Source organism: Zingiber officinale, chromosome 7B, assembly GCF_018446385.1.
Source record: "Zingiber officinale cultivar Zhangliang chromosome 7B, Zo_v1.1, whole genome shotgun sequence".
Classification (NCBI taxonomy): Eukaryota; Viridiplantae; Streptophyta; class Magnoliopsida; order Zingiberales; family Zingiberaceae; genus Zingiber; species Zingiber officinale.
In genome coordinates, this window is record NC_055999.1 from 21,902,211 (window position 1) to 21,974,062 (window position 71,852).

General features: G+C 42.6%; 4 protein-coding genes and 1 non-coding gene across 8 annotated transcripts; 3 read left to right on the plus strand and 2 right to left on the minus strand.

The window, feature by feature from the left end:
• Nucleotides 1-10,785: 10,785 nt before the first annotated feature.
• LOC122004238 (SPX domain-containing protein 1-like) lies at nt 10,786-12,671 on the minus strand. The gene is made up of 2 exons (XM_042559160.1): nt 12,486-12,671; nt 10,786-11,132 (listed from the first exon to the last, which is right to left on the minus strand). Exons 1-2 carry the CDS (start codon nt 12,556-12,558, stop codon nt 10,786-10,788), a joined length of 420 nt encoding a protein of 139 aa, XP_042415094.1. The 5' UTR covers nt 12,559-12,671.
• Nucleotides 12,672-22,050: 9,379 nt separating this feature from the next.
• Nucleotides 22,051-22,138, plus strand: TRNAM-CAU. Its single transcript is given in 2 exon segments — nt 22,051-22,088; nt 22,103-22,138. It is a non-coding gene; the product is annotated as a tRNA-Met (tRNA).
• Nucleotides 22,139-25,288: 3,150 nt separating this feature from the next.
• LOC122005513 (patatin-like protein 3) lies at nt 25,289-27,208 on the plus strand. Its single transcript, XM_042560551.1, has 3 exons — nt 25,289-26,247; nt 26,469-26,531; nt 26,609-27,208. Exons 1-3 carry the CDS (start codon nt 25,378-25,380, stop codon nt 26,921-26,923), a joined length of 1,248 nt encoding a protein of 415 aa, XP_042416485.1. The 5' UTR covers nt 25,289-25,377; the 3' UTR covers nt 26,924-27,208.
• Nucleotides 27,209-29,855: 2,647 nt separating this feature from the next.
• LOC122005514 (protein LOL2-like) lies at nt 29,856-33,788 on the plus strand. 4 transcript variants are annotated; one of them, XM_042560553.1, is made up of 7 exons: nt 29,856-30,012; nt 30,467-30,613; nt 31,439-31,552; nt 32,963-33,072; nt 33,157-33,234; nt 33,319-33,390; nt 33,462-33,788. In XM_042560553.1, exons 2-7 carry the CDS (start codon nt 30,505-30,507, stop codon nt 33,501-33,503), a joined length of 525 nt encoding a protein of 174 aa, XP_042416487.1. In that variant the 5' UTR covers nt 29,856-30,012; nt 30,467-30,504; the 3' UTR covers nt 33,504-33,788. The 4 variants fall into 4 exon arrangements, with proteins under 4 accessions (XP_042416487.1, XP_042416486.1, XP_042416489.1 ...); XM_042560552.1 differs by lacking the exon at nt 29,856-30,012 and adding an exon at nt 30,069-30,173; XM_042560555.1 differs by lacking the exon at nt 29,856-30,012 and adding an exon at nt 30,098-30,160.
• A 10,561-nt stretch (nt 33,789-44,349) lies between these two features.
• On the minus strand, nt 44,350-46,283 carry LOC122005515 (PAN domain-containing protein At5g03700-like). The gene has a single exon (XM_042560556.1). The coding sequence runs from the start codon at nt 46,130-46,132 to the stop codon at nt 44,663-44,665; it is 1,470 nt and encodes a 489-aa protein (XP_042416490.1). The 5' UTR covers nt 46,133-46,283; the 3' UTR covers nt 44,350-44,662.
• Nucleotides 46,284-71,852: the final 25,569 nt, after the last annotated feature.

The window sequence follows — 71,852 nt, forward strand, 5'->3', positions numbered from 1 at the left end:
TTGTAAAAACTAATTTTGTAGAAATAATTTTAGTAAAGTAAAACTAATACTTCCAAAAAAAAGCTTTAAGTTTTTTTTAAGTTAAAAACACCAAAAATAAAATAATTTGAGTAACTATTTAAAGTATTATTTAATTACAATTAAATGTTTTATCAGTTAGTCAATTAAATATTTTATTTCATTAATTAACTTCTAGGCTGTGGCGAGACACTAGGCCTTCTTGGTTATTAGAGCAACAACCACTTTCTAAACAAAGTCTCTTAAGGAAATTCAAACATTTAATTTTTTTGCTGAAAGCCCTAAGTCTAATTAAAGTTCAATTTAGACAAGACTTTGGAACTCAATATAGGTTCTAGCCAACTGGGTTAATTAAAAAAAATTTAGGAATATATTTCTAAGAAATTTTCCTAATTTATCCTTTGTGGTAATTAAAATATCAGTTCAAATTATTATATTTCCTAATATTTTGATTTTTAACATTTAAGAATGCACGATTTTTCAAGTCTTCTACTTGTATTTTCAATTCATCATTTTCCAATTTTAATATTTTAAAATATTCTAATAGGTAAGATTTAGCTAGAATTAATTTTAATTATTTGTTTTCTTTTTCTAATTTGCAATACCTTTAGATAATAACTTAACAAATTTAAATAATTTATCGGGAGGAAGAGATCCTACCTGACTTACCTTGTCTATCTCGTTATCCGTAGCTCCCCTTGAACTTGTATTTTCTTCCGATGTCGCTCCCCCTTCATCGATGCTCTCGATGCTCATTTCGGACGAGCTTGCTTCGTTTTCGTCGTCTTCATGAGTTGTCATTAATACAAGTCCGGCAACAGCTTCAACTTCTGATTCAGACGATGTTTCATCCCACATCGCCTTTAGCGTCTTGTACTTGTTGGATTGGACAGGCTTCTTGTTCTTCCCTTTGTCCTTATCCTTGATCTTTAACTTAGGGCAGTTGTCTTTAACGTGCCCTTCTTTATTGCAGTGGTAATATTTGATTGTTCTTTTCTTTCTACCTTGCAAATGGTTAGATTTTCTATATTTAAATAATTTTTTAAATTATCTTACCATCATTACCGTTTCGTCGTCGTCCAGAGAGGCTTCTGAATCTCGTTCGTCTATCCTTGCCTTAAAGGAAATGTTGTGCTTCGACTCCTTCTTCGGATCTGTACATCTCATTTCATGGACTTCAAATATTGAAAACATTTCTTCTATGGTAACAGAATCTAAATCTTTAGAAATATAGTAAGCATCTATTAATGATGCCCACTCAGTCGATCTAGGAAATGCATTAAGCGCGTACCTTAGTGAATCTCGGTTGCTTATCTTTTCTCCGAGATTCATGAGTCCGGTGATTAGTTCCTTCATTCTCGAGTGAAGATGTGCAACGATTTCTTCTGCTTCTAGTTTTATGTTGCTTAACTGATCCCTTAGCAGATACTGTCTAGCAAGCTTGGCTTCGAACGTTCCTTTGTGTAGCTCAAGGAACTTCTCCCAAAGCTCCTTTTTTGAGTCGTAAGCACCGATCCAGTTGACTTCTTATGAAGGTAAGACGCTCAGCAGATGGAACTCTGCTTTGTCGTTTGCCATGAAGTTGGCCTGCTCCTTTATCCACTGGTATTCTTCCTTACCTTCGGGTGCTACAAAATCGAATTTCATTATTAAAAGCAATTCAAAGTTAGTTTTAAAAAATACCTCCATTTTATTTTTCCAGCTCGTGAATTCCCCCTTGAACTTTGGTGGGTAGATGCTCAGTCCGGCCATCTCATGTGCTTCGTTCGACAGTTAGTCCTCCTGAAGCATCTTGGCTCTGATACGACTTATTATGACCCTTAGCGATCGGCTAGAGGGGGTGAAAATCCCCTGCACAAAAATAAATAAAAATACCTTCCTCGGCTTATAACTTAAATAAAATGAACACTTGCATAAAAGAATAATAAAGAAACTAAAAAGAAAGAGGCACAGCGAATTACTTGGTTACAATCAAGGAGGTTGTTAATCCAAGGCAAAAAAGCGCACTAAAAAATCTCCTTCAGGCGGAGAAGTCTCTTACAGCAATGAACACACAGAAAAGAAGTTAAACAAAAAACTAGGAACGCACAAGTGTTGTTTCTTTGTATTTCTCGTTGTTATTTAGCTTTGGGAGCAAGGCTGCTTATATAGCCTAGCTCGTGGCACCTGGAAGGGTTCTAGGCACCTGGAGAGGGATAAAATGTTATCCTCTTTGCAACAGATCACGATCAAACGTGATTCCGATAAAATTCGATTCTTGGCGCCCGGACCAGGAAAATCAACCAAGTTGATATTTTTAGTCCGGGCCTTCCGCTCCGGTTTCGTTCCCCTCGGTCCGGATCTTCCGCTCCGGTTCCTCTTGCTTGGGTGATGTCGGTCATCCATTATAGGGCTTACCTGAACTCAACTTCCGGCCTTCTCGAGCAAGTTTCCACTCCTAGCTTCTGGTCCCTCAGAAATGTTGTGCGTCTCCTTCTCATCTGCCCGCATACTCTTTCGCAGCACCTCGTCCCTCAGATGCACCGAGCTCGTCGGCTCTCTCTGTCACACCCCGGGGGAGTCCCTGTCCGAAGAAATTTCGGCAGCGCCTCCCCTGTACGACTGACAATCTGAATCATTTCTACATGCACAATATACATCAGCCACAGGCGGCTGGAATATACACACAACCACGCAATTATATGTAAAGCAGCAAACTCGGCTGTACCAAAACCAAAACACAACAAAAAATGACAGAAATCAAATACAAACCAAATACAAAACTGCTAGCCGGCTAGGCTTACACAACCAACAATAATACAAAATACCACATAACAACTTCAAAACTCCAGAAACAAAACCGGAGCACAAACTAAACACACTGACACATAAAACAAATAAAACATAAATGAAACTCATAGATCTTCTGAGGTGACGTGGGGACCAGCAGACAGGATACTCCAAGCGACATCATAAACAACCTGGTACCTGAAAAAGATAGTGTCCACGGGGGTGAGTTCAACAACTCAGCGAATACCAATAGACATGCCTAGTAAGATATATCTAACAGCAATAAACATGGAATACAACTTCCTAATCATATATAGGAAATATGCAAAACTGACAGGTAACTGAGGAAGCTGTACTCACCAGGAACTCCTATCCAGAACAAAAGGGGCGTCAAACCTGATACACAATATGCCTCCTGTATGCATGTCAAACAAATGCATCCACCAAAATGCAGCATATAAGTGAAGCAAACACAAGCAAATAAATGCAATAAATGCATATGGTGCCAATGACATGGTCACCCCTGATGCCAGTCAGTCATCTCACACACAATGGTGAGACTGAGTGGGTAGGACTATGACAACCATGCACTCTGACGTCACTGCTCCTGATGAATGACCAAGTGGACGGGATGCTGTCAGAGTACACACATACTCCTACCCCAAATCATAAATGGGGGAGCGTAATGCTCTCATCGCCCGGTACACCATGACAAGGAGGGATCCCTGACGTGCTACCATGCTACATCACACTACCCATGAGCGGACCAACGGAGTACCGAACAGAGCAAAACTGACGTGTTACCATGCTGCATCACGCTACCCATGAGCGGACCAACGGAGCACCGAACAGTGATGAAACTGGCGATATTCTCTACAATAATGGAGCAGACTATCACGCAGCATGCAATATGTGAATGGTGCATGACACTAAGCATGACCATATCCTGAACCAATCCATATATATATATATATATATACCCTAGTACAAGTAAGTCAAATCCACAGATCTAGGGTATACAGGTCCTCTATGGTATAACAACCTAGGTCCTGAACATATCCACCTCCATAAAATATGTACCAACAATGTACATGGATCAAAGCAAAAGGTCTAGGTACACAGATCAGGTATGATATAAAAATATAGATACACATGTCAGATAATAAAAATCCAGAGTCTAGTCCTAAACTCAGTAAAACATGGTATGTCACTTACTCTAGGAACTAAGGTACTCATGGCAATAATCACAAGGTATAAACACGGACACATAACAAGCGATAAAACAGAACATGCTATGGTTATCAAACCGTGACATACCAAAGACAAACATGATCATTGCTTGTAGCTATAAAATACTATGCATATCCAATTGACAATATCATAAAAGATAAGTCAAGAGGTACCCGCCTTCATTGCGAAAATCGTGCCAATACACTTCCCACATCGAGGCGCTTGTCTCAAATCAACTTCCTGCATAACCATATAATTTACAGTTTAGCTAGTTACATAAGCGACAACTAGCTAAACCCAAAGATTCAAACCCATAGATAAAACCCTAATTGAAATAATTAATCTCAATTATGTCCTTCTCAAGATTAGATTTATACATAAATCATCTCTAATCCAAAATCAAATCACAACAGTTTTCCAATTCAATTTGGAAAATGATCCATACATCACAACCAAGAAATCAGATCTCCCTTAATCATATAATATATACAACCCACCCAATATGTAATCAAATAACCAATCTACTACCAAATGGAACAAACACTCAAATAATCAACCACAAATCAGATCTTATCTCAATATAATCTATCATGTATCAATTAATCCTCAATTAACACATCCACGATCAATCACCACTAAACCAATTAAATGTAGAAATGAATTTAACTCCAAAACTTACCCAAATTTGAATGCTCCTTTGTAGGCTCACAACCGAAGAAAACCTGCCATTGGTAAACAATGGCTGGAGCTAGAAGAAACTGCTGCCAGAAAAAACCCAATTCCAGTGACACCTTTGTAGACACTCGGCTGAAGAAGCTGTTGCTGGAATCATGAGCAAAGCAGAAGGTAGGGTGACACCGACGATATAGGGCAACGGGGTGCTGTCCGAGACTAGGGCAGAGAGGAAGGGAAAAGGGTGATGGCCGACCCTAGGTGGCTGCGATGCCAACTCCTCTGCGGGGGCTAGCGACACCGTCGCTGATTCTGCTTCGACGAAGGAATGGCGGCGCTGCTCAGGGTGAGAGAGAGCAGCGGCGTCGGCAGGGCACAATGGCGGTCGACGGCACTTCCGTGCAGCGGCGGCGCAAGGGAAAGGGAAAGTCAGTGCTGCTCGACCGAAAGAGAGGAAGAGACGGGGAAGATCGGCACTACTCGACCGTCGGGAGAAGGAGAGGAGAAGGTAACCGCCGGCGCTAGGAGGTTAGGGCACGGGTGAGTTTGGCGGAGGAGAAGAGGAATGGCACCCGGGGAAAAAATGAGGGAAACGACGAGGGAGAGGAGAAAAAAAATAAAAGAAAAGAAAAAAAGAAAAAGGAAATGATTTAAAGAAAATAAACATTTCCTCGTTATAACGGGGTAGTTTAAACAGGCTTTCCCGGGGCCCAGTTTTCATCCCCGTAAACTCGTCCATACGGTCTCCGAAAAATTTCTAAAATTCCCGAAAAATTCCCTTATCATTATTCGTCATTTTTTGATATTTTACATTCTCCCCCACTAATAAAAATTTGGTCCCCAAATTTCATTATCTACCATCAGCAAATACTAACATCAGGTAAAGAGTATAAATGCTGAACTGTAAATTAAATCACATACCTCAAGTGAAAAGGTGGGGATATCGAGCTCGGATAGTATCCTCGAGCTCCCAAGTAGCCTCCTCATCCGTATGATGCTGCCATCCGACTTTAACCAGTCGGATAGTCTTGTTCCGTAACTGACGCTCTTTCCGGTCTAAAATTCATACCGAAACCTCCTCGTAGGTCACGTCAGGCTGTACGAAAACTGAGATATTTGTCAGCACATGTGTCAGGTCGGGTATGTATCTCCTCAGCATAGATTCGTGGAATACATCGTGAACACCTGCAAGTGACGGTGGTAGTATCAGACGGTAAGCTTCTGCTCTAATCCTCTCCAAGATCCTGAAAGGTCCAATGTATCGCGAAGCTAGCTTACCTCTGAGGCCAAATTCTCTTCACCCCTTTCGTGGGTGAAACTCATAGAAATACATGATCACCAATAGAGAACTCCAACCTGGGCCTCCTGAATCCTCATCCTGATCGAGGATTGAGCAACCATGGTAACCAGAATACCCTGCTCTGTCTGTCCCTGCTTCGCAAGGCCTAACTTGGAGAAACCCTTAATCAAATCTATGACCACAACTCGATGGCAAGCTAAAGTCCCTCTGGACTTCTAGCTGAGTGCGTCGACAACCATATTAGTTTTTCCCCGGGTGATAGTCAATCGTACAGTCATAATCCTTCAGGAACTCCATCCATCTCCTCTATCGGAGATTAAATTCCTTCTGGGTAAAATATATTTGAGACTCTTATGATAAGTGAGAATCTCAAATGTAATACCGTACAAATGATGCCACCAAGTGAACTTCACGCCTTTCCTGGTCAGGCGTGTAAGTGGCATAGCAATCCGAGAGAAACCCTCAATGTATCTCCGGAAATATCGAGTCAAACAAAGGAAGTTGCGAGCCTCCTCTATAGACTTCGTCTACTCCCAACGGTAACAACCTATATCTCCTGGGGAACCACGGTATACTCCTACTGGTGACCGTGTGTCTCAAACATCTCACAGAAGACAACCAAAATACACACTACTGATCTTCACATATAGAAGTTTCCATCGAAACATCTCTAGAACTATGCCAAGATGGTGTACGAGACTCACCTCGAATCCGTAATAGATCACAACATCGTCAACAAAGACAATGGAAATCGATCCAAACATCCTAGGAATACCAAATTCATCGAGTCCCTGAAAACATCTAAGGCTCCGCAAGCCCTAATGGTAAAACCAAGACACATAATGTCCGTATCATAGACATTCCTAACTATAAGATCCCCGATAACAAGTCAGGAATCTGATCACCAACGATATAAATCACCAAAAAATAGATCCTCCAGTGTGAGAGCAACGCTCCATCACACGAAATACCACATATATGGGAGCAACGCTCTACCACAAGAAATCCTCCATATGTGGGAGCAACGCTCCACCACAAATAATCCGAAATATGTATCTACAATATATATATGAGAGCAATACTCCACTACAAGCAATTCACAATATGTGGGAGCAACGCTCCACCACAAATGATCCATAACATGTGGGAGCAACGCTCCACCACAACAATACATAAGTGTCCAAGGCACCTAACTATCCAGCTAGAGACTGCACGAGATCTCTCTACCACAGATCATTGTGGGTAGCCTAGGGTATAATAACCCAGTAAGCAAATCAAATTCATAGTCAACTCTATCATCATCCTAGTGGGTCAGTCACCCACTAATAGGAGAATTAGTTGACAGGGTAATACCACAAATGTCCTAATGTAGACATTCAACATTCTACATTCAACATAGGTAGAATCATCATGATGCTACCAACCATACACCTGGCACACGTGCACATGTGCACACATAACATAAGTATGATCGACATAATCCTCCAATTAGTACACACCAAACATACTCCAACATAGGTATAAATCATCGTGATACCTCCAACAATGCATACCGAACCCGTGTGCACATATCAATATAGGTATAATTGACAATACACCTCAAACAATACTCACATGACATATATACACCTATGTCAAGAGTATAATCGACGTAATACTTCCAACAAATCATAATCGACACGAGTGTACACACCGAACAAATATAATGAACAAGATACCTCAAATATTACACCGAACACATCTGCACATATCACAACTCAGATTAAATTGATAAGATACATTCAATTAAAACACTCAAACACATGTACACATTTCACAACATAGATTTAATCGACAAAATACCTCCAATAAACCAATCAAACCACTCAGGTATAATCTACTAGAAACCCACAACAATCATAACTGGAACAGTATACACCCACTACATGCAATTAGACCATCCATCATAACACTCCTACAACATATAATAATCATATGTACACACCACATAGATATGATGAATCAGCATATTTAATCCAATCAACCTGATATTCCCCATGCTACCTTCTAAGTTATCCAACTAAGTACATACAGTTAAAAATTAAAGTCCACATGGAATAGGATACATCGATCCTCTATAAACTGACCGAAATCGACAATGGTATATGGCTAATTCAGTCTTTTCCCACGTTAGTACAAAACATGTACTCAAATGTGCTCTAGATACCAACCTAAGCACAAATAACCCAAAGATCAGCATCTCAATAAAATAGAGTAAGTCGATCCCCTACTGATCGGACCAACCAAAACAAATGAATCGGTCATTGACTAACTAATCAAGAATACTAATCCTCCATAAGCATTTAAGGTAAATCGATCCACGACTACCCAAATCAACATGTGTAAATCAATTTTCTATTGACTGATCTAACTAGAGTACATTAATCATCTACCGACGAAAACTAACTAAAGTATATCGGTATTCTATTGGCTGAGTCAACTAGAATATATAGTTACTAGTCACTACCTAGCTAATAATAGCATAGACTGGTATGTGTCTCAATCTGCTATCCAACTAGTAGTAACGAAGCTAAACCTACTGGTGATATGATATGGAAAATCACCAGAGACTGTAATCCTCGATCTCTATTAAAGTCGACCATGATCAGGGGTTTACCTAACACATAAAATATATGATATATTAACTAAACAGGTACTAGTAAAGAATGTTAATACATATCATAAACTGTAATAGTCAACGGTGCATATACTAACAAAAAGGTAGGATAACAGTATACCAACATACCTCCTATAGCTTGGAGATGTCCTGCTGCTGCCAAGTCCCAAAATTCGAAAAGTCACATCGAGAAAACTAAAACAGGAAATCCAAAACACAGGAAATACGACTCGTAAACTTTGCTCTGATACCAACAATAAATTGATATCAGATAAATCTCGAAAATCCAGAACACATAGAAAGCATCGTAAACTTGGCTCTGATACCACTAAATTGTCACGCCCTGGGGGAGTCCCTGTCCGAAAAAATTTCGGCAGCACCTCCCCTGTACGGCTGACAATCATACATCAGCCACAGGCGGCTGAAATATACACACAACCACGCAGTTATATGTAAAGCATCCCACTCGGCTATACCAAAATCAAAACACAACAGAAAATGACAGAAACCAAATACAAACCAAACACAAAACTGCTAGCTGGCTAGGCTTACACAACCAACAATAATACAAAATACCACATAACAACTTCAAAACTCCATAAACAAAACCGGAGCACAAACTAAACACACTGACACATAAAACAAACAAAACATAAATGAAACTCATAGATCTTCTGAGGTGACGTGGGGACCAGCAGACAGGATACTCCAAGCGACATCATAAACAACCTGGTACCTGAAAAAGATAGTGTCCACGGGGGTGAGTTCAACAACTCAACGAATACCAATAGACATGTCTAGTAAGATATATCTAACAGCAATAAACATGGAATACAGCTTCCTAATCATATATAGGAAATATGCAAAACTGACAGGTAACTTAGGAAGCTGTACTCACCAGGAACTCCTATCCAGAACAAAAGGGTCGTCAAACCTGATACACAATATGCCTCATGTATGCATGTCAAACAAATGCATCCACCAAAATACAGCATATAAGTGCAGCAAACACAAGCAAATAAATGCAATAAATGCATATGGTGCCAATGACATGGTCACCCCTGATGCCAGTCAGTCATCTCACACACAATGGTGAGACTGAGTGGGTAGGGCTGTGACAACCATGCACTCTGACGTCACTGCTCCTGATGAGTGACCGAGTGGACGGGATGCTGTCGGAGTACACACATACTCCTACCTCAAATCATAAATGGGGGAGCGTAATGCTCTCATCTCCCGGTACACCATGACAAGGAGGGATCCCTGACGTGCTACCACGCTGCATCACACTACCCATGAGCAAACCGACGTGCTACCACGCTGCGTCACGCTACCCATGAGCGGACCAACGGAGCACCGAACGGTGATGAAACTGGCGATATGCTCTACAATAATGGAGCAGACTATCACGCAGCATGCAATATGTGAATGGTGCATGACACTAAGTATGACCATATCCTGAACCAATCCATATATATATATATATATATATATATATATATATATATATATATATATATATATATATATAAATATGTACCCTAGTACAAGTAAGTCAAATCCACAGATTTAGGGTATACAGGTCCTCTATGGTATAACAACCTAGGTCCTGAACATATCCACCTCCATAAAATATGTACCAACAATGTACATGCACTACAAGAAAAAAGTCTAACAACAATAGTTTTTCATCGTTGTCGTAGCCTCTTTCGGACTGTTGTTAAAGGTCGTGTTGTAAAAGGGGTGCCCAAAGACAACAGTTTTTAACCGTTGTCTTTGAAGGCAAAGACAACAGTTTTACAACGGTGAAAAACCGTTGTATTTTCCTTCAAAGACAACAGTTTTTCACCGTTGTCTTTGAGCGTCTACCTTTAATAACAGGGTCTTCAATAACAGTTTTAAACTATCTACGACAACGGTGAAAAATCGTTGTCTTTTTTAGATAAAAAATAAAAAAAATTAATACACAATTTTCCAATATTATAAATCATTCAAAATACTAAATTTCAAAATAAAATTTAATATATAATTTTCTAACATTCAAAAATAATATCTATAACATTCTGAAGAAATTTCATAAGCAACCAACAAAATAATAACACTATTAAAACAAAGGTAGAACAATATAACACGAGATTTTCTAATCTGTTTTGATTGTTGAACTTTTGCTCCTAATATGTTTCAAGGACCGCAGCGCTGCTACGGTTCTCTTCATGTATAAGCTCTGCATATATTTAATCTCCTCCAACTCCAGAACCCTCCCACCTGATTGTGCCGGCTTTGGCACTCCATTTTGTCCGTCGCATTCTACTGAAATTGACAGGTTGTTGCTGGGGAAGAGGTGGTCGAGCATAGCCACACACTCCTTCACGAGTTTGTATAGGAGATCAGTTGTAAAGAATGGCTGCTGCAGCACCTTTTCGATGAAGGGCTGCCTGATAAGTGCTCCTGTTCTCTTGTCATACTTCTTCAGTATTTTCACTAGACCTGAATTCATCACAACAAGAATAATAAACCATCTAAATGAGTGCACAAATTTAAAAAAAAAAAAAAAAGAACCAGAAGAAAGGACAGAACAGTTAATCAATAACACTCAGATAATTGTAAACTATAATTAGGCTCTGATCATGACTATGCTAACATGAGTTTCCTTGTTAACAAATTAAGAAATAATGGTTTGGAGAAATTAACAAACAAGACATGTAATATCTAAAACAAATGGGAGAGTTTGATACCTAAATAAACTCAACCTTGTTCAGTCAATGTAAAATCAGTTAAACTGCATTGGTAGTAGGCAAATAACATAAAATTTTCTGTTGTGGAAGTTATAATGAGAGTGGATTGATTGTTTCACCAATGACAAGAGAAATATTACTGTGTGATTTGAAGAAGAAATTCAAACATCTATTCTGCTGAATGCTAATTTATCATAACCTAGCAAAACAAATTTACCAAGCTACTCCAACGCCCTTCTTAATCAATCTGATCAATTAGTAAACATGATTGTAGAATAAAACCCATAAATTGCCTCTGAAGCGAAAGTGCTAAGTTTATACTGGACTGAATGTAATTCATACACCATATGGATTGTTTGCAATGAAAATTACAAGCTCCAAAAAAAAATAAAGGTTTGGAACATAAAGGGATATCAATCCATCACAACTTAGATTGTTTGGAGGATCCACAGAAGTGTATTAATTTACATGTTAGAATACTGAAAATAAGCTACAGTGAAATCTTTAATGTGTACCATGGACTACATAAGAATAGATCAAGAAAAAGTTGAATTCTTACGGAAACCTACCCGTGTAGTTAATTACGTGATCTTCTCCTTAGCCTTTACTTTCCTTTGAACATTCTTCCTTGATAGTGATCTTCAAAATTTAATTAATTGTCAAGATGCATGCTATAAAACTGTTCAAACAATCACTTAGATAAAGCACAAACAATCACTTTGTTTGTGCTTCAAGATCCTACAAAGATTGAATTGCACATGGCAAAGATGTCGTCAGCCTGCAAACTTCTCGCTTAAATCAATTTCCAAACATGAAATACTAGTAGCGGTATTGAACTATTTTTCTAGTTGTCAGCCTTTCTTGCAAAGGATGCAGTTTAATTTTCATTGACAGATAACATGTTGCATAAATACTTGACTAGCTGTAATATGAGTATGAAGTACTGGGGGATTAACTGTTGGAGTTATCTTTCAAATGTTGAATTAATGGAGAAGGACCTAACCTATCATAGTTTTCAAATAAAACATCTCAATAACCTGGGAAATGATGGGATAAAATGATTATCACGGCAATTTATATTAAACAAAAAGATATTCCTACTTACATTGCAGGATAAGCCTATGAGTTTTTTGAATTAGATGATGATGCAGATTGACTGCCTTTTGTTTCCTTGACATTCTCTTTCATATCAGGACAATCTTCATTTTTTGGGTTCAAGGTACTTGAATCCATCTTCTGGACCTCCTCTTTTGTGTATATAAAAATCTGACAGACCATAGCACAAAATTCCCTACAGAAAATTATACAACACCAGTTGTCAACATATCCACTTTATACATAGAAAATGGAAGATATATATACATAAGAGAAGAACATTAGGAATGTAGAAGCATGCTTACTGCCAAGGGTCATCTGCTGATCATGCCTACTTATTATCTAGGATTACCTAACTCAAAAATGCTAAAGGTCAAGGGTTGTTTATGCTCATCTGTGTGGCCCAAAAAGGAAAACAACTTGCTGGAAAATATGAGCAGTAAGTAGATGTACACGGACACTACACTGAAATGCTACAGGCATGCTGGAAACATGAACAACATGCTAGAATTAAGGTTGTCCGGCTGTTCCCATTGATGCAGGCTTAAAACGTGAGCTAGGTGCCAGAATTGGAGGCTGTTCGGTCTAATACAATCGAGGCATATTAATCACAGAAAACTCAGACTTTCCACGCCAATAGGTATAGCTATTCGGCTTGACAAAACCAAGCAAGGAAAGGAAAACTCTAGCATACAATCCTACCCGGCACAGGAAAATCCGAAAGCAAGGAAAGCAAATCGAAGCTAGCAACTCCTACCACAGGTGAGTAGTACTTACAATGCTTTCTTGGACTTACAACCGAAGGGAAAAAAAACTCTAGGGCTTCGGTTAGTTCGGATCTTCAACCTCCCTTGCGCCCACAGACCCTCTTCGATGGGGAAAGCTCGAATCCGTGAGGTTCGCCGGAGAGAAACCTTCACCGGCCTTCGGAGGGAGGAAACTATGGTTTCGGCTTTTCGTTCGGGCAGAGTCGCGCACGCACGAAGAGGAAGAAGAGTAGCATTAGGGTTCGGGAAAGAAATTAACCCTTTATAACCTAGGTTTTATTTCTGCCCTTTACTATAACTTAAATACATCTCGCTACATACTTGGTTAATAAATCACGCGCAACCCAGTTGGTTGGCTGCGTTCGGTTAAGTTGGGTTTGGCCGGGGGTCTTGGGTTCGAGTCTCACCTTTAATATTTTTGGTCAAAACTTCTTTCTTTTTGTAACATACTAAACAACCTCTAAAAATTACGTAAAAATACTCTAAAAATTCTTAAAAATCTCTAGAATATTTTAAAAGTATTTCCAAATATTTTTATGGACTTTTAGAACTTGAAATGGGAAAAATTGGGTCGTTACATTCTTGATCTACTAAGGGACTGAATGAGGCTTCAGCCGGCGTTGAGTAACTCTTGGCTGGTGGTTATGTATGCGGGGAGAAGAAGTATCGCGGCGTCGATAGGCGGCGAGGATCAGCGTTGGGTTGGGAAGGAGGGGAAAGGGGAATCGGCAGTGGTGACCTAGCCTCACGCGAACAAAAAAACTCTTTGTTCGTGAGTTTTTTTTCGTGAAGTTAAAAAAAACTATTATTTTTTTGAGATTCAACAACATTCAATAGACAACAGTTTAATAAAACTGTTGTATATTATCATGTAAGCAACGCTAAAAGACAACAGTTTTTTAAAATCGTTGTCTTTGACATACATTAGACAACAGTTTTTTAAAAATCGTTGTCTTTGACATACATTAGACAACAGTTTTTTAAAAACCGTTGTCATTTAAAAAAAATTATGGTGAACAACAACGATTTTCAATAAAACCGTTGTTAAATGACAAAAAGACAACAGTTTCTCGAAAAACTATTGTATATTAGGTGTGGTTAAATCTAAAATTTCTTGTAGTGATGGATCAAAGCAAAAGGTCTAGGTACACAGATCAGGTATGATATAAAAATATAGATACACATGTCAGATAATAAAAATCCAGAGTCTAGTCCTAAACTCAGTAAAACATGGTATGTCACTTACTCTAGGAACTAAGGTACTCATGACAATAATCACAAGGTATAAACACGGACACATAACAAGCGATAAAACAGAACATGCTATGGTTATCAAACCGTGACATACCAAAGACAAACATGATCATTGCTTGTAGCTATAAAATACTATGCATATCCAATTGACAATATCATAAAAGATAAGTCAAGAGGTACCCGCCTTCATTGCGAAAATCGTGCCAATACACTTCCCACATCGAGGCACTTGTCTCAAATCAACTTCCTGCATAACCATATAATATACAGTTTAGCTAGTTACATAAGCGACAACTAGCTAAACCCAAAGATTCAAACCCATATATAAAACCCTAATCGAAATAATTAATCTCAATTATGTCCTTCTCAAGATTAGATTTATACATAAATCATCTCTAATCCAAAATCAAATCACAACAGTTTTCCAATTCAATTTGGAAAATGATCCATACATCACAACCAAGAAATCAGATCTCCCTTAATCATATAATATGTACAACCCACCCAATATGTAATCAAATAACCAATCTACTACCAAATGGAACAAACACTCAAATAATCAACCACAAATCAGATCTTATCTCAATATAATCTATCATGTATCAATTAATCCTCAATTAACACATCCACGATCAATCACCACTAAACCAATTAAATGTAGAAATGAATTTAACTCCAAAACTTACCCAAATTTGAATGCTCCTTTGTAGGCTCACAACCGAAGAAAACCTGCCATTGGTAAACAATGGCTGGAGCTAGATGAAACTGCTGCCAGAAAAACCCAATTCCAGTGACACCTTTGTAGACACCCGGCTGAAGAAGCTGCTGCTGGAACCATGAGCAAAGCAGAAGGTAGGGTGACACCGGCGATATAGGGCAACGGGGTGTTGTCCCAGACTAGGGCAGAGAGAAAGGGAAAAGGGTGATGGCCGACCCTAGGTGGCTGCGATGCCAACTCCTCTGCGGTGGCTAGCGACACCGTCGCTGATTCTGCTTCGACGAAGGAATGGCGGCGCTGCTCGGGGCGAGAGAGAGCAGTGGCGTCGGCAGGGCACAATGGCGGCCGGCGGCACTTCCGCGCGGCGGCGGCGCAAGGGAAAGGGAAAGTCGGCGCTGCTCGTCCGGAAGAGAGGAAGAGATGGGGAAGATCAGCACTTCTCTACCGTCGGGAGAAGGAGAGGAGAAGGTAACCGCCGGCGCTAGGAGGTTAGGGCACGGGTGAGTTTGGCGGAGGAGAAGAGGAATGGCACGCGGGGAAAAAATGAGGGAAACGGCGAGGGAGAGGAGAGAAAAAAATAAAAGAAAATAAAAAAAAAAAGAAAAAAGAAAAGAAAAAGGAAATGATTTATAGAAAATAAACATTTCCTCGTTAAAACGGGGTAGTCTAAACAGGCTTTCTTGGGGCACATTTTTCATCCCCGTAAACTCGTCCATACGGTCTCCGTAAAATTTTAGAAAAATTTCTAAAATTTTCGAAAAATTCCCTTATCATTATTCACCATTTTTCGGTATTTTACACTCTCCCATGTCGTCCTTCTCACTAGCTGCGTCTTTTGCTCGATATCTTGTGCTCCTAAGTTCCTACACACTTAGACATGAGATTAAACACAACAGGACCTAACCTAACTTGTTTGATCATATTAAAATAACCCTGGGATACCAAAAGTAGAAGAGTACATCAGTGGACAAGAAGGACACACGTGATGCTTGTGAGGGACGAGAAGCTAGTGAGGAAGACTACTTGAGGAGAAAGCTGGAGTTGGGTTCTTTTGAGCTAAACTCTGGACGGCCAAAGAATCAGCCAAGCGACCGGATGAGAAAATGGTTACCTTTAGAGTTGACTGTGTTTAGGTGCCTCGACTACTTCGGAGTTGACCATATCCAGTCACCTGGACCAAGCCCAAGCGCCCGAAATCTAGGTGTTCGGATCATTTTGGACACGTCAGTGAGCCATTGTGAAGAAGATCAACACTGGAGTCCACATCAGCCGACTCCAAATGTCTGGACAGGGTCTATACACCTAGGAAGTGAAGATCTGTTGGAAAGAAGTCGTTACGGAGTGGATCAAGTCAATGATGTTCAGGTGCCCAGACTATGTCCAGGAGCCCGGGAGGTGCGATGTCAGCTAACGGCTAACTTTGACTAGTGAGCTATAAAAAGTGTCCAGATGCCTAGACTACTTCAGAGTTGACCGTCTCTAAGCACTTGGACTAGGTCCAAGCGCCCGGATCATTTCGACCATGTTAGCGAGCCATTGTGAAGAAGATCAGCATTGGAATCCAAGTCAGCCGACTACAAGTGTTGGACTCGGTCCATGCACCCGGGAAGTGAAGATCTGTTGAAAAGAAGCCGTTATGGAGTGGATCGAGTCAATGATATCCAGGCACCCAGATTGGGTCCAAGAGCTTAGGAGGTGCCACGTCAGCCATGGCCGACTTCGACTAGTGAGTTATAAATAGAGCACTAGTGCTCGAAGTTGAGTACAACACACTCTATTTGATTTTTGTTTCTTGTTTTAAGTGTTCGTGCTTCACTTTCTATAAAAGGCTACTCCGCCGACAACAAAGGAGAATTTTAGTAAGTTTTCATTTTCTTTGAATTAACAACCACCCTTTTTGTAACCAAGTAAATATTCTACCTCTTACTTTCATCTTTATGTTATTTAATTTTAATTAACATGTGTTTTGGACTTGATAAGTTAAATAGCAAGAGAAGTGTTAATTTGATTTGCAAGGCTATTCACCCCTCTTCCCCACTCCTCCTCCAGTAGGCCTATCGGGATCTTCAATTGGTATCAAACCCAACCATTTTAGAAGGACTAACCATCGACTAAAATAACAAGACGATGGTTAGATTGAGCATTCACCCACTAAAGTTCTAGGGGGATTTCGCGATATGGAAAAAGAAAATATTGGTATTTTATAAAACTAATTTCGACAGTTTGCTAACTATTAAGTATGATTTTACAACACCTAGAGATCAACATGGAGAAGACAAGGTAGAACATCTCTAGAACAAAAAGGTGTAAGCAAACTTTGTGACCAACGACAAAGTAGAATTCTATCTACTGAGTATATTGTCACCCCAAGAAGTCAACCGGATCAGTCCCTATGACTCCACAAAAGAGCTCTGGGAGAAATTCTTGGAATTACATGAAGGTATATATGAAGCAAAGCTTGCTAATAGAGATCTGCTCAAAAATCGACTTAGTAACCTCTGGCTTGAAAAAAGATAAATAGTTACTCAGCTACACATCAAACTCAAGGAGTTAATCACCAGACTCACCAATCTCAGAGAAATTGTGACAAATCGAGGCTCATTAAGATATGCACTTAATGTATTCCCGAGGACCCCAGACTAGACATCAATAGTAGACTCCTACTATATCTCTAAGGATCTTGAGGTAAGTAACTTAGAAAGTTTATTTTCTACCTTAGAATTATACGAGACTCGATGTGCAAGCTTAGGAAAGGAAAAGGACCCGAACCAGAATCTAGCTCTGAAAGCCAAGAAAGATAAATTGGATTTTGACACATCCCTCAACAAAGATGAAAGAGCATATATGGTAATAAAATTTTTAAAGCTCTTTAAATCTAATAATTTTGATAAGTCACAGGCTAAGAAGCTTCTACTAAATAAACAAAAAGTATGATGCTACAACAGCAATAAGAAGGGATACATCAAAGACATTTGCCCTAGATTGAAGAACAAGGAGAAAGGAATACGAAGGTCCAAACATAAGAATCTCAAAGCTACATGGGACGAGTTGTCATTGGAAGAGTTCGGACTCAAAGAATACATTATACTAGCATTAATGGCTAGTCACCAAGAAGAAGATGACAAAGTCACTTCCGAGGAGAGTATTGATGAAGGAGAAGCGTCTATTGACAAGTCCGAGACGGTAAGTGAGGTACGTAACCTTCCTTCCAATCAATTATATGAATGTATTAAAATGCTAAGTAAATCACTTTGTAAAACTAGGACAAAGTATATAGATTCAAAGAAAAATTATGCATGCCTAATTGAAAATTTTGACCAACTTAAGAATAAAAATATAAAATTAAAAGAACAAATAGAATTATTTAAAAAAAAGGTCCTGCATGCTTAAACTCAAATTTCTCATGATTTTCAAATTTTAGAAATTATAGAGCACTTAAATGGTATGTTAGAAACCATAAGATCAAATTACGAAAGTGCCTAAAATTATATTCTTAGAAAATATTTAATTAATCTAGTAGGTGGAAATTTATTTTAGATTCCTAAATCATACTTAGACTATTAAATTAATTTTATATGCATGCTTAAATTTAATTTAGTTTAATTTTTATATTTTTAGCAAAATTAATTATTTTATAAACTTTCGGTTCATATTTTCTATTTAATTTTTTTTCTGTAATAATAAATTATGTTTTCTATTAGCTTAAAAGTTTTTGAGATTTTTTAACATTGCTATAATTTTTTATAAATTTTTAATAGAAAAAATATAATTTTAATATTTAAAATTTTTTGGAGATTAATTTTGAAAAAAAAACTAATTTTTTAGCTAAAGACCGTTATAGTTTGAATATTCAGAAAAATCAACCGATTTTTTAAGTTAAAATCTAATTTTAAGTATTTATATTCAAAAATAACTATTTTATTTAAAAATTACTTTTTCTAGATAAAAGAAAAAAAATTGTTTTTGAAAATTTTTCTCATGGTTCGAATAATTATGCTTAATATTAACAAAATTTTCAAGATGTTTTCAAAATTTAAAAATTATTTTTGCATAAACATAGAATTAATTGATAAAAATTACTATCTTTGAAAAAAAATTTCAGTAAAAAGATATATTCTTGTTTACTCTATTTAAAATCCCTAGAAAAATTTCTCAATATTTTTTAAATTTTTTTCATATTTTTCCTAATAATTTTTTTTACCGGACCAAAAGGGGAGAAATTAAGGATCAAGTTAAGGGGGAGGTATAGCATTTTTTATATTTATTACAAAAAAAAATTATTAAATTATAAATTTATTTGTTTTAGAATAAATTACTTTTATTTTTTGTTTACCCTAACATAACTTGGATTGATGCATTTAAAAAATGAGGACATTGTAAATACCCCAGATCAGTTTTGATGTAATTGACCAAGTCAAATTAGGCTCTGCGATTTTGATCCCTTGTGTCTAAGTATGCAGAGACTTAGAAACACAAGAACTCGAGCGAAAGATGTAGTGACCAAGAAGGATGACATAGGAAGCGAGTCGATAGACTCAGTGCATCCGGGAGACGAGAAGTTGGGGAAGAGTGAATTAGCGGACGACAAGGACGCATGTGGCGCTTCCGATGGACGAGAAGCCAAGGAGAAAGACTGCTCGAGGAGAAGACATAAGTTTGGTTTGAGTGGGCTCAAGTTTGAACGGCCAAAGAATCACCCAAGCGACCGGACTTGAAAACGGTCAACTTTAGAGTTGATCGTGTCCAGGCGCATGGACCAGGTCCAAGCACTCGGAATCCAAGAGCCCGGATCATTTCGGCCACGTCAGCAAGTCGTTACAAAGAAGATCAACACTGGAGTCCACCTCAGCTAACTCCAGGCGCCCGGAATAGGTCTAGGCGCCCGAATCATTTCTGCCACGTTAACGAGCCATTACAAAGAAGATCTACACTGGAGTCCACGTCAATCGACTCCAAGAGCCCGGGAAGTGAAGATCTGTTGGAAAGAAATCATTGCAAACTGGATCGAGTCGACGATGTCCAGGCGCCCGAAGGTGCCACATCAGCCAACGGCTAACTTCGATTGATGAGCTATAAATAGAGCCCTAGTGCTTGGAGTTGAGTACGACACGCTCTATACTTGATTTCGTTTCTCATTTTAAGTGTATGTGCTTCACTTTCTGTAAGAGGATACTCCGCCCACAATGAAAGGAGAATTTTAGTAAGTTTTCATTTGTCTTGGATTAACAATCATTTCGATTGTAATCAAGTAAATATTCTGCCTCTTATTTTCATCTTTATATTATTTAATTTTAATTAATGTGTGTTTTTTTCTTAATAAGTTAGATAGCAAGAGAACTGCTAATTTGATTTGTAGGACTATTCATCTCCCTCCCTTCTAGCTGATCTTCCGGGACCTTCACCACCGACCTAGCACTCCTCTCGACCCCATTGATCCAAAGCTCCTCTCATCTTCACTTATCTGACAAACTTACTTCATTCGACTCGATCCGTTTTAGTGGGCTAAGCTCTTTGACCCAACTAATTATCTATCTTATGGATCTATACCAACACTTGAATTGATGTAGCATGTGGGTTGGTACATGAAGTGCCAGAGCTTATTAAGCAATGTGATTATACTAATGTGAATATGAGTGATATGATACGGTGAAAATAGTAATATTTTTCCTATTATAAAATGGCATTCCATTAATGAGGAAAGAGTTATTATTCTCCTTCATCATTATTTAAAAGGGCCTGCTCACATAGGAAAAGACACACTTATGCATTTGCACACATTTACATCAACATGCATATCTATTGTTCATCATTTACATTTTATCTATCATCAGAAATCTAATTGAGTGTCGGTGTGATTGAGCCAAAACACTCTCGACTTTCATTCTAATCCTCTTTTTCTCTCTCTCTTTCTTCTTCTCAAGATCGGCGAACATTTTGACGGCCCACTCCTCTTGGCGATCGATGACTTCATTAATATTAGGAACAACTTATTGGTAACTCATCCTTCGATGATCTCGAACAAGAACAGTTATGATTCAATATGAATAATCTAGCTCCATGTATGTTACTTTCAAACTTTCATTATCGAACTAAACTCATTTAAAAGGAGCTACTTTTTTACTTTTTCTCATTCCCTTTTTCAAGAATAGTTACCATGGATTTGGAATGTTGCCTTTCGCTGATCTAGACCCAATCCCGGTTTAAAGTTGGTGATTCAATCGTTCGAAACCGTTAATTTGATGATTCCTGTGGGTCAACTTTTAGCATTAACTTTAACCGTCCAAGATGACTATATGATTCACGGTTCAAAATCGTCGGTACAAGAATCATCGCAGTTCAAGATTATTATATTAAAAAATATAAAAATTGTAAATTCATTAAAAAAAATAAATGATGAACTTACTTATGTCTCAGATATTATCATCAATAAATTAGATATTATATTCCTCATTGGATTAACTATTTCTTTGCTATTCTTAGATTAAGATGATAAATTTCTTGCTTCTATTGTAATTGAAGAGTTAAAGTTGAAAACCATTGAAATTTTGAAATTGAGAAATGAGAAGGAAGAAGATGACGTGGAAATAATAAAATAATAAAATAATTTCAACGGTTACAAAAAAAAAAAAAAAAATCATCTTTCCCCAACAATATATACTTAGCTCATACACTTCAGAGTAAGCAATTGCTTACCTTGACAACAAATTAATGGTCTCTGCAGCGTTTTTCTCAAACCTTCAAAATGCCAGGCATGTGGATGGGAATGGTTCATTCTTCAGTTCTTTGAATACATTATCAAATAGAATTATATAACTAAGTTCGTAAAATATAAACATGGGGTGGTGGCGCAGTTGGCTAGCGCGTAGGTCTCATAGCTAAAGTTGAGAAATCCTGAGGTCGAGAGTTCGAGCCTCTCTCACCCCATCTTTTTTTTTAAGACAAAATTTTGATCAAAGGTATGCATTGTACTGATTCTCGATTAGATTTAGTGAAAGCATTCATCATTCATCAATGTTTTAAACCTATAAAAAGCAAATTAATGACACGGAGCTTTCAAGGCGAGATATGGATTATACAATCAAGAAACTTTTCTAAAAAAAACATGATCCAAAACAAGGAATCACATGAATGGGGCTCTTACAGGCTAAGCCTCAATGCCGTCGACAACAGAAATGCATTGCCACTATCAATTAGAGACGATTAAGGCCAAGAGAACTGCCATTGGAATCACATGAATCGTAATTTTTCTGGCCTTCAAATGTGGCATACAGCTTGGCTGATGCCTCAAGCTTCAAGCCTCGGTTGGCAGGTAACTGTCAGGAGAATTAAGGGGGTCGCTGACTGCATCACCAGCACTATATGCATGGCCCTGCGCCTCTGCATTTCTATATCACCATGCCACAACAAACACATTCTTCAATTGTTTGAGCTTTAATTTAAGTTGATCTTGGCCCTTCCTGAAATTGTAGTCCTGTCTCCTTGCTCGCCATGATCAACCCAGTTGAATTAATCCCTTCATCACCTACTTAGTGCACTAGTAATGCCCCATGCCAAACCTTTGCGTACCAGAGCAGCTAAGCTTTTCATTGATTGCAGTGCTCATACTAGAAATTAAGTAATTAAGTTTGAGGCATGAATGCAACAAAGGCACATTTTTAAAACTAGTAGAGGAATCAAGTGGTTGCCTCATTGTCTTGGCTTTTCTTTCTTTTTTTTTAACAAAAAAAAGACAGTTCATGTCTTGCAACAACCAAACACACGTCCCACATTTTGACTCGATAAGTAGACTTCCTAATTATATTCAATCACATTTTTTTAGTGCAATGATAGATGATTAAGGCAGGCAGCATTGTATTTACTCCAAACTCTGTTCCATGGACACTCTAGTCTCTACTTTGAACTTAGTTCCTCATCAATAATCTATCTATAAGTTTTCTTATTGATTGCAAATAAATGTGATATATGATTCATGTCCCTATGTGACCTATTCACAATCATCATTTTTAAAATTAATGATTAATAACTGTCAAACAATTGTCATTAAAGAAAACAACTATAAAATAGTCATCAAGTATGGTTCATAATTTCCTCGAGATTGTACTCATGCTCTACATAGATTTTTTTCTCAACTTTTATATATATATAAATTCTCAACTATGTTGGTCTTTTAAAGGACTAATCTCTATAGCTTCATATTTTAATATTTATTTTACTTTTAATGACTTACAAGCTTTATTGAAACAATTTCTAACCTCAAATTTTGTATAGCATCATCTCCCACCTTAGGATCTATTTCGTTGACAGATTTTAGCATTATCATATAAAATATAATAATATATCAATAATATATATAACCCCTCTATTTTTTTTATCAAGTAGCGTTTTGCTCTGTATTTAAAAAATAGAACTTAACCCTTTTTGAAAATGTGAAAAAAAAACTATAAAAGATAATTATATTCTTATATTTTTGATATTTTTTTTGATAATATTAAGAAAAAACATATTGAATTGATGTGGAAAATAATTACATATATCTTCGGGTCGACTTTTTTAATTATTGATTAGTTAGATCGATGATGTACGCAGAAAAAAAATATATACATAAAAGGACAAAAAAATATAGAAGTATTCAGTAATGGTGCCCTTCGTCACTCGGATTTTTGGTTGATGTCAGTTTGTCAGTGCGCCCCCTCTCGATGCCTTGCAAAGCAAAGCTTGTCTGCTGAGAATTAGTATTGTCTTACCCTCTTTGATAGTCGAGCCAATACTGAATTGAAATGCGAGGTTCACGTGCATGAATGAGAAAGTAAAAAGCTTGAAAAGAAGAAAATTTGTCTTTGTGTAGAAAAGAAAATTATACCTTCATCTATTTTCACGGAACCTTATATATCGTGTACAAAGACGAATCTAAAATTTTAAATTTAGGTAGAAGTAAAGAAAATAATTTTTATAGATTGTATTTGAAGGCTGCGCAACCGGGACAACAAAATTATATATTTTAAACTACTCAATTTTATTTTATTTGCATAATTAAATATTAATTTTTATATATGGTTGAAGGTTACATACAATTATTAATTTTAATTAATAAATTAGCGGTCATGCACATGTTGAAAATATCAATTAGGTCATTGAATTATCTAGAATTAGTTCACTATCAACAAAGAACATAAAAATAGACGTAAATTATCAATAAATTTAATATGATTTATTCTCTTAAGATTATAAAAAATATTAAAAAGAGAGGGGCATAATTATCTTTTATAAATTTTTTTTCACGTTTAACTTTGGTTAAAGATGATTAAATGTTATTTTTAAAATATAGAGGATAAAATATTGCTTAATAGAAAAAGACAATGCTAAATGATTAGAATCTCATTAGTTAGAATATTTTTTTAAAATTTTAGGATTATTATTAAAGATATCTAATAATATCATATTTTACGAGCTAATTATATCTTTCCTTGTCTATTTTCATATTTAATTTAAAAAATAATATCTAATTAATTTTTATTAATAATATATAATTAATTTTTAATTTACTTTAATTAATTTTTTAATTAGATTAATTTACTTTTTAGCTCGTCAGATTTTTGACTAGATAGATTTAGTTAATAGAAAATAGAAAGAGTTTAAAGGTATTTCTTCCTTAAAAATATTAACTCGTAATTACCTCAAATTTATTGGCACGGGTGCCGAGTTCTCCAGAATGGCTCCATCGGGAGGACACGTCGCGGATCCTGGTTGGTGGCAATCAGATCATGTCTCCTGTTCTTCCGACACGTCCTTGCGCTCCGCACATTTAGACCGTCCGATCTCCAGGCGTGTCGCCTGCCGAGCCCGTCGGTGGCCGTACCTCCGCACGTGCGCGAGCCCATCCCAAGTCTTCGACGCATCGCCAGCCACCGACCCGAATCCTGCCTTCGCGCCACCTTCCGAGGCGCATACTGACCGTTAGATTCGCATCGAACGGCATTACGGTGCTGGGCCCACGAGGGATGGCTATCGTGCGCAGGATGGGGGCGTCACCCCTCTCTATTTAACCGCCAACGAGCGCGGGGCTCCGCCATCCTCAGTTCGAGCTGCATTAGCCGCTTCGCTCCCCAAAAAGGTCTATTCGATTTCGACTTTGGACTGTAGCGAACTGCTCGGCGGGGTCTTTGATGGCATTCATCGACGCCGACAAGCTTAGCTACGAGATCTTCTCCTTCCTGGAGAGCAAGTTCCTCTTCACCCCCTCCACCACTGCATCACCGGCTATCTCGAGTGGCGCTGTTGGCAGGATTCGCGTCCTTTCGATCGACGGCGGCGACCGCCCCTCCGACGTCCTCCTCGCCGCCGCCGCCCTCGATCGGCTCGAAGCCACTCTCCGCCTCCATACCGGGGAGCCCTGCGCCCGAGTCGCCGACCTCTTCGACGTCGCCGCCGGATCCGGCGCCGGAGGCGTCCTCGCTGCGATGCTCTTCACCAGGGGCCACGACGGTCGCCCTCTCTTCTCCGCCGCCGACGCGCTTCGCCTCCTCGTCGCCGAGAGCCGCCGCCGCCGCGGTCGCGGCTTCGCCTGCTCCCGCGGCGGCGGCCTCTTCCGCGGGGTGTTCCGCCGGCCGGGCGGGTTCTTCCGCCGGGTGTTCGGGGACGCCACCCTGAGGGACGCCGTGAAGCCGATCCTGATCCCATGCTACGATCTCGCGACGGCGGCGCCGTTCCTCTTCTCGCGGGCCGACGCGGTCGAGGCGGACGGGTACGACTTCCGGACGTGGGAGGTGTGCGCCGCCACGTGCGCCGACACCACAGCGGTGGAGATGCGATCTATGGACGGACGGACGCGGGTCGCCGCGGTGGGAGGCGGCGTTGTGATGGCGAACCCCACGGCCGCCGCCATCACGCACGTTCTACACAACAAGCAGGAGTTCCCCTTGGCGACCGGACTGGAGGACCTCCTCGTGGTTTCTCTCGGAGCCGCCCCTAGGGAACCCGTCCCAACCGGAGCGGCTGAGCTCCTCAGGATCGCCAGCGATGGCGTTGCCGATATGGTACGGATTGTTCCTGGTGCTAGCGCCTTTCACCCTTTTTCATCGAGAACTGATCTGAGCCGTACAATTATTGAATAGTCTTAGTCATCACATCCCAGCGCGAACAGCGGTTGAAAAATAAAAATAATTAATTTTTTTATCTCGGTGAATTATAATGCGTTATACATTCTTATATACGTGATTTTGTTTATAAAAAATAATTTTTTAAGTCATTTGAACAGGTGGATCAAGCTGTAGCCATGGCATTTGGACACGGCAGTGCAAACAATTATACTCGCATCCAGGTAAATTTTGCACTTTCAATTTACTAATTAATCAAAATTCTCTAACAGGTCCATCGATTAAATTAAATTTCTTTTAGGCCAATAATTTAATGTCGGGAAATTGCACGCCGCATTTGCTCAACTCCAAGAATTTGATGCGAACGATGGAAGACATTTTCTCACAGAGACATGTAGAATCGTTTCTCTTCAGTGGAAAAAGGCTCTCCGAGCAGAGCAATGCCCATAAGCTCGACCATTTCGCAAGTGAATTGATCAAGGAAGAAGAGAGGCGGAAGAAGAATCTAATTCCGATTGTCGTAATCAAGCAAGTGATGACACCACGAACATCATCCGCGACGACTATCACCACCACCGTCACAACCACTGCCACTACAATGTCACCGGTCCACTGAATTAAAGAGTGTAGCAAAGAGGCGAGATTGTGTATATGTAATGTACCTATCAAGGACCGATCTTGATGGATTAGTTAGTTCTAAGATGATTTGCATGTTCCATGTTATTTGTTATGGAACTGTTATTTTTTTCGAGTTTATTTGAGCTGATTGGAAGAGAATTGGCATGTGTGATCAAATTTGGTGACATTCACCTTTTGGACTGGGATTGGTCTTGTCATGTGCAATCTAAATTATTGGCCGTTGTCTAATGTTACTCTAATTAATGAGCAATATTTCACTCCACTAAGTGTGTCAAATTATTTTCACTGAATCCATAGTTATTAATTCAACCACTTCACATGTGGTCATGCCACCTTGTTCTCAGATGAGAATAAAATAAGAGCAAACCATATTGTTCGCGGATAAAAATAATGAGATTTATGTTTTTTTTCCATTTATTTCACACTAGTTTTGTTTTTGACTAAGAGACACCAGAGAAGAAAGCAACTCCCATAACTAGAAGGAAGAAGTCACTGAAAAAGTCACTTCTAAACTAGAAGGAAGAAGTCATTGAAAAATTAGGATGACAATGGATAGGATTTTATATTTTTTTTATTCATCTTTATTTATTATATCTATTTCTATATTTATTTTCATATCTATCGGTTACTTATTTTTTATATTCATTCTTATATCATCGAAGGTTCGGGTATTCATATCCTATCCATCATCCTATTACTTCTTACCATTCTCATTTTTTTTAAAAAAAAAATTATTTCAATGTACTTGTCTATTCTTCTTCGTCTCGTGCTCCTTCGATTGAATGAATATTTCTTGTGTAAAAGATGAGATACGTGTTGATGACTGAATAAAGAGGCAAACTAAATCTTTTTTTCCAAGGGGGGAAATGGGTTAAAATTTTCCCTTGTCCAATAAAAAATGAGCTATATATATATATATATATATATATATATATATATATATATATATATATATATATATATCCAAATACTCATTTACTATAATCAGGTATAAAAATCTCCTCTATATCCTCCTTCATTCAGGTTGGATGTCGAATTATCTATCGGATTTGGGTGAAATTATCATCCCTACTCCAAACTACCTTTAGGTCAACTATGTTAATCTTAAATTCCACAGCTCATAACCTAAATCCAACGTGCACACCATCACACTATATATCACACTACAATAACCAGAATTTCTCGCTTCATATTTAACTAGCACAAGACATAATTACTATGATCATAGGATAAGAATTTAAATTTCAATAAAGCCAAAAAAAAAAAAATCTTCTCATAGTAGCTAACTATAATTTCCCGATTTATCTCCTCATCAAGGGTGGATCCAAGATTTTAAATCTGGAGCGGTCGTATATTAAATGACGAGGCCGAATATTAATTAACCAAAATAATTATTAAACATATTATATTATAATGATCTCTTCAAATTTCTATGAATATTATAATGATCTTTCCAAACTTACTATATATTTAATTAGAATGTGAAATATATATTTAGTTAGAATGTGAAATATAAAGGAGAAAAAAAATTAAAATTTAATTCAATAAGGATTCAAACTTGAGAAGCATGTTTGAAGAAACATAATCTTACCATTAGATTAACCATACACAACTATATTTAGTGGGGCCAAATATATATTAATAAAATAAAAAAATACATATATAAAACTAATATTATTTAGGGGGGGGGGGGGGGGGCCTAACGTATGCCCCTACTCCTCATAATAGTCATGGGGATGACTGTATGAGATTGAAGTGGCAAATTCCATCTTTTACCATGTTTATTAAATTTTCATAATTTCTTTTTAATATAAATAAATATGTACATAACTATTAGAATAAAGGATGATTTTTTTAAGATGATCCCATACTCTTTAAAAGAGCGTAAATTATTTATGAGACATTTATAGTAAAACTTTTATATGAGGAAAATTATACATCCAATAAAATATTTTACACCGACTAAAAATTAGAAGAGCGTAAATTATGAAACATTTATAGTAAAACTTTTATATGAGGAAAATTATACATCCAATAAAATATTTTACACCGATTAAAAATTAATTTTAAGATCCATTAAAATAATTATCTATACAAATATCAATTGCATCTATCCGAAACGAATATATATAAAACTATACCTTCATGGAAGCTGGATAATTTGATGCCTTGACAAACGAAAACAGCTCATTCATTTTGGCATCGCAGAAATTATAAAAAGAAATCTTTAATATTTTTTAAAGTACGGACTGGCGGTCGTAGATTCAGATGTAAACTGATTCAAGGACATGTCTCGTGTGCTACTTAGTTATCTTATTTCTAGTTTAAAGATGCTCTTTTTTTTTTTTTTACTTAGTAAGAAAATCTTATATAAAATTGGTCGTTTTAAAATCCAAATTTATTTATTTATTTATTTATTTATTTTCTATAGACAGCAATTAAAATAAGGATGCATTGCTGCTCATCACATGGATTATGTAGCTCAGCCCTAGTAACATTTATTAAGCTGCCACTGGAATCTTTGCTCAATTATTTAAATCAACCAGGCACGCTTGCATAAGTTTAGCCCGAACTATTTATACAAAAAGATTCTTTAGGTTGCTGAAGAAGTTTCTTGGTAACTGCAGTCATTATTATTATTATTTAAAAAAAAAAGAGAGAAAATAAAATATAAAAATACTATTTTGAGTCAACTTGGTATCAAATGATTCCATATTATCAAAGGACAACATAAACAAAGAAGAGAAGTCTTTTTGGACGGGCTCGGCTAAGCATGGGCCGGCCCTGTACATTGTATTAGGCTCGGCCTAAGTTAAAACATTTCTTGGAAGCTTACAATTGAAATAAATGAAAAATACAAGGGGGTAAACTAGAAATTCTCCATTATTAATTGTATCCCTCGTCCTCCCTCAACGCGGACAGAACCTACATAGAAAAAGAAAAGAAAAAAAGGGAGAAATCTGCGTCGGTTTCGTTCCCGACAACGAAACCCTCTACTTTTCTACGGTCAAAGGAGGCGAGGATATATCAGCTTCGTTGATTTCTCCCTCCGCCATTGAGGCAAAGGTACTTTGATGATTCCTATCCCATCGATGTATTTCTTGTTTTGTCTTTTTTTTTTTTTAAAATTTTTTTAATGAGAAATAGAGAGGGTTTTTCCGTGTTCATTGCTATTGTTGCTTGTTTGGGCACGATTCTGCCCGATTTGCTGCCGGTCTGCGACTCAGGCAGCCCTGCTATTCGATTAGCTTCTTTTATCCTTAATCAAATATGTATATCAATATATTTAGGGTTTTGTTGTTAGATGAGATATATTTTTTTTTGCTATGCATAAAGCGTTTTTTTTTCTATATTTGGGGAAATATACCGACGGATTCTCAACTTTTGTATTGTAATTTTTTCATTGTGTGTTGATGATGTAATTGGTGTGGGTTGTTTTGACGTATTTTTAAGATTTGTCGATTGTCAACTGCATCTTTTTGATTGATTCATTTCGTATTATGTATTTTGAGAATCGCAGGATCAGCAGACAATTGTTGTAAAAAACACGATACAGCTATGCAGAGCCAAGTTGTTTGTAGCGGGTGCAGGACCGTCCTCCTTTACCCAAGGGGAGCCACGGAGGTGCGTTGTGCCATATGCAGCACAATCACCCCAGCTGCTTCAGGTGCCTCGTTTACATCTTTTGATATAAGTTGGTATCATATCACAGAAAGCTGGTTGTGAAACAAAAAGAGGCTATGCTTCCAACAGTTTCAGGCACCATTATGGTGGACATTTAGTTGATTTTCTTTTCAGTCGTGTTTCAGTAGTAAACTTAGTTTTTGACAAAAAATGAATTGGCTTATGAAATATGCAGTTGCAGAACTAAGAAATAGTACTTACATATGAATATGGCTGATGCATAGATATAGCCTCTTAATTTTCTTTGTGAATGTTCTATGGATAATCTATGTGCTTAGTAAACCTGTCAGTTTAATTTAACTTCTTTAGTCTACATATATAGGTATTGAAGGAAATTCAACTTTTTTTGGTATATCAATGGCATTATTGATTAGATGTAGTGAATCTTGGAGTTTCAAATCATTTCAGCTGTCTCATAATGTAGCTGCATAAGAGGCTTTAAATCCCATAAGGGTGAGAACCTGAGTTCATTTGCCTCATCATTTAAAGAAGGAGCATCTGTTTTTGTTGCTAACCAGGCAATAGTAAGCTTCTTCTTGCCTAATAAGCATTATACATCTTACTTGAGAATTGAAATGATGAAGTATTTCCTAGTTATTAAGAGCTGTTGTGTGCATGGGATTTGATGCAGTGGTCAGTGTAACGGCCTATGCAATGTCTAACAAACAACTATTGCCTATCTTTTTGTCATACTAGGCTTAGATACTTGGTATTGCACAATATGTTAAATAGAGTAGTGTCATTCTTCTTAAGAAGATACATTTTTCTCATTTTAGTCATAAAGACAATTCTAAATTTAACTTAACAGGAATGGATATGTCTCAACTTGTATGTGGTGGCTGTCGAACGATGTTAATGTATACTCGCGGTGCAACAAGTGTAAGATGTTCCTGCTGCAACACAATCAATATCACTATGTCAGGTATTTATTACTTTCTTCATAGTTTATTTTGCCTTCTTCCTTATGAGTTTACTTATTCGACTACTTGGTTACAAGCCTACAACATTATGCATCTTGTGCTTCACTTTCTAGTGATTTGCAGCAACAATTTAAGATATGGACTATCTTCTTAGTTGTGGATTGACATAATAACATCTTGTGTGAGGAGCTACATGTTTTGTAAGGCTTTAATAGTTTTCCACTAATGCAATGAAATTTGGCAAAATAATTACATGCCTGAATTAACATCTTCATTGATTTGGAGTCATCAACAGGTCTTCTGTTCCCTTGCTCTACTTGATGTGACAAATAAAGGGAATAAGGAAAAGAAGAGAGGTATTAAGTTGTTTAATTGAAAGGATGGAAAAATGAATGTAAATCAAAATCCCTAAAATGACCTTGTCTTCCACTTTTGATCCAACCTGTATTGCCTGTTCCCACTGATCTCTAGTCCTTCCCCCAACCGTGCAAACTTCTCTACTCTATGCTAGGCGTTCTGGCACATGCAAGCTTCACTGATTTGAGTGATGGCTTATGCTAGGATGTGTTTCTGTCTGCAAGTTCCATAGCTTCATTGGTGCTAAAAAAAGTACCCCTCCTTTTTTCTGTGACCTGGGAACACTGACCCTCTTTGACGAATAATTGTTTAGACATTTGTCAGATATAAACTGGCTAATGGCTTTTGTGTCAATAACTAGAAAATCTCAACTAGTGGCAATGTGTTTTTACTTTTTAGTATAAACTAGTGAGATAACATGATCTCTTCTGCCAAAAAAATATGTTGTTTCATGTGTTAACGTTTCATTACTGTGTAATCTTAATGTATTTATTTATGGCAAATCTAAATTTAGAAGATAAAATCTACAAAGAATACTACTTCTATCAGCTTCATGGCTTTCCAATGGTCAAAATTTTACTTGGGGCATTAAATTCTTTGGGTTTGGCTCTAACGCCATTGATTCCTGGAGTAGAAATATGTTCTCTCTAAAGTCCATACTGTATAAATGAGAAGAGAAATGATCAGATGAATCTTTTTATTATGATTTTGTTTTGTGTTTCCTTCATTACCAGTCAAATTACCTTTATGGATGACACTTTAGACCAACAACTTTTAAGAATCAGCACTGACTTGAAAATTACACACACTACTGATTTGGAGAATCAACTGTGACTGAGTGAAACCAAATATGAGTTGTTGCGATGTTGACTGAATGATTCTTCAATCTCCACACGTTAGTAAGTATGGTTGCTAACAATGATTCTAGTCTGTGGACGATGTTGAGTTTAAAATTTTGATGTCTTTTTGTCCTTGCTCAGTCCTTCAGTAGCACTACTTTGTGCATATTTGATTATTGATCTTGAATCTGCTTTCCCATACCCTGTTGAATGCAGCAAATCAAGTTTCTCATGTGCACTGCAGACAATGTCATAGAATGCTGATGTACCCATACGGAGCGTCATCTGTCAAATGTGCAATTTGCCATTACATTACTAATGTTGGGGTATAGTTTGAGTAGGACTTTTTTTTCCCCCCATTCTTCTAATTTGATTGCCTTTTCTTACAAACACTTTGTTTTTTCTCAAAGATGCCAAATATGAGAGCTCCAGCCCCTGCAGGAACGAGGTCAAATGAGACTGCACCCATCCAGCCATCAACATCAATTGTATGTTCAACACTCCAAGTCTCTTAGTTTCACCAATTCATGGAATTTTTATTTTTGTATCCATTTTATTTTGTTTTCCTGTAGCATTCCTCTCGTGTTTCAAACACGACAGTGGTGGTTGAAAATCCGATGTCAGTGAATGAAAGCGGAAAACTGGTAAAGCCTTGGTCTTTGTTCTCTATGAAGTTTAAATGTGATTAAAAATTCTTAAATCTATTACAATGCAGGTGAGCAATGTTGTTGTTGGAGTCACTACAGGGAAGAAATAAGATCGGGCTTGTTGTGCAGGACAATTATATGTCTATGTTCGAGTTGTATAAAAGAATGGACTTTCTACATTAACGGGTTCATGTTTTTCATAGATCGTGGTGCATGCGCAAGACCTGCATTCTTTTCGGTTTGTTAAAAGTTTACTGCATCAGATTGAATTGTTCGCAGTCTAATCCATTATATATAGTGTTCCGATCTCTACGAGTAAGTGTTGCTGTATGTGTATGTTGTACCTATTACACCGAGATGTACAAATTTTGGTAAAAGGTGATTTATTCGTACCAGGGCTTTTGTCAATCTGTCTTTAGGTTAATATGAATAAGGTAAATTATGGATGACTACTAATTATTAGTGTAGGTGGCTAAGACATCAGGGAAGTATATTCGGACGTGTCGAGTTTTGACACGAAGATTTTATGTGGTAGCAGCCTATATCTTAACCATCGTATTGTTTTGAGGGGATTTACAAATTTTGTTTAATGTGATAAAAGACGATTTGCTCTCCTTCACTGTCCTTGCCAATCTATTTTTATGTTAATACAGAGGAGGTAAATCATGATGATTATTAGCTATTAGTGCAAGTGGTCAAGATATAGGGGAAGATATACTTGAACATGTTGAATTTTGACTTCAATATCTTATATGATAATATTTTATATCTTAGCCCAATCATTTTGAGGGGACTACAAATTTTGCTTAATGATCTTTATGTGTGTTGTTTGATAGTGTCCTGTTATTGGGCACGTCAATCTCATCCACCCATTTGGACAAGAGAGTAAAATTACGAAATATTTATCCTAGTATAATGTTCTTTTATATGAAAAAGTTTAGGCATTCAATGAAATATTTTATATCGGTTGAAAATTAACTCTAAAATCTATTGGAGCAATAATTCATACAATTACCGACCGCTAACATGTGGAGATAAGTTTTTGTGTTAGTTGGAGCAAAAGGTGATACATTTATCGCACATAATTCAGTATCATCGGTCTCATGGTAAGATACATACAGATAAATCATGGTGAATATTTTATTATAGCACAGCGACCCCTTTGCATATCGTCTCTCTATCTGTGGGGGTAAGCTTTTACGTCAGTTGGAGTAAAATTTGATATTGTTCGATGTAAACGGCTCAGTATTATAGATCACATGGTAAGATACAAGTAAGTTATGAGGAATATTTTATTCTAGCGCAGTGACCCTTTGTATGAGAAAGATCAGACACCTAATAAGATATTTTATACCTGATCCTATCCGAAAGTCGAAGAGATGAAAAGTCTGGGATGTGGCGCTCCCGCTAGCCACCTGTAGTCTCCGCTCTGACTTGCAAAACAGATGACGTTAGTGCCGAGCCAGGGAAGGGGTTCCCGGTGTTGGCCCTCCGACGCTCAAATCAGTCATCGGCGATGAAGTATAAGGCGAAGCGACAAGAAGATTGTAGCGCAAACAGTGAATATCGCATACCTCCGTCGATGCTTGGACTCCCCTTTATATAGAGTTCCTGTAGCGCGCGTGCATGCTTCCCAAGACGAGCATGCTTCCTTAAGATTTACTTGAAAAGACTTGTCAGTAAAGCGTCCCTGACATAGTACCTTAACAGACCGAGCATATATCTGAAGTGACAGTGAAAGCTTTCGTCGTACGATCTTCTGGTTGTCCATGCCCGATGTCGGCGGCACTAACTCCCAAAGGGATGTCGATGGATACCAGAGTACGCTGCTAGGCCGAGCGGGCTGGTCGCTTAGCTGGAACTTCGCTGTTCCTGTATCTCGTCCGCTCGGCCAACCGCTCGGACCATGCGTGTGCCACGTCCGCTCGGCTGTATTTCACTATGCTTGTGTCGCGTCCTACTACCAGGCCGTGCGGGGTAGCCGCTCGGCAGAAGTTCCACTATGCCAATGTCAAGTCCTGCTGCCTTGCCGAGCGGGGTAGCCGCTCGCCCGAAGCTCTATTGTGCCAATGCCCAGCCCTGCTGCCTTACCGAGCGGGGTAGCCGCTTGACTCGGCTTCTACACATTATCTCCTACTCCATTGAGCGCCAGTCGTTTGACTCCTCCCCGTGTCGAAGGCGGCAGCGGATCGGGACCTTCTCCCCCCGGTTGGGGCATGCTCGCCCGACCAATCGATACTATCTGAGCGTTGACCACCTTGACTTTAACCTCCACCGCGACAACTACCTCCCGCAGGGTGGGTCTTGTCTTATCACCGCATCACATGCCTCCCCCTCGAGTCTAGTCGAATGAGGTTGCAAGTCCGACTAACTGGACAAAGTTGTCTGTGAAGCTTTTCACCCGATTGGCTTCGACACTTCTTGGCCTCTAATCGGACTAATGTGACCCAACGGTCAGCTATGTAACCGCTCTTTGCTGATCAACCTATTGAGGATTGTCGATCGGCCATAGTTCTGCCCCCTTAAGCCGATCGGTACAACAAGCATTCACACTTGGCAATCTTTTCTTGGGCTTCTCTGGGTGAGTGCGATCCTGGCTTACGTCGTCCAGATTTCTGGGAAATCATACAAATCTCTTCGCATTAAGGCTGAGCGTGCCCCAATGCCTTTTAATTGCCCTCATTAAATGTCGGCCCATGGCGATGCGTCACCCGTCACGCCCGATGTCGCCGCATGCCTGACGTGATAGGATATCGATGTGACGTTTGGTGGTTTAAATTCAATGGTCTGATCTTTGCCTGGGTTTCTGCGACCTAGATCGGACGACTTCGGTCGGGCGACCCCGGGGTTTATAAGCATCGTCTGCCTATGTCTCCTTCACTCTGTGTCGTCGTCTTCGTCTGCAAGCCTCTCGTCGTCACCGTCTTTGTCGCGCTTTGCTCCATTGCCCTTTCTCCGACAATCTCAGCAATATCTCGTAAGCCCTCATCTTCCTTCTATTGAAGCTGTTCGTTGCTTGTAGAGTCCTTTTTTTCGAGTCACCTTTCTTCCCTGTTTTCTGTTGAACTTTAGTTTTGATGGCAAGCTCTTCACAGTCGCCTGTCGGTGTCCTGGGCTCTGTTATACCTCTACTGATTCCAAGTTTGACGCCGGCGACGCTGAGAGTTTGACATCCTCATTTGAGTTTCCTCCTGGCTACAAAGTTATCCTCCCTTCTCCTTCCGATCGGCTAAATTCTCCGTCGCCCTGCTGCATTTGTTTTTTTAGGGATTAGTTTACCGCCAGTCTGCGATTTCCTATTCACCCCTTCTTTCCCGATGTATGTAAGTACTTCTGTATCTCCCTTCATCAACTAGTGTCAAACTTCTTTCGGCTGTTGTGCGGGGTAGTGATCATATTCCGTCTGCATGGCATTCCTCTCACTCCCTGGATTTTTCATTACTTTTATTATCTGAAATTGTCTGAGCTGGAGACTTTTCTTTTCTAAGCCCGAGTGAGCTTAGTTTTCTTCGACAAGATGTTGACATCCAACAAGCATTAGAGGGAATTTTTTTTTTGTACCCCTTCCCGAGTGGCCAGACTTCCTGGCCCACTGGCAACTCGAAGTGGCGGCCCAACCTCCCTTGAAACAATATAAGAGCCGATCGGACTACCTTAACGCAACTTCTATGTTGGCCAGTCAGAAGTACAACATCCACAAGTTGCTGTCGGAGAGTGCCCTCTATATCTTTGGCCTGAGTCCGATCCGCACCCGGCTTCCGTTCAGCCTAGGTATGTGACTTAGGTACTCCTTCCTTTGATTCTAATTGATATTTTTTCCTCTTTTGCAGCCGAAGTGATGCTACGCGTGCATCTAGCCGACAAGGTTAAACTTGCGGGCTCCATGATCAATGCAGCTACTGCGGAGGAGTTGGAGAGCCGCGACCTTCAGCCGGTCGACTCTCAAGAAGACCCCCAAGATGAGAGCGAGGCGGATCCAGTCTTGGCAAGTGGTGGAGCGGCTAGTGGATCGTACCCTCCCTCTGAACGGTAACCGGTCATCCAGGTTGAGGGGGTGTTAGGCTCGGCGTCCTTAGGAGAGCCACTGATCAGGCGCAAGAGGCGCCGGACGGAGACATCGTCATGTTCCGCTTCCTTAGTGATGCGGTCTGCCGAGCAGGTTGAGACTTCGACCCCCGCTCTAGTTTAAGAGACGATGACTCCTACGTTGTCTGATCGGACTCCCTCCCTATCCGATCTTCCCTAGGTAACAGTCTGTGCACCGGCAATGACCTTCATGCCACCAAAATCGAAGGCTAAAAAATCTGGTATCTGTCCAGCGCCCTCGTCTTGGCCTTCCAAGCGAGCAACTTCTGCACAATCAGCCCCGAGCGGCCAACGCCATATAATGGCGGTACTGCATCTATCGACCGAGGAGTGGAGCGAATCTAGTGCTAAATCCTGAGCTCCCGAGCACCAAATAATCATCCAAGGGTTGCTCGCCCAAATATGGGCTAATACAATCAGCCCCAAGCGGTCATCGCCATATAACAGCGGTACTGCATCTACCGACTGAGGAGTGGTGCGAATCTAGCACTGAATCACGAGCTCCCGAGCACCAAATAATCATCCAAGGGATGCTCGCCCAAATATTGGCTAATGCTCAGGCCTGTGCAGCAATGATGCCTCCGGGGGCGCTCGCGGACAACCACATCCAGATGTTTACTGGGGTAAGTGTTGTATTTTCATAATTTATTTCCGATTGGCGCTTATATTCTCTTTGTTGTTTGCAGTACTGGGTGGAAAGTCTGGCCATGTGCCAAAGGTTCACATTTTGAAGGAGGAAGTGAAAAAACTGAAAGCGTTGAGCGGCCAGTCATCCTCCTCTCAACAGCAGATGAATGCTGCAGTGGCTAAGCTGAGGGCTGACCTGAGAAGAGCCACCAGCTGCGAGAAACCGAGCCGGAAAAAAGCGCAGAGCAGGCCACTCTGCTGGCTCAGCTCAACAAGCAGGTCAGCACATTCGGCTCCAAGATCGAGTCGACAAATGCGAGGAAGCTTCGAGCCATCGAAGACCTCGACCTGAAGAATAAGGAGGCTCGGGCTCTCGCCAAGAAACTCAAGGAAGCTGAGGATTTTCTAATCGTCGAGCGGAACAACCGGTCGGCCGAAGAAACTGCCCTTCGTGGCCAACTCTTCGCCAAAGATAATGCGCTGGCCACCACGAATGATGAGCTGGAGGCCTCCCGAGCAACTTTGAAGACTTACCAAGATGCTGAGGCTGGACGGTTCAAGACTATGAATAAGAACTACATCTGCTCAGACATTTTCAACGATTAAGTTGCCGACCTGGCACTTCGCCTGTTCGACCTGGCGATTGACGGGTCGATCCACCAACTCAAAGAGGGAGGCTGCCTGTTGGTAGCTCTGACTAGCAACATCGTTAGTCGGGACAAACTTACCACGTCGCTGCCTGATGACGCCTTAGATTACCTTGAGTGAGGTTGAGAGTTCCTCCTTGTAAATTTTTTTAAAGTTTTAATGAATGTTTGTCCATCCAGCCAAGCTTGATCTCCTTGTATATGTTTTTTCAACTCGTGGCCTCTTGACTCCTCCGATCATCCACGATTAGTCTATCCAGTCGATCGATCCTTTTTTTCTTCAGAGTTCATTATGATTCTGCGACCATCCGATCGATCCTGGGAGTATTTTGAAGAATAGTCCCGAACAGTCACTGTATTTTGAAGACTTCGACCTTTTGAGTAGCTCGGGTTCACGGTCGGTGATTCATTGATGCTTGCTCACTGAGCTAAGGGTTTAAGGTCGCTGCTTGACCTTGAGGAAGATTAGGCGGACACTGGGGTTTAAGGTCACCGTTCGACCATTGATGTTGACCCGGGTTTAAGGTCGCCGCTCGACCGTTGACGTGGAATAGGCGAAGACTGGGGTTTAAGGTCGCCACTCTATAGTTGATGTAGACCCGGGTTTAAGGTCGTCGCTCGACCGTTAATGTAGACTCGAGTTTAAGGTCGCTGCTCGACCGTTGACGTGAACTAGGCGAAGACTAGGATTTAAGGTCATTGCTCGACCGTTGACATAGAATAGGGTTTAAGTCCGTCGCTCAACCGTTGACGTAGACCAGGGTTTAAGGTCGCCGCTCGACCATTGACGTAGACTAGGGTTTAAGGTTGTTGCTCGACCGTTGACATAGAACAGGGTTTAAGGTCGTCGCTCAACCGTTGACGTAGACCAGGGTTTAAGGTCGCCGCTCGACCGTTGACGTAGACTAGGGTTTAAGGTCATCGCTCGACCGCTGACGTAGACCAGGGTTTAAGGTCGCCGCTCAATCGATGGTGTAGACCAGGGTTTAAGGTCGCCGCTCGACCATTGACGTAGACCAGGGTTTAAGGTCGCCGCTCGACCGTTGACGTAGACCAGGGTTTAAGGTCACTGCTTGACCTTTGATGTAGAACAAGGTTTAAGGTCACCACTCGACCGTTGACGTAGACCCAAATTTAAGGTGGTCACTCGACCATTGATGTAGACCAGGGTTTAAGGTCGCCGCTTGACTGTTGAGAGAGACACATCTCAAGAGGCCTTCGCTTTTTATTCATATTTTGCCCTGCGTTAGGGAAACATACAAAAATACATGTATTCACTCGCGTACCTCTCATCCGGCCTTGTAGGGTTGGAGATGATTTACGCTCCATGGCCTCTCAAGCTGCCTTCCCTCTTCATCCTCCAAGTAGTAGGCGTCCGAATGAAGCATTTGCACGATCTTGAAAGGTCCCACCCATGGGGCTTCGAGCTTGGTGATGTCGCCGACCGACTTCACTTTCTTCCAGATAAGATCGCCGACCTAGAAGGACCTCAGGATCACCCTCAAATTGTAGTTCTGTTTCATCCATTTTCGGTATGTCGTTAGCCTAACAACTACTTTCACTCACGTTTCGTCCACCGAGTCGAGCTTCATGAGCCTCTGTCCGACGTTTCCTTTGTCGTAGTACCGCACTCGATCGAATTCTACTCCGACTTCCATAGGGACGACTGTCTCACCACCGTATACTAAGTGGAAGGGAGTTACGTCGGTCGCCTCCTTCGGGGTCGTGCGAATGGCCCACAACGTGGTCAAGCCGAGTGTGTAAAACTCTGAGGATCTCCCGATTGACGACTTCGGCTTGTCTGTTGCCCTGGGGGTAGACCACCATTATGAAGGCCTATTAGATGTCATGACCCTCGCACCACTGTCTGAGCCCCTGACTGACGAATTGCCTCCCATTGTCTGATATGAGTCGGCATGGGATGCCAAACCGACATATGATGTTCTGCCAAACAAACTTAATGACCATCTGCTCGATTATTCTTGCAAGTAGCTCGGTTTCCACCCACTTTGAGAAGTAATCCACCGCAACGAGAAAAAATTTTCGCTGACTGATCGCCATGAGGAATGACCCAATGATATCCATGCCCCATTAGTTAAATGGGCAAGATACTGTGGATGTCTTCATTTCCTTGGTCGGTCGGTGCGGAAGGTTGTGATACATTTGGCAGGACAAGCAGGTAGCCATCGTCCGAGCGGCATCTTTTTGGAAGGTTGGCCAAAAATATCCGGTCAGGAGTATCTTTTGAGCTAACGCACGGCCGCCCGGATGTCCTCCACAGGAACCTTGGTGCACCTCTCGCAGAATGTATTCAGCATCTTTCGCTTCGACGCACTTGAGTAGGGGCCTGGAGAAGGATCTCTAATAAAGCTGATCCCCAATCAAGGTGAACTACCCGACCCTCTTCTTCAGCAAACGAGCTTATTCTAGATCGACAGGTGCGGCTCCCAACCGCAAGAACTCTATTAGGGTCATTCTCTAGTCATTGGGGAAGGTTATTTCTTCCATTCGGTCGATATGTACTATGATCGAGACCTGTTCAATCGGCTGCCCTATGACGATCGGCGTCAACGAGCTAGCCAGTTTTGTTAACTCATCTGCTGCTTGGTTCTTTGATCGAGAGATTTTTTGTATAATGACCTCCTGAAAGTTGGTCTTCAGCTTCTCGAAGGCTTCCGCATAAAGCCTGAGTCGGGCATTGCTTATCTTGAATGTTCCGGATAGTTGCTGAGCGACCAACTGAGAGTCTGAGTGGATGAGGAGTTTAATGACTCCCACATGCCAGACTGCATGTAGGCCGACTATCAACTCCTCATACTCTGCCTCATTATTGGTGGCGCGGTAGTCAAGCCGAACGGAGAGCTGCATCCGGTCTTCCCAAGGTGAGATGAGCAATATGCCAATTCCGCTACCTTGCCGAGTGGACGAGCCGTCAAGATATATCTTCCACGTTGCTTTCGGTTCGACATTCTAGACCTCTATGATGAAATCCGCCAAGTCCTGAGCCTTGATTGTCGCTCGGTGTTGATATTGTATGTTGAATTCGCTCAGCTCAATCGTCCATTTGATCAGTCTTCCTGACACCTCGGGGTTGAGAAGAACCCGTCCTAAGGAGCTGTTAGTCAGCACGATGATTGAGTGTGCGAGGAAATATGGACGAAGTCTCCGAGCGACGACAATTAAAGCGTAGGCTAATTTTTCCAGACCGGTGTAGCGAGACTCTACATCCTTTAATATATAGCTTTAAAAGTATACAGGTTGCTGCTCTTGACCATTTTACCTAACTAGGGCTCCCAACTGTTATACTCGTTGGATGATAAAAAGATCCAAAGCGGCTCACCAACAATTGGCTTGGCTAATACAGGCAATGAGTTAAGATGTTTCTTAAGCTCTTCCAATGCCCGATCGCACTCGGCGTCCCACTGAAATTTTGTAGCTTAGCGAAGCACTTTGAAGAATGGCAGGCTCCGTTCAAACAATTTGGATATAAATCTAGACAGCGCGATGATCCGACGGATCAACTGTTGAGCTTCCTTCAAGCCCAAGGCAGCAACATGTCTTGCAATGCTCTGACTTTGCTTGGATTGACTTGAATACCCCGCTCGGTGACAATGTAACCCAGAAAGCGACCACTCTTTGCGGTAAACAGACACTTGTCGGAGTTTAACTTTATCCCATAAACCCTCAGCGTTCGATAGGTCTCCTCGATATCTACGCATAGGTCAGCAGCTCGGAGGAATTTTATTAATATGTCGTCAATGTATACCTCCATATTACAGCCGATATGTAGTCGGAATACCTTGTTTATCAGCTTCTGGTAAGTGGATCCGACATTCTTGAGTCCGAACGACATAACGTTGTAACAGTACGTTCCGTCAGCCGTAATGAAGCTGACTTTCTCCTGATCCTCGCGGGCGAGCGACACTTGGTGATACCCTTGGTATGTGTCGAGCATGTAGATCAGCTCGCAGCCTGCCGCTGAGTCCACCATCTGATCTATCCTGGGTAACAAATTGAAGTCTTTTGGGCATGCCTGTCCAAATCACGGAAGTCGATGCAGATCCACCATTTATTACCCCGCTTGGAGACTAACACAACATTGACTAGCCAGCTCGGAAATTAAACTTTCCTAATATGGCCGACCTCCAACAACTTTTCTATCTCTGCCCAGATGATCAAATTTTGCTTCGCGCTGAAGTCCCTCTTTCTTTGCGTCACCGACCGAGCGTCCGGTCGGACATGAAGCTCATGCTGAGCCACACTCGAAGAGATACCGGGGAGCTCATGTGTTGACCAGGCGAACACATCATGATTTTATCTAAGGTAGGCGACCAACTCTGCCTTCTTCTCCATCTCCAGGTCGACAACAATAAAAGTGGTTGCTTCCGCTCGACTAGGGTGGATATGAACCTCCTCCTTTTATTCGTACACCAATGTAGGAGGCTTTTCAGTGATGCGTTCACCTCCAAGCGCGAATTCTTCCGAGCGCTTCTCGGGTCGGACTTGACCATCTCGACGTAGCATCACCGAGCGGCCAGCTGGTCGCCTTTGACTTCGCCCACCTGGTCGTCTATCGAGAACTTGATCTTTTGGCAGTAAGTAAACACTATCGTCCGGAACTCGTTAAGGGCCGGTCGGCCCAAGATGACGTTGTAAGCCGACGGTGCGTCCACCACAATGAAATTTGTGATTCTGTTCTCTTCAATGGTTATTCCCCAAGCGAATATTGTATACAGTGAATATTGCATACCTCCGCCGATGCTTGGATCCCCCCTTTATATAGAGCTCTTGTAGCGCGCGTGCATGCTTCCCCAAGTTTTCCCTGAAAAGACTTGTCAATAAAGTGTCCCTGACATAGTACTTTGACAGGGCGAGCATATCTCTGAAGTGACAATGGAAGCTTCCGCCATATGCCCGCTCGACCAAAACTTCGCTGTTCTTGTATCCCGTCCGCTCGGCCAGAACCCGACCATGCTTGTGCCACGTCCGCTCGGTCTTATTTCACTATGCTTGTGTTGCGTCCTGTTGCTAGGCTGAGCAGGGTAGCCGCTTGGCAAAAGTTCCGCTCCACCAATGTCAAGTCCTGCTGCCTCACCGAGCGGGGTAGCTGCTCGGCCGAAACTCTATTGTGCCAATTCCCAGTCCTGCTGCCTCGTCGAGCGGGGTAGCCGCTTGACTCAGCTTCTGCACATCGTCTGCTACTCCATTGAGCGTCGGTCGTTTGACTCCTCCCCGTGTCGAAGGCGGTGGCGGATCGAGAACTTCTCCTCTCTTTCGGGGCATGCTCGGCCGACCGGCCGATGCTATCTGAGCGTTGACCGCCTTGACTTTGACCTCCACCATGACAACTATTCCCACAGAATAAGCCCCACCTTATCACCACATCAATACCCATTGAAAATTGATCCTGAGATCTATTAGAATAAACATATGCATATATCTACTGCACTAACTTGTGGGAGTCATGTTTTTATGTTAGTTGTATCAGAAAGATGATTACGTTCATCCCAGAGATATTATTTATAGTGTACGTGAAGGAAAATAAATGATAAAGAATAATTAGAGAGTGGAAGGAATTTTTCCCGAGTACATGGTATGTTTTTTTTTGTGACAAGGAACTATGGATACATTATTTTGATCAAAGACTTAATGTTCACTTACAATGATTAGTGTGGTCCACCTTCAAGATGAAGACGAAGGATAGATATTTGGATTATAAAAAAAAAAAAATCAAACATTTCATTCACTTATGTTTTCCTTGAGTATATCTTTCTTGACGCCGCCTTCTTTGTAAATTGCGTTATCAGAATCCAACGAAGGAGGTGAATGCAGAGATGGAGAAAGATGCTGAATATTTCAGAGGCATTCGTGGACCACTATGATTCTTAAATTAATAGCAATCTGTGAGTTTAGGAGAGCTCGATAGATCGAAACGAAGCTGAATTGAGATCTTTGTAAGGCCCTGGGGTCAGCCCTTCCACCATCGATCCCTCCACTCTCGCCGTCACTCCCCGCCGCCGCCTCCGTACACCGTATGCAACAACCGCCGCAGTCGTCGTTCCGACTAACACCAAACTGCCCACCGCCAGAAACGCCACCTTTACCTTCCTACTGCGGCCGCCGCCGCCGCCGCTCGGCCTGAGCTTGAAGTACCCCTCCTTGCTCTCGTCAGCCGCCACTAGGCTCTGTATGGGGTAGTCCAACCGGTAGCAGTAACCTGAAGCGTTGTTGTAGATCGCGCCCCAGCAACTGCAGTTCCGCTCGCAGGAAGCCTCGCACTCTTCCAAAGATCCCACCTTTTCGTTCGCCGCCAGTACTTTGTTCGCCAAGTCGACTCCTTTCCTCCTCAAGATTCCGAACTCGTTCGCTCCGGCCGCGCAGAAGTCGCCGGAGGCCGCCGGGAGGCACCTATCCGCCTTCCTGGCGCCGTCGAGGCAGCCGCATCCGCCTGAATAGTCACAGAGCCCATAGGCGCCGCAGGATGTGGGGATATCGCAGCGGTCGGCGATGGCCTCAAGGTCCTTGGCCCAGATCGTGCCGTTCCAGTAGTAAGCTCGGAGGTTGCCATCGGATTCTAGGGTTAAGCGGCGGAAACCGCGGATTCCTAGATTGAAGCTTTTGAAGGGGAGCACGTCGACTGGAGCGGACTCGTTTTGGTACATCCCTAGAAACCCCTCTCCCACCTGCGCGTATATCGGTCCTCCGCCGGCGACGATCTCGGCCTTGGCTTCCATGGCTGCGTGCCTCCAGTACATCACCGGCGGCGTGCCTCCGGGGAGCTCCATGTAAAGGGCGAGGTAACTCTCCTCCACCCTCATCGAAAAGCGCTGGTCTGTAGACTTAACGTCGGCGGCCGAGGTAAAGTTCTGACCTTGAACCAGCGTATTCGCCGGAAAATCGAAACTTTCCCAGAGCACCACCACGGCGGTCATCGCCGCCAGTTTCTGGACCTGAAGGTTGGACGAGTTAAGGAGCACGAGGCGATCGCCAGCGTCGATCGCAGGAGTCGACCAGAGAATCCCCGTTTCTGCATCCGACAGCACAAGACTGCCGTTGAAGGATAAGGAAACAGGTGCCTCCCAGAGGAGGGGACGCGCGAGGGCGGCGTGCCAGAGAGCAGTGGAGGAGGCGAGGTGGAGGACAACAAGGTTTAGCTGGTCGGAGTCGGAGTCGGAGGCGGCGGCGCGGAGGAAGCCGAGGGAGAAGACGCCAGTGGGGTCGGCGAGCAGGGGCTGGAATTGGGAATAGGAGGTGTCGTGGCCAGCTGAGAAGCCTCTGCGGATCTCATGGCCGACGGAGGAAGCTGCCACCGTGGTAACCAAGTGAACAAGAAGAAAGCTTGCAGTTAGAAAAGAAAGCACCTTTGCGGCGGCCGCCATGGCCAAAACCACCACCTCTCTTACTCTGCTTCTCAGGCGCAGAGATTTCCAGAGCAACTCGTTTCATCCATTATCTAGCAGAAACAACGGATTAATTATTGGACAATGGACATGATCGACAGAAGATACTTCTAATCTTCGAATCAAAAGAAAAGATAATGCTTAATCTAAAAGGTGAGCGCTAGTGGAGAAAAAGAAAAGGACTTGTGTTTGTTTTTTTGTTGGTTTCTGGCCGAAATTTGAAGCAGCTTTATTTATGAGCGCAATGTCGATAGATTTGATTTATGCATGATCTTGATTGACCAATTGAGTGGTTAGATATTTTCTTCTAATAGAAAATAAGATCGGGCCTGCTTTGAACCTAATTAATATTTGCCGTTGTAAGGGAACTGACGTTTGACTTAGGATAGGAGAGGAAAGCATGTTTTGAATCGCTTCGCTCTCTCCACCCCACCAGTCTCGGAAGACAGACATAATTATAACAATTCTTACGACGCCATTTATTAAGAGCTAAATTGGGGGCAGATGTTAAGGTCGGATTGAAATAAAGATATTATTAAAAAAAATTGATTTAGATATATTTTAAAATTTCGAATCCGATTTTGGATAATCTGATCAATCTAAATAATTCGACTGACCTAATTAAAAAAGATTCTTTTTATTATTTTCTATTTTTATTTTAATACTTTATTATTATCATATTAACTTTTTATTATTATATACATAAAACATCTTAATTTTAAAAATAAAGTTTAATTTAATCTAAAATTTTTTAAATCTTAAATTTAGATCAGGCCAATCAGAAGTAAATTTGATGACAACAAGATCTAAAAACCTCCGATCCAAATTCTATCTGAACTTGAAAATCCTTAATTTTAATTTCATATATTTTTAAAAACCTAATAGAAAAGGACTAAAACTAAACTGATAATCATTTGTCAACTCTATCATAGAGGAGGTAATGTTGTACGTGCTGTTTCATTTAGATTTTATAAAACTCTTAAATTTTTTTATTGATTAATGTGTTTGATATTAAAAAATTATCCATTCGTTATTCATTATGGAGCCAACCCTACCTTCACCAAAATAAACTAAAGGGTTTGAGTTTCTAAAGTCAACCATCTCGAATACTTGTAGACTTGAAGAGAGAATAATTTGATCCATGATTATGTTTGAGTTGGTAAAGAATATCTCGATCTTGGAACTCTCAACTACTCTCGAGTCAGAGAGAGAATAGTGTTAGTTAGAGCCCTAGAGCTAATCATATGATGATTGTTGTATGGACTCGATGTATCATATTCCTATATATTTATAAAGGCATTTTCTTTATGGTTATTATACTTACTTGTATTGGTACCAAATAACTAAGTATAATAACGTCCTTGAGTAGAAAGTTCTTATCTATATCAATCGATTGGTTGAATCGATAGTGAGATGATATAGAGAACACTACTCTTAATCATTCATATTCAAGTATTAACATTCAGGGTCAGTGTTAATGCGACGAGACTAACATGTAGGTCAACTCGATGACTTGATCTCACAAGTCATGGATATAGAGATATTAAGTTGACACATGAGTATGCATTGGAGAATGTATGCTGAATGACCCGCCATGAGAAAGTATCATGGATCGTTATATGAGTATCATATACTTTCTCATGTGACTATTAGTCCTTGGACTTGAAGTCACCATGGTTCCTTACATAAGGAGTTGTATACTTTGGCTTCGTCAAACGTCACCCGTAACTGGGTGGATTATAAAGGTGATTACTGGATATGTAACAAATTATGCGGAGGGATATGAGTGATGTAGATGGGATCTATCCCTCCTATATGACGGGAGTGACATCATTATTCTTGATAGAGTGAGATCACTAAGTGCATGGTCATGCTCAAATGAGTCAATATGAGATATTGAGCTCATTTGATTAGAGTGAGTCTACTTGGAGTTCAAGATATAGATTGATTAGAGGATGACACGGTCTATGCCTCAAATTGATCAATCTAGATGTCAAGGATAGAAGGGCATTGCCACATATTGTGAGAGTCACAATTAGTAGTCACAAAGGTGATGTTGGATCTCAACATTCTTGTAACTTGGGTAGTAATGATGTGTTGCTAGATACCGCTCATTATTTATGTTTCTAAATGGGTTTAGGAGCATTACCAACGTTACAAGAACCTATAGGGTCATACACAAAGGGCAATTAGATGGAGATTATGTTCATATGATGAACCAAGAGGATTAAGTTCATGTGATGAACCAAATTGGATCAAGAGTAATCCAAATTAGACTAATTGAGTTGGACTCAATTTGATTCATGTGTCCAATGAGTCTAATTTAGATTATGACTCATTAAATAAATTTCGTTTAATGAATAGAGATTCATTAAATCAAATTGGCTTGAATCAATGGTTAGATTTGATCAACAATAGGAGAATTTAAGTTAAGTTTGACTTGACTTGAGAGGGAAGATGAAGAGTCAAGTTTGACTTGACCTTGACTTGACCAAATGTCATGTCATTGTGACTTGGCATAGGGCCGGCCAATGACGATGTGCCACATCATCAAGGTTACTTCATGGTATGCCACCTTATGAGGAATACCAAGAGCCTTGACTCTTGGTATTACATGGAGATAAAACCCCCTTCATTAAGTGGCCGGCCACTTTTAATGCATTGGGTGTGCTTAGTGTAACTCCATCTTCTTCCTCCTTTCTTCTTCTCTACTCTCCCTCTCCTTGGCCGAAACACCTTAAGAGTGCTAGCACACTCTAAGGGCATGTTTGGTTCAGGGTTATTCTCCATGACCTTGGTTATCCAACCAAGGTTATGTTATTTAACCGTGTTTGGTTCAGGGTCATGAGGGATTCCAAAGTTATATTTGATTCCTGCCACGCCAGGAAAATGAGGTTATATCCCGGAATCAGAAAACCTCCAAATCGTAAGGTTTTGGACAATTCCAGGGTTAAGTAAATTTTTTTCTCAAATATAACCTTTCGTTTCGCTTCGTTGTTTACCTATCTACGACACTTTTCTTCCCTCTCTTCTTTCACAAACCCTAGAGCAATCGGCGACAGATTTCCTTGAACCTGCGGCGGCGGCGACATAGAGGCTTCTCCCTCTTCGTCTTCTTCCAACCAACGATGACAGACTTCTCCCTCTTCGTCTTCTTCGAACCGGCAGCAACCACAGATTTCTCCCGCTTCGCCTTCTTCATCGACGGCGACAAACTTCTCCTGCAAGTCTTCTTCAAATCGGCGGCGACAGCAAGTTTCTTCACCTCGGTTGGAGTCCAACTTCAAGAGGATCTTGTTTTCGGGTAAAAAAAGGTATTTGTAAAGAGATAAAAAATTTTCAATTTCCCTTTTCTGTTTACTGCCGATCCTTTTAGGGTTTCTATGCATCTTTTTTCCTTTCCATACAATAAATCTTAGTGTTGGTAAAGGAAATAACTTGCATTTTACACTGCATATATTCTGAAAAACTGGAATTAGGATTTTCACAGATAACAAAATTTCATTTCTCCCTAGGATCTGGTTTCATTGTTCAAATACATCATGGGTCAGATTGTAAGTGAGGAAAAGTATAGCGATTATGTTTCTAGATTTGGAATTCATTACGAAAAATAAGATATTTTTCCATTTGCTTGTTTATTAACTGTTTGCTTACACTGGATGCATGATCATAGTGTTTCATTCAAATGTCTAGAAGAGCACTACATTCATCTCTGCATAGCTGCACAAACCATCTCCTAGCAGAGCACTACATTATCCCAAACCATGCCGATCCTTTTAGGGTTTTTTAATATTGTCTGATTTCCACTTATTTTCATTTGGTTTGGTTTATTATTGAATGATTTACACTGGATTTGAGCATGTAACAAAATAGTGTCTGATATTAGCATTTTTGTTTTGACTTGTCTTGATGTCTTAAACTTTTGCTTTTATTGCATAGAAGAATGGTAGTTTCTATCAGTTTTCCACGTTGAGCCTACATCTAAACTCTCTTGTATACTGCTTGATCCTTTCAACTTCATATATATTTTCTTTGTACTAGTTGACCAGGTTGTGGAAACATTTGCTGAACAACTTGATGCTGGCCACAAAGATTCTTGTTCTTGGACAGGAAATTGCTGCGCTGATAGTTTGGTGTAATTTCCTCCCATGCTTCCATCAACAATAATTGGTGGTTATAAAGACCGTTGTGATGGCTTTTTGCAGTTTCCCTTCCTTCCAGTGGTAGCTTCATCTGTTATTGAGACTATGAGGCTCACCAGGAGCTCAAAGATTGATCATATGTTAGCTCAACCTAGTGGTTTTTTTTTTTCTGGGGAGTTAGGTTGTAAAGATGATAACAATACAAGCATTAAGTATTTTGTATTTAAAATTAATTCTTCCATTTGTTCCCCTTATGTTCACGTACATAATAATCTCTGTTGTTGTAATTTATATCCATACATAGGTTTCGTTATGATCCTGTCCGAAGGCTGAATCAACGGACGCTGGGCACGTGGCGCTCTCCGAGTCGCTGATGTGGATCTCCGACTGGTCGTATGATCCTCCGACGAACCTGCACAGAAGTCGGGCCGAGAAGGGGTTCCCAGCGGCGACCCTCCGACGCTCAAGTCAGGCAAAGCTCGACAACAAGAAAGTGGCTCCAAGTCTCAAAGAACGCCTACCTCTGGCGAAGGGTGAGGGCCTTTATATAGGGCTGTGGAGAAGCGAGTGCACACATATCGAGGTGTACACGTGTCCTTTCCCATACCGTAGTATGGGCTTGTCAGAGGAGCTTACCTGACACCATACTGCTACAGTTTGAGCACGTCTATGATGGGACAGCGGATCCTTCTGCTGTAGGATTTTGAGTATGGCCTGAACGTAGAACATGCCCGCTGTCAGAAAAAGATGTCCCTTGTCCTTTTCCCCTTACTCCCTGTCGGACATCCGGCCGGACAGCCTCCGCCTTACGTCCGGCCGGACATATATAGTAGTTTACTTGGGAGATTCTCGGTCATGTGCTTTGTGGAGATTGTTAGCAGTATGCTACCTTATGTCTTCGGCCGAGCGTGACTTCCGCTCGGCCCTTCGTTCCTGTTCAATCGAGCGCCGGAACCCCGACTCCCATCGGGGTGCCTTTTGGCCGTCAGTTAAACACCGGTCGGCCATCCGGTCGGTCAGCCACCCTTCTCCGGTCGGCCGATCGATCTGGCCTTCTCTCGAGCGTCCGATCGGCCCATCCTTTTCCGATGTGCAACCTGGCCCTTTGACTTCCACGTGGCGCTGACTCCTCAAGATGGGGGTCCCCTGTTCTTATCGCCAGATCACTTGCCTCCCCCTCAAGTCTAGTCGAAGGAGGCGAAGTCCGACTGACTGGACTGCCGATCTAACTGAGTAACGGCCGCTACACTAGTCCGCTCGGCAGGGCTTGGGGATGCTCATCCGCTCGGTTCACCCTCTTCGTTGCACCCGTTCGGCTGTGTCTTGCCCGTGCCTTGTATTCCCTTGGAATCCATACCGAATCTTCCCCCTTACTGCCCAGCACGCGCACTGCGCGCAGTAAGGGGCGTTCATTAAATGTGACCTGTATCCTGCTGACACGTGGCGATCTCGCTTTTGTCAGCGTATGGCGGTGGCGTTACCTCCGATGGGACAGCCGCCGTTTGAAATGAACGGTTTGATGATAGCTTCGTTTTTTGCAACCTGAATCCGACGGCTAGGGCTATCAGAGGCCAACGCTATAAAGTTTCCGATTTCTTCTCTCCGCCGCATTCCTGCTCCATCGCACTTCGACACCCTGTTGCTTCTTTCTGCTCCGGTGACTCCGTTTCTCAGCTCTCTGACGACCTCGCAACCCATTTTGATCACCCTTTTACTCGTAAGCCCTTCTTTTCTTCACTTCCTCATTCCTTTACGCTTTCGGTTAGCTACCCTTGTCATTCTGCCACCTTTCTTCCTTGCTTGATTTCCCTTTCTTTTTGTCCCGCATTTCTTTTTTACTTTCGACCATGACTAGCACTTCTCAGCCGACCGCCGACGCTCCTGGTCTTTGGTACACGACCATGGAGAGCCGGTTTGACGAGGAGGGCGCACTGCGCCTTGCTCGGACCTATGAAATCCCTGCCGACCACCACATAGTATTAGCCACCCCCGCCGATCGGCCTCATGAACCGCCGCCCGGCACTGTCCTCTTTTTTCGAGACCAATTTTTAGTCGGGCTATGCTTTCCTCCACATAAGTTTTTCTTACAAGTGTGCAACTATTTTCGCATCCCGCTCGGCCAACTAGTTCCGAACTCCATTAGGCTGCTGAGTGGGGTGGTAGTTCTCTTTAAACTGAACAACATCCCATTGGACCCCAAAGTGTTCCACTACTTCTACTATCCTAAGCAAGCCGAGTGGGGTACTTTCGTTTTCCAATCTAGGATAGGTTTTGTCCTTTTTGACAATATGCCGAGCTCCAACAAACACTGGAAGGAGCATTTTTTCTACATGCGTCTCCCCGAGCCACCAGCGTTCCGTATCAAATGGCAGACGGCGATGCCAGCACAGCCGGAGCTCAACAAGTTTAGGGGCGATCCGGCCTATCTTCATGCAGTTGACCGGCTGGTCGGCCAGCGCTATCACATCGACAAGCTGCTCCTTCCGGGAGTGCTGTATATATTCGGCTTGTCACCAGTCCCAGCCGACTTGCCTTGCAGCATGAGTAAGTGCTCTTATCGTCCTCTTTCTTTTGTTCTAACTGATTTATTCTTTGCTTCTGCAGCCGAAATCATGTGGCGCACCAAGGCTACCGAGCGGCTGAAATTGAGAGCTGCTGAGATCGAGGCGGCAAAGAATAGGGAGGTTGCCGAGCGGGACTCGGCCTTGGCTGGCACGACCACCGGAGAGGGTGAGGGGACTCTGATTGTCCCTGAAGCCTTAGCCGCTTCTGCCTCTCTCAACGAGGCTGCAGGCGATATAGCGCCCTCTGCTCAAGTCGAGGTAGAGGGTCGCTCTGCCTATGAAGCTCCCCTAGCAACTCGGAAGCGCAGATGGCCAGAGCAAGTCTCTCAGCAGACCCCATCTGATGAACAGCGTTCCGAGCGGGGTGATGAAGCTCCAGTGATCTCCGGGACGGTCTCCATAGAGAGCACCCCCACGCCGCTCGGCTCTCCCATGGCTACCTCTGAGGTGCCGCCCTCTAGTCCTCCCCGGCCTATGCGTTGCCTTAGACGATTGGGCGACCTTCCTTCCTCAAGCGGTGAGCCGTCTGGTAAAGCAGCTGCGCCCCAAGGTGACCCGAGCGGCCCGCGGTTGATAAAAACTGTACTGCGCTTTCCTTCAGAGTAATACTTAGCGGCTGCTGATCGGCCAACGGTTCCCGTGCAGCAGATCACTCTTACGGGTCCTCTCGCCAAAGCCTGGGAGGACGCTCGGCTCCGTATTGCACTTATGACTCCCAGTCAGCTAGGCGACAGCAATTTACAACAAGCGACCGAGGTATATTTTTTGCCTTGCTGGTTACTTTGATTTAGCTTCTAACTTGCTCCTATCCGTTTTGCAGAACTGGGTGGAGCAGATTGCCATCAGCGACCGCTTAGCCGAGCTGGAGGATGAGCTGAAAAATCTCAAAGCTTCGGGGGAAAGCAGAGGCCAATCCACGACCGCTCTAGAGAAGGCCAAGAAGTTACTGGAAGCCGAACGGGGTAAGTCCTCTGACTTGTAGAGTGAAGTAGCTCGACTCGAGGCTTTGGTCAAGCAGCGGGACAAGGAGATAAAGACCGCGACCACCCGGAAGCGCAAAGCCATCGACGACATGGACCTGATGAAGGTGGAGAACTGGGGGCTAGAACAGCGGGTGAAGGAATTGGACGCCTCGTTGTCCGCCGAACGGGAGGGCCGTTCGGCCGACCAGGCTAAAGCGGAAGGGGCTCTGAAAGATCTTCAAGCTGCCCTCGATGCTTCTAAAGCTACTTTTAAAGAATATCAAGACGGGGAGCCCGGTCGGTCGGCGGAGGTGCGCAAAGCATTCGTCCGCTCGGATGAATTTGGCGAAAAGTTCAGTGACAAGCTGTCCTTGACTTTTGAGGAGGCGATCAAAGTGGCAGTCGAATATCTAAAGACCAAGGGCCACATACCGACCGAGCTGTCGATCCCCCCCGAAGATCTGGCGGTCATGATGGGCTCCATCCCTGATTCTCTCTTTAATTTTGATGATAGTGAATGAAGGGTTTATGAACTTTCTTTAAGTGTTTGCTGTCTTTTGTAAGCTGGCCGTTCGGGGCGAATATTATTATAAATTTTGTCTTTCCTCTTTTTAGCGCAAATGAATTCTCTTCTTTTGTTATTTGTTCGTTCGCCCAGCATCCAATCTTTAACTTTTGCCTCGGTCCTAATTTTCTTGCGCCAAGTATATTTTATAAGGGAGTCGCTCGGCCACATGTTACCTTTATTCTCGCCTTATCGGCAGGCCCGATCATGGGTCGGCCCTTACAGCCGAGGATCACGCAGCACGTTACCCGTTCGGCGGCGTTATAGACTCTGGTTGCCCGCCTCTTAACGTAGATTTTTACCGTCTGAGCTCGACGATCTGCCGATCGGAAGGTTTATAGACGCCGACTCGTCTCTCGATTTTTAACGTCAGAGCTCGACGGTCTTCCGCTCGGAGGATTTATAGACGCCGGCTCGTCTCTCGATTTTTAACGTCGGAGCTCGACGGTCTTCCGCTCGGCGGGTTTATAGACGCCGACTCGTCTCTCGATTTTTAACGTCGGAGCTCGACGGTCTTCCGCCAGGGTTTATAGACGCCTGCCCTCGATTTTAACGCCTGAGCTCGACGGTCTTCCGCCGAGGGTTTATAGACGCCTGCCTCGATTTTAACGCCGGAGCTCGACGGTCTTCCGCCGGAGGGTTTATAGACGCCTGCCTCTCGATTTTAACCCTGAGCTCGACGGTCTTCCGCCGAGGGTTTATAGACGCCTCGCCTCTTGATTTTTAACGCCGGAGCTCGGCGGTCTTCCGCCCGGAGGTAGATGCCGGCTCGTCTCTCAATTTTAACGCCGGAGCTCGACGGTCTTCCGCCGGAGGGTTTATAGACGCCTGGTCTCGATTTTTAACGTCGGAGCTCGACGGTCTTCGGCCGGAGGGTTTATAGACGCCGGCTCGTCTCTCGATTTTTAACGTCCGAGCTCGACGGTCTTCCGCTCGGAGGGTTTATAGACGCCGGCTCGTCTCTCGATTTTTAACGTCGGAGCTCGACGGTCTTCCGCTCGGAGGGTTTATAGACGCCGGCTCGTCTCTCGATTTTTAACGTCGGAGCTCGACGGTCTTCCGCTCGGAGGGTTTATAGACGTCGGCTCGTCTCTCGATTTTTAACGTCGGAGCTCGACGGCCTTTAAGGCTAATTTTAATATTGCCGTTCGGCGAAGCTATTTGCCATCCTTTTAAATATTTTTGGCTTCCTGCATTACAAGTACATAGGCGACCAAAACGTATACAAAGTGAATTACATTAGCGCACCTCTTACCCAGCTCTGTACGGCTGGAGATGATTCGCGCTCCATGGTCGATCCAGCTGCCGCCCGTCTTCATCCTCCAAATAATAAGCGCCCGAGCGGAGCTTTTCGATGATTTTGAAGGGGCCCGCCCAAGGAGCTTCCAGCTTGCCGACGTCGCCGACCGGCTTTACTTTCTTCCAGACAAGGTCGCCAACCTGGAATGATCTAGGGATTACGCGCCAGTTGTAGTTTTGCTTCATCCGTTGCCGGTACACCATCAACCGGACGGACCCCTTGGCTCGCTCTTCTTCGACCAAATCTATCTCCATGTTCCTCCGCTCGGCATTATCATCATCATAATTTTGGATCCGGACGGACTCGACGCCGACTTCGACAGGAATAACCGCTTCGCCGCCATACACCAGATGAAAAGGCGTGACGCTCGTTCCTTCCTTTAGGGTTGTTCGGATGGCCCATAGGACGCCCGACACTTCATCTACCCAGCTTCCTCCCAAATGGTCGAGCCGAGCGCGCAGAATACGAAGAATTTCCCGATTGGCTACTTCGGCTTGACCATTGTTTTGGGGATACGCCACGGACGTGAAGTGTTGCTCGATGTTATAGCTTCTGCACCAATCTTCGAGCAACTTTCCTGTGAATTGCCGACCGTTGTCGGAAACAAGTCGGCGGGGGATGCCAAACCGACAGATGATGTGTTGCCAGATGAACTTCTTGACCATCTGTTCGGTAATCTTGGCTAACGGCTCGACCTCCACCCATTTGGAAAAATAATCGACCGCCACTAGCAGAAATTTCCACTGCCCGGTCGCCATAGGGAATGGGCCAACAATATCCATTCCCCATTGATCGAACGGACAGGAAACTGTGGATGCCTTCATCTCCTCTGCCGGTCGGTGGGAGACATTGTGATACTTCTGGCAAGATAGGCACGTCACAACGGTCCGAGCGGCGTCTGCCTGTAGGGTTAGCCAGAAGTATCCTGCCAGCAGGATCTTTTTGGCCAGCGATCGTCCGCCCGGATGACCTCCACACGATCCTTGATGCACTTCTTGGAGGATGTACGCTGCGTCTTCCGAGCTCACGCATTTCAAAAGCGGGCGGGAGAAGGCCTTCTTGTAAAGTTGATCTCCGATGAGTGTGAACCGGCCGACTCTCCTCCTTAGCAGCTGGGCTTCATCCCGATCGGACGGTGTAGCGCCCGAGCGAAGAAACTCCATGATGGCTGTCCTCCAGTCGCTCGGAAACGTGAGGCCCTCCATCCGGTCTACGTGCGCCACTAAAGATACTTGTTCAATTGGCTGCTGGATGGCGACCGGCGTTATTGAACTTGCGAGTTTGGCTAACTCATCGGCTGCTTGGTTTTCCGCCCGGGGTATCTTTTGTATAATGACCTCTCTAAAGTCGACCCTGAGCTTTTCGAAGGCTTCCGCGTAGAGTTTGAGCCGCGCGTTATTAATTTCAAAGGTGTCAGAGAGCTGCTGAGCGGCCAGCTGAGAATCCGAGTGAAGCGTCACCCGACCGGCCCCAACATGCTGAGCTGCCTGTAAGCCGGCTATGAGGGCTTCATACTCCGCTTCATTGTTCATAGCTCTATAATCCAGCCGGACGGATAAGTGCATCTTTTCTTCTTGGGGAGATAGCAGTAGTATTCCAACCCCGCTCCCGAGCCTAGTGGATGATCCGTCCACAAATATCCTCCACATGGCTTCGGATTCTGGCCTTTGTACTTCGGTGACAAAATCCGCCAAGGACTGCACCTTTATCGCCGAACGGGGCTGGTATTAAATGTCAAATTCGTTCAATTCCGTTGTCCATTTGATGAGCCGTCCGGACGCTTCTGGATTCAATAGCACTCTCCCCAATAGACTATTCGTCCGGACGATGATGGTATGAGCCAAGAAATAGGGACGGAGGCGCCGAGCGGCGAGGACCAAAGCGAAAGCCAACTTCTCGAGCCCGGTGTAGCGAGATTCAGTATCTTTTAAAATATGGCTCAGAAAATATACAGGCTCTTCTCCGCTCACCCTCACTAGTGCCGAGCCGACTGCTTGCTCAGTTGAAGATAAATAAATACAAAGTGGCTCACCCGTAGTTGGCTTGGCTAGCACAGGCAGAGAGTTCAAGTATGCCTTCAGATCTTCAAATGCCCGATCGCATTCTTCGTCCCAGTGAAACTTAGTGGCTTTGCGCAAGATTTTGAAAAATGGGAGACTCCGATCGGCGGTCTTTGAGATGAATCTGGACAATGCTGTTATCTGACCGGTCAAGCGCTGCACTTCCCTCAGATTTCTCGGGGGCAGCATATCTTGTAATGCTTTCACTTTGTTGGGATTTGCTTTGATGCCCCACTCAGTCACTATGTATCCCAAGAAACGCCCGCCTTTTGCTCCGAACAAGCACTTTTGAGGGTTTAGCTTGACTCCATATTTCCATAGCGTTCGGAAAGTTTCCTCCATGTCTTCGAAGAGATCGGCCGCTCGGACAGACTTGATGAGAATGTCGTCCACGTATACTTCCAGATTTCGCCCGATCTGCTCCTTGAACACTTTGATCATCAGATGCTGATATGTGGCTCCCGCGTTCTTCAATCTGAACGACATCACATTATAGCAATAGGTGTCGTCGGCTGTAACGAAGCTAACTTTTACTTGATCTTCTCGGGCGAGCGGTACTTGATGATAGCCTTGGTAAGCGTCGAGCATACATATCAACTCGCAGCCAGTTGTGGAGTCCACCAGTTGATCGATTCGAGGCAGAGGATAAAAGTCTTTCGGGCAAGCTTTGTTGAGATCCCGAAAATCTATGCACACTCTCCACTTGTTGCCCGACTTGGAGACTAATACTACGTTTGCCAGCCAACTTGGGAACTGAACTTCGCGTATATGGCCAGGCTCCAGAAGCTTCTCAACCTCCGCCCGGATGATGGCATTCTGTTCAGCGCTGAAATCCCTTTTTCTCTGCTTCACCGGCCGAGCGTCCGGTCGGACATGTAGCTCTTGCTGCGCTATGTTTGGCGAAATTCCGGGCAGCTCGTGCGTCGACCAGACGAAGACATCACAGTTTCTCTGGAGGCATTTGATCACTTCCTGTCTTTGGCTTGCCTCCATATCGGCCGCAACGAACGTTGTGGCCTCCGATCGGGTCGGGTGAATTTGCACTTCCTCTTTTTCTTCATAAACTAAAGAGGGAGGTTTTTCAGTTATAGCGTTCACCTTGATCCGTGGCGTCTTTCGAGCGGAATTGGCTTCTGCTCGGACCATCTCGACGTAGCATCGCCGAGCTGCTAGTTGATCTCCTCGTACTTCTCCCACTTTGTCCTCGACTGGGAACTTGATTTTCTGGTGGAAGGTGGAGATGGCCGCTCGGAATTCACTGAGAGCCGGTCGTCCCAAGATGACGTTGTACGCTGACGGAGAGTCCACCACAACAAAGTTTGCAGTCCGCGTCCTTCTGAGCGGCTCTTCCCCCAGCGAAATGGCCAGTCGGATCTGTCCGACCGGCAGGACTTCATTGCCCGTAAACCCATAAAGGGGGGTTGTCATGGGCAACAACTCAGCTCGATCAATTTGTAGTTGATCGAAGGCTTTTCTGAATATGATATTGACCGAGCTTCGTGTGTCAATAAAAACGCGGTGAATAGTATAGTTGGCTATTACCGCTTTGATGAGGAGAGCATCGTCATGCGGCACTTCGACTCCTTCCAAGTCCTTGGGCCCGAAGCTGATTTCAGGTCTGCTTGCCCGTTCCTAGCTGCAGCCGACAGCATGGATCTGAAGCTGCCGGACGCTCGCCTTTCTTGCTCGGTTGGAGTCTCCTCCGGTCGGACCACCAGCTATGATGTTGATTTCACCTCGGGAAGTGTTGTTTCTATCCTCTTCTTCCCGAGCAGACGATCGAGGCCGTTCCCTAGACATCCGAGGATTGTCTTCACGCCTAGGAGTACGTTGCCGTTCGGGCGTTTGTCTTTGCTGGCGGTCAGATATAGTCCGATCGGCTTCGTGAGTTCTCTGTCGCCTGTCGGACGATGGAGATCGGCAGCCGCCACCCCGGGGAACGGGATGAGCGATCAAGGGAAGACTCCGACAATCTCTGGTGTTGTGAGTGTCCGTCCGGTGGAATGAGCAGAACATGGGGGTCCACTTCTTTTTTGGCTTGGGCCGCTCGACTGCTACTTCTTGGACATGGATCCTAGCATGGGGGGAGCGGATTGCTTCGGCCCTCGGTCCTCTTGGAGGCTGATGAGCGGTGTGCGGCTTCCGCTCGGGAGGTGGAGCCCGCTCGGTCGGAGTTTCTTTTTCTTCGAGCCGCTTGGGCTTCCTCCACATTGATGTATTCGTTGACCCGGTGTAGCATATGGTCGTAGTCTCGGGGCGACTTCCGAATGAGCGAGCGGAAGAAGTCCCCGTCCACGAGGCCTTGTGTGAAGGCGTTCATCATGGTTTCCGAGGTGGCCGTAGGGATATCCATGGCCACCTTGTTGAACCGCTGGATATAGGCTCGGAGCGATTCGCGGGCTTCTTGTTTGATGGCAAATAGACTGACACTAGTCTTCTGATAGCGCCGACTGCTAGCAAAGTGATGAAGGAAGGCCGTTCGGAAGTCCTTGAAACTTGAGATAGATCCGTCCGACAACCTCCGAAACCATCATTGAGCCGATCCCGAGAGGGTGGTAAGAAAAACTCGACACTTCACCCCGTCTGTGTATTGATGAAGGGTAGCGGTATTGTCAATCTTACCCAAATGATCATCTGGGTCGGTGGTTCCGTTGTATTCACCGATCACTGGAGGCACATAATGCTTGGGCAGAGGGTCTAGTAGAATAGCCTCTGAAAATTGACGGTTGATCCGCTCGGGCGAGGTGTCCGCTCGGGGGGCTTTCCCCTTTTTCTATCTCGTCTGGGCACTTCATCTGAAGAAGATCCTCGATCACGATTAACTGATGCGGCTTCAGGAGTGCGGAATAGAGCCCGATGGAATGGAACTGTGGCCGGCGGTGCTTCCGGTCGGCCACCTGATGCTGATGTTGCTTGGTGTTCAATCCGCTCGGCTTGCGACTTTTGTCTTTGTTCCACAAGCTTAGCGGCTCTGGTCTCAATCAAAGCGTCGAGCTCCTCTGTGGAGAGCATCACCGAATGCTGTCGTCCAGCCTCGTCCATTGTTTCCGATCGGATGCAGGAGCGTTCCCACAGACGGCGCCAAATTGATCCTGTCCGAAGGCTGAATCAACAGACGCTGGGCACGTGGCGCTCTCCGAGTTGCTGATGTGGATCTCCGACTGGTCGTATGATCCTCCGACGAACCTGCACAGAAGTCGGGCCGGGAAGGGGTTCCCGGCGGCGACCCTCCGACGCTCAAGTCAGGCAAAGCTCGACAACAAGAAAGTGGCTCCAAGTCTCAAAGAACGCCTACCTCTGGCGAAGGGTGAGGGCCTTTATATAGGGTTGTGGAGAAGCGAGTGCACACATACCGAGGTGTACACGTGTCCTTTCCCATACCGTAGTGTGGGCTTGTCAGAGGAGCTTACCTGACACCATAATGCTACAGTTTGAGCACGTCTCTGATGGGACAGCGGATCCTTCTGCTGTAGGATTTTGAGTATGGCCTGAACGTAGAACATGTCCGCTGTCAGAAAAAGATGTCCCTTGTCCTTTTCCCCTTACTCCCTGCCGGACATCTGGCCGGACAGCCTCCGCCTTACGTCCGGCCGGACATATATAGTAGTTTACTTGGGAGATTCTCGGTCATGTGCTTTGTGGAGACTGTTAGCAGTATGCTACCTTATGTCTTCGGCCGAGCGTGACTTCCGCTCGGCCCTTCGTTCCTGTTCAATCGAGCGCCGGAACCCCGACTCCCATCGGGGCGCCTTTTGGCCGTCAGTTAAACATCGGTCGGCCATCCGGTTGGTCAGCCACCCTTCTCCGGTCGGTTGATCGGTCCGACCTTCTCTCGAGTGTCCGGTCGGCCCATCCTTTTCCGATGGGCCACCTGGCCCTTTGACTTCCACGTGGCGTTGACTCCTCAAGATGGGGGTCCCCTGTTCTTACCGCCGAATCACGTTATGTTTGTGCTTTTCTTATATGCTAATCTTATTAGAATTCTCTCCAAATGCCATTATACGTACTTGCTATTTAATTTGTGTGGCATTCTGTACATTGATCAATTTCTCTCTACTTGGACTAAAGTAGAGTCAAGTACTTGAGCTCATCAATTTTCTTGTCTACTGTCTCTACTATGCCTTTTCAAATGAAAATAATGATTTTGCTTCTGATTTATTAGTGATGAACCACTAAGTGTAGCAGTTTGTGCTTGTTTCGTTTTTCAGAAATCAATAGTGAGGATTTTTTTAGCACAACTTCAGGTTTGCTGATCTTTGTATTAAGAAGTAATTTAAAGAGTTTTGGATATGAAAAAAACAAGATGACACTTGATTCTTAACTACTATCATCCATAATATTTATATAAGAAAATGCTTAAATATAAATAAACATAATTTTTCTAGTAGTTTTTATTAAAAAGGACATTTTATTTTAAAATCAAATAAATTAAAATAATTTGATTTTATATTTTATATTATAATAATTTAACTAAATAGTACATTAATTTAGTTAGAAAAATATTTAGGATTGAACCAGGGGTAATACAATAAATGTGCAAGTAGGTTATATCTTAAAACTATAGGACCGTTGGGCCGGCTAGAAGGGGGGGTTGAATAGCCCTGGAAAAAAAAAAAAACAACCCTTCTCGAACTCTTAAACTAACACTTGTATAAAATTAGCTAAGAAGAAATACAAGAAAGAAACGAGGCACCGTGTTTGACTTGGTTACAACCGGGGAGGTTGTTAATCCAAGGAAAGTGATCGCACTAAAAACTCCTTCGGGCGGAGAAGCCTCTTACACCGGTGAAAGCACAAAAACAGAAGCTAAACTAGAACAATGAACGCACAAGTGTTTGGAATGCTAATTACTGAGTTGATGAAAAGCTTCTGGACCAAGGCTATATTTATAGCCTTGGTCGGGGCGCCTGGAAGGGGTTCCGGGCGCCCTGGGAGGATAAAACTTTATCCCCAACGTCCAGATCGCGTAAATCACGATTCTGGTCAAAATCAGGGTCTGGGCGCCCGGAAGGGTTCCGGGCGCCCCGGAGGACTCAGGGCGCCCCGGACTGTTCCGGGAGCCCCGGACTGTTCCGGGCGCCCCGGACTGTTTCGGGCGCCCCGGAGGCCAAAGTCAACAGCGTTGACTTTTTCGTCCGGGACCACTTCTCTGGTTCAGTCCCTTCTCGGTCCGGTTCTTCTCCTCCGAATATGCTCGCTTGGGTGATCTCTGCCATCCGGAAAAGGGCTCACCCGAACCCAACTTCCGATCTTCTCGAGCGAGCTTCCCTCCGGCTTCTCTTCCCTTGGAATTGTTGCGTGTTTCCTTCTCGTCCGCCGGCGTACTCATCCGCAGTCTTCGTCGGACGCACGGCGTGCCGTCCTTCTCGCTAGCTGCGTCTCTTGCTCCCGGAGAAATCTTCCGCTCCAGCTTTCGTCCCTCGGAACCACCGCACGCTTCCTTCTCGTCCGCCGGTGTACTCTTCCACAGCGTGCCGTCCTTCTCGCTAGCTGCGTCTTCCGCTCGACTACCTGTGTTTCTAAGCTCCTGCACACTTAGACACAAGGTTAAAATAAACAGGACCTACCTTAACTTGTTGATCACACCAAAACAACCTTGGGGTTCCAACAATCTCCCCCTTTTTGGTGTGATCAACCCAAGTTAAGCTAGGGTTAAAATAGACATAAAATAGAATTAAGTAAATTAACTTAATTTGTAATTTAAGTGCAAAAAGATAGAAAAAATTAAATCTATCTACCTCCCCCTAGACTTATACTTTCCCTTCTCCCCCTTTGATCACAAAAAAATGGGGTTCCAAGAAAAATAATCTAAGGGTTAAAGACCTAAAAAAAATATTTCTAGAGAAGTTTTAAGTTTTTAAGAAATTTTAAAAAAAAATTCTAAGTTTCAGAATTTAGGAGAAAATGATTTGACAATTTTTCTAATAAAAAAAAATCCTAAGTAACAAAATTAAAAAAATTCTAACTTTAATTTTTGAGAATTTTTAAGCACATTTTTTTAAAGCAAATGACTTAGGCAATTAAAAAAAAATCTAAGTAAGTAAATTTCAAAATTGAAAAAGTAAATTTCAAAATTGAAATAAAATATTTTGAATAACCTTTTTAAAGCACTAATTAATGCTTCATTAGTAAGTTAATTAAACATTTATTTCAATATTTTGGCTTCCAGGTCGTGGCGATAGGGATGGCAATGGGTCGGGTTCGGGTCGGATTCTATATCCTCCGTACCCATACCCATCGGGTATAGGATATCCAATGGGTATACCCATACCCATTAAAAGACCGGATATATTCTATACGTGTAATTTTTCTTCTTTCTATCGAGCTATTATCATTCAACAAAAATATATTAAAATTAACATCCTATTAAAATATATATATATAATTAAAAAAATAGATTAAACATCTATATAGGCCTACTAATATCAACAAAAAATAGTAAGTTGATTTTAGAAAAAGAAACTTTTCTTTAATATATGTATATATATTATTTAATCGGGTATTCGGGTCGGGTATTGGGTATTGATAGTCCCTCCATACCCTCCTCCATTCGGGTCGGATGTCGGATCCTCCATCGGGTTCGGGTGGAATTGCCATCCCTACGTGGCGAGGTACTAGGCCTTCTTGGTTATTGGAGCAACAACCACTTCCTTGACAAAGCCTCATAAAGAAATTCTTTATTTAATTTTCTCACTTAAAGCGCTAATTTTAATTTTAAAATTTAGTTTAAGCATGATTTAGGAACCCAATATAGGTTCCAACCTACTGGATTAACCAAAAGATTTTTGGGGACATTTTTTCTTGAAATGTTCTTAATTTGTCCAGGGTGATATTTAAAGTACCAATTTAAATTATTAAATCTTCTAACATTGGTTTTAGATGAACATGCATGGTTTCGCAAGTTATCTACTTGAATTTTCAAATCATCATTTTCAAGTTTCAATTTTTCATTTGCTAGTTTAAATTTATCTAATTCTTCTAAGGGACAAGACTTAGCTAGAATTACTTTTAAATTTTTATTTTCACTTTCTAATTTGCAGCAATCTTTTGTTAAAAGTTTAACGAATTTAAACATTTTATCGGGAGGAAGAGATCGTACCTGACTTACCTTATCGATCTCGTTGTCGTTTCTCCCCCTGAGCTGCTGCTTTCTTCTGACGTGTCTCCCCCTTCATCGATGCTCTCGATGCTCATTTCGGAAGAGCTTGAATCGTCGTCGTCTTGATGACTCGCCATTAGTGCGAGTCCGAAGAATGCTTCGACTTCCGATTCGGACGACGTATCGTCCCACGTCGCCTTTAGGGCCTTTCGTTTCTGGATAGGCTTCTTACCCTTATCCTTGTCTTTGTTCTTTAGCTTGGGGCAGTTGTCCTTGACATGTCCTTCTTCGTCGCAGTGGTAGCAGCGGATTGTCCTTTTCTTTTTCCCCTGCAGATGGTTAGTAGATCTAGATTTACAAAGTTTCTTGAATCTTCTTACCATCATTACCATTTCCTCGTCGTCGAGAGAGGATTCCGATTCTGGTTCATCTCTCGAGGCTTTGAGGGCGATGTTGTTTTTAGGCTCCTTCATTCCTGCACATCTTGACTCATGCACTTCAAATATTGAAAAGAATTCTTCTAATGAAATCTTTTCTAAATCTTTAGAAATGTAAAATGCATCTACTAATGATGCCCATTTAGTATTTCTAGGAAAGGAATTTAAAGCGTACCTGAGCGAATCTCGGTTACTTACCTTTTCTCCGAGATTCGAAAGTCCGATGATGATTTCTTTTATTCTCGAGTGCAGATGTGCGACTGACTCGTCTTCCCCAAGTCGCAGGCTGGTGAGCTGATTGCGAAGCAGATCTCTTCTGGTGAGCATGACTTCGGACGTTCCTTCGTGCAGCTCGAGGAACTTCTCCCAAAGTTCCTTTGCAGAGTTGTATTTACCGATCTTGTTGACTTCTTGAGGCGGAAGAACGCTTAGCAGATGGTACTCTGCTTTGTCGTTCGCCACGAAGTCGGCCTGCTCCTTTTTTGTCCATTTATCTATTTCCTTGTCCTCTGGAGCTTGAAAGTCAAGTTTCATTGTTAAAAATAATTCAATATCTGTTGTAAGAAATACCTGCATATGTTTTTTCCAAGTGGCGAAATCCCCTTCGAATTTCGGCGGGTGAATGCTTGGTCCGGCCATCTCATTGCTTCGTTTGGCGATTAGTCCTCCTGAAGCGCCTCGGCTCTGATACCACTTATAGGACCATTGGGCCGGCTAGAAGGGGGGGTTGAATAGCCCTGAAAAAAAAAAAACAACCCTTCTCGAACTCTTAAACTAACACTTGTATAAAATTAGCTAAGCAGAAATACAAGAAAGAAACGAGGCACCGTGTTTGACTTGGTTACAACCGGGGAGGTTGTTAATCCAAGGAAAGTGATCGCACTAAAAACTCCTTCGGGCGGAGAAGCCTCTTACACCGGTGAAAGCACAAAAACAGAAGCTAAACTAGAACAATGAGCGCACAAGTGTTTGGAATGCTAATTACTGAGTTGATGAAAAGCTTCTGGACGAAGGCTATATTTATAGCCTTGGTCGGGGTGCCTGGAAGGGGTTCCGGGTGCCCTGGGAGGATAAAACTTTATCCCCAACGTTCAGATCGCGTAAATCGTGATCCTGGTCAAAATCAGGGTCCGGGCGCCCGGAAGGGTTCCGGGCGCCCCGGAGGGCTCCGGGCGCCCCGGACTGTTCCGGGCGCCCCGGAGGGCTCCGGGCGCCCCGGACTGTTCCGGGCGCCCCGGAGCCCAAAGTCAACAGTGTTGATTTTTTCGTCCGGGACCTCTTCTCTGGTTCAGTCCCTTCTCGGTCCGGTTCTTCTCCTCCGAATCTGCTCGCTTGGGTGATCTCTGCCATCCGGAAAAGGGCTCACCCGAACCCAACTTCCGGTCTTCTCGAGCGAGCTTCCCTCCGGCTTCTCGTCCCTCGGAATCGCTGCGTGTTTCCTTCTCGTCCGCCGGCGTACTCATCCGCAGTCTTCGTCGGACGCACCGCGTGCCGTCCTTCTCGCTAGCTGCGTCTCTTGCTCCCGGAGCAATCTTCCGCTCCAGCTTTCGTCCCTCGGAACCACCGCACGCTTCCTTCTCGTCCGCCGGTGTACTCTTCCGCAGCACCTCGTCCCTCGGACTGCCGTCCTTCTCGCTAGCTGCGTATTCCGCTCGACTACCTGTGTTTCTAAGCTCCTGCACACTTAGACACAAGGTTAAAACAAACAGGACCTACCTTAACTTGTTGATCACACCAAAACAACCTTGGGGTTTCAACAAAAACCTCTAAACAAACAAGTTTTTATTACATTACTTATGACTGAACCAAACAACATTAGGTTATGTTTTATTCCCTATAACCTTGGTTATGTGATTACTTGGTAATCACATAACCAAGGTTATACTTGATAACTTGAACCAAACGCACCCTAAGTGTTTTTCTCTCCACCCTTTTTGTCCGTGTGGATACTTCTAGAGGTGTGTACACTTGAACACACTTGAGATCCGACGGACCTTGGATGAGCGGGATTTGCGAAGGGCTTCGCTTCAAAGGTATATCCCTTGACATGTAGATCTAAAGTAGATCTAGAGTAGAAAAACTAAGTACATGAAAAATTTTATCTTCACATGGATCCAATGGCTAAGAACTTCTGGGTTTCCGCAATGCAAAAAGCGGTTTTTTACGGCTCGAAAGTTCTACAGTGGTATCAGAGCCACGTGCGAAGCGTGTACTTGTTTTGTTTTTGTTTTATGACAAAAAATTCAGATCTGTAAGTTTCTGTAACTTTACTATTTTTATAGATTTTATGGGTATTTGTCTCGTAGAGTCGAAGCAATAAGTGCTAGGACACTTGTAAGCTTCGACTACCGAGAAAAACTTTCCGAAACGACGAGGTCTCGCCCAAATTGTTTTGGGACAACGGCTTAAGGCGCTGTAAGATTGTAGTAAGACACTCGTGAGACTTATTTCGCGAGAAGGGGCGCTGCCCCTAACCCCGCAAGGGGCATTGTCCCGCGATCGCGCTCGAAAATCGCTAAATGGGACCGCCGGGAAATTGTGACTTATAAAATTGTAAAAATAATAGTAAAATTATTGAAATTATGTAAAATACATAATTTAGAATTATGTATGATTTTGTGATGGTCATGGCCGAAAAACTCAATTTGATTGGACAAATTTATGTTGTAATTCATAATATGGCCTGGGCGTCATTTTGTATGATGTGCATGTTGTATATGTTATGCGACCTGCATGTCGTGCCTCCCTCATTTTATTCCTGTTGTAAATAGATTTTTAGACTCGAATGTAACTCGAGTTTCATATTTGTAATGTACAAAAATGGAGCGGTGGAAGGTCCACTCGAGAAGGAACGACGAGGAGCGTGCGAGCAACACATGGTGGTCAAAGGGAGGAGCTTGAAGAAGCTGTTGACCCTAGGTTGACCGTCTGATCTTCTCATTGGCTTGAGAAGATCGTAGTAGGGCCATGACCTAATCAAAAATTTAATTATTCATTGCTTGTGTGTATGTGATGCATGCTAGTGTAGGATAATTAGTGCCTTGATGCGTATAAGATGCGAATCCACGATTAGATTAGATCTTAATCGAGTCAACTCGAAATGCCTACCAAGTCTTGATACCCATCACTACCTCGATCATTTGTTGTTGTTGAATCTGCCAAAGCAGAGCAACGCATATTATCTTGGTAGGGTGTGGAGGGACAATCTTGGTCCCGCCTATCAAGGCTTGGGTGAGTACAAACTCAATTAGATTGAGTACAACTAGTTAACTCAATTTGATCGGGTATAACTATAGGCATTTTTCAACGGTTGGACGATAGGATAAAAAATCACATTTATACTAAATCTTGGGCAATTTAGCCAAAGCTAACTCAAGTTTTAATGTAAATGAGATTTTTGATCCTATAAACAAGAGTTGCATAGAGATGTAATTGATAAATTCGTTATCTACCGATCATACTAAGTCTTGGGCGATTTAGCCAAAGCTAACTCAAGGCGTAGTATGATGTGGATCTTGTCCCACAAGAATTATAGCTAGTTGGAAGAATCTAGTAAGTGTGGTTTGACCACATCCATCACTTGATTCTACAAAAGTTTCTATAATTCAGTGGGAGCACCATTTAATTAAAGGCCTAATTAAATGCTATTTGGAATATGATATTTATTTTCTGCATTATTTCTGTTGTAGATTGCCATGTCGACAAAACACAAACACTTTCTCCCTGTGTTCTGTCCTTGACAAGGACAAGCTCAATGGAGCTAATTTCCTGGACTGGTACAGAAATCTGAGAATCGTTCTCACACAAGAACGAAAACTGTACGTCCTGGAGCAGCCCATTCCGGAGGCACCTCCTGCCACTACCACGTGAGCTGACCGAGATGCTTATAAGAAGCATAAAAAATGATGCATTAGATGTGTCATGCCTCATGCTCACGACCATGAACTCTGAGCTTCAGAAGCAACACGAGTTGATGGGTGCTTATGATATGGTTGAACATCTTCGTCAACTATATCAAGGACAAGCAAGGCAGGAGAGATTCGAGATCTCTAAGGCACTGTTTCAGTGCAAGATGCAAGATGGGACTCCCGTAGGACCATATGTACTCAAGATGATTGGGTACATAGAAAACCGATAGAGGTTGGGATTCCCACTTGGCCAAGAGCTGGCCACCGACTTAATCTTGCAATCCTTGCCAGAGAGCTACAGTCAATTTGTTATGAATTATAACATGAAAGAAATTGATAAGTCACTGCCCGAGCTGCTAAGCATGTTGAGAACTGCTGAGCTCAACCTTAAGAAGGTTAAGCCCAACTCCATTTTGATGGTGCAAAGGCATAAAGGCAAGGGCAAGCCTAAAGGTAAGGGAAAGTCCCAAGTCAAGGGCAAAGGCAAGGCACTGAAACCCAAAGGAGGGGTTGCCAAGGATGCTACCTGCTTCCACTACGGTCAGACCGGGCACTGGAAGAGGAACTGCAAAGTATATCTGGAAGATCTTAAGAAGAAGAGAAGTGAGACTTCTACTTTAGGTATATATGTTATAGAAGTCAATCTATCTATTTCTGCATCGAGGGTATTGGATACCGGATGTGCTTCTCACATTTGTACTAATGTGCAGGCGTTGAGAAATAGTAGGGCATTGACAAAGGGCGAGGTGGACCTACAAGTAGGCAATGGAGCACGGGTTGCTGCTGTTGCTGTAGGGACTTACTATCTATCTCTGCCCTCTGGGCTTGTACTAGAATTAGATGAATGTTATGTGCCTGCTCTTACCAAGAACATCATTTTAGTTTCTACTTGTTTAGACAAGAAAGGTTTTTCATTTATAATAAAGAACAAATGTTGTTCCGTCCATTTAAACGATATGTTCTATTGTAGTGCACCTCTGATGAACGGACTCTACATTATAGACTTAGAGAACCCCATCTATAACATAAGTATCAAAAGGTTCAAGTCAAATGATGAACCAAATCTATCTCTGGCATTGTCGCTTAGGTCATATAAATGACAAACATTTATCCTAGCTCCATAAAGATGGTTTGCTGGACTCATTTAATTTTGAATCATATGAAACATGCGAGTCATGCCTACTAGGCAAGATGACCAAGACTCCCTTTAGTGGACACAGCGAAAGAGCGATTGACTTGTTAAGACTTATACATAGTGATGTATGTGGTCCTTTCAATGTCGCTTCCAGAGGTGGTTATAGGTACTTCATTACATTTACTGATGACTTCAGTAGATATGGTTATGTGATTTGATGACACATAAGTCAGAATCACTTGAAAAGTTCAAAGCATTCAAGAATGAAGTACAAAACCAGCTTGGCAAGAGTATTAAGATACTTTGATCAGATCGAGGTGGAGAATACCTTAGCCATAAGTTTCGTGACTATCTAGCTAAGTGTGGGATTTTATCCCAACTCACTCCTCCTGGAACACCACAGTGGAATGGTGTATCCGAAAGAAGGAATCGTACCCTATTAGATATGGTGCGATCTATGATGAGTCACACAGATCTTCCTATATCTCTTTAGGGCTATGCTCTAGACATAGCAACTTTCATACTTAACCGTGTTCCATCCAAGGCTGTGATAAAGACACCATATAAGATATGGACTAGGAGGGATGCCCAGGTATCTTTTATGAGGATTTGGGGTTGTGAGGTTTACGTTCGACGTCAAGTCTCGGACAAATTGGGACCCAAATCCGATAAGTGCTATTTTATATGATATCCCAAGAAAACGAAGGGATATTACTTCTACATTCCAAGTCAACACAAAGTAGTTGTGGCTAAGACTAGAGTATTTCTAGAAAGGGACTTTGTTTCTAGAAAAACTAGTGGGAGTACATTCAATCTTGAAGAAGTTCAAGATATGGACCATAGCACTGAAGCCTTGATAGAAGTTGAACTGGAACCACAAAGTGTTGTGGATGATGAGATTGTTCCACAAGGAGTTGAGGAACAACAACCAGTTCAAGTAGACATACCTCTTCGCAGGTCTGATAGGGTACGTCGTCAGCCTGAGAGATACTCATTTCTCTTGTCTGACCATGATGACGTTATGCTTGTTGAGAATGAGCCTACCTCCTATCAGGAAGCTGTGATGAGACCAGATTCTGAGAAATGGCTAGAGGCCATGAGATCCGAGATGGAATCCATGTACACCAACCAAGTATGGACTTTGGTTGATCCACCTGAAGGAGTCAAACCCATTGGGTGTAAGTGGGTCTTTAAGAGAAAGACTAACATGGATGGACTTATATACAAGGGTCGTTTGGTAGCAAAAGGTTTCAAACAAATTCATGGTATTTACTATGATGAAAATTTTTCTCCAGTAGCGATGTTTAAGTCCATTCGGATCATGCTTGCTATTGCAGCATACCACGATTATGAGATCTGGCAGATGGATGTCAAAACCGCGTTTCTGAATGGAAACTTGCTCGAGGATGTGTACATGACACAACCTGAGGGTTTTGTAGATCCACAGCATACTGTCAGAGTATGCAAGCTGTATAAGTCCATTTATGGACTAAAGCAAGCTTCTCGGAGCTGGAATCTTCGATTCGA

Bases quoted from the DNA above. Each gene is read 5' to 3' on its own strand.
- LOC122005513 (XM_042560551.1), top strand. From the start codon at position 25,378: ATGGCATTCATCGACGCCGACAAGCTTAGCTACGAGATCTTCTCCTTC. The intron at 26,248-26,468 runs GTACGGATTGTT...TCATTTGAACAG, and splicing joins GCGATGGCGTTGCCGATATG to GTGGATCAAGCTGTAGCCAT. The intron at 26,532-26,608 runs GTAAATTTTGCA...AATTTCTTTTAG, and splicing joins ACAATTATACTCGCATCCAG to GCCAATAATTTAATGTCGGG.
- LOC122005515 (XM_042560556.1), bottom strand. From the start codon at position 46,132: ATGGCGGCCGCCGCAAAGGTGCTTTCTTTTCTAACTGCAAGCTTTCTT.
- LOC122004238 (XM_042559160.1), bottom strand. From the start codon at position 12,558: ATGTCAAGGAAACAAAAGGCAGTCAATCTGCATCATCATCTAATTCAA. The intron at 11,133-12,485 runs GTAAGTAGGAAT...TGATGAATTCAG, and splicing joins TCATAGGCTTATCCTGCAAT to GTCTAGTGAAAATACTGAAG.
- LOC122005514 (XM_042560552.1), top strand. From the start codon at position 30,083: ATGAGAAATAGAGAGGGTTTTTCCGTGTTCATTGCTATTGTTGCTTGT. The intron at 31,553-32,962 runs GTATTTATTACT...TGTTGAATGCAG, and splicing joins AATCAATATCACTATGTCAG to CAAATCAAGTTTCTCATGTG. The intron at 33,391-33,461 runs GTAAAGCCTTGG...ATTACAATGCAG, and splicing joins TGAATGAAAGCGGAAAACTG to GTGAGCAATGTTGTTGTTGG.